Genomic DNA, 72,089 nt, shown 5'->3' with positions numbered 1-72,089 from the left:
AAGCAATGGTTAATCAGCCTTACACCCTTTAATCTAGGCAGTACATTTAGCCTAGTTCATCCACTTTCCAGGGTGGCTATGGCGAGATTTAGTTTGGAAATTTTCCAGGCACTATTCAAGCATCCTTGCAACAGCAAGGATAGCCTCTACAATTGCAAGGGCAACCTTTGTTGCAACAAAGGCTATCCGCGCAACAAGGGAAAATTATCCTGAAGCAAGGTCAACTGCAACAATTATAAGGCTAACCCTTGCAATAGTTGAAGCAAACCATGCAGTAGCAGATGCAATATGCTCCGCAAAGCTCCCAGCCCATGTCCTCGCAGGACCAACATCTACAGTTGCAGGGACAAATTCTGCAACCGCAAGGTCAACCCTTGCAAGGGAAAGGCCAGGGTCAAGTCCTACAGCAGCAAGCCCAAAATCCTAATTTCCTAGGTCAACAAGTTTAGAATCCTTCTAGCCAAGGGCAGCAGGTGCAAAACCCTAATGCCCTAGGTCAACAGGTTCAAAATCCTTCTGGTCAAGGGTAGCCATGTCTGAAATATGAAAGAGGATCAGCAAGTACAAATTATGAGGAGAAAAACTGGATGTAAACCCTACCATCAGTGAATCCATGACCTAATGGAATGACGCATCAGTATGGGACTCCTACTATGAAATGCAAAAGAGTGAATTTTGATCACTGATGGCAGTGTGAAGACATTGACACTAACATTGGCTCCAATGGGGATGGTAGTTCCTTGGAGGTGCCAAGAACACCATATACCTAGTAGCCTTATCCATTGGGAAACAGAGTCAACTTCTTCAAAAACTAAAAACTGACACTATGCAAATGGAAACTGACTCATGACTCAAACTATGACTAGAAACTAAATTAAACACACAAGCCTTACACAAATCATTCAACATTATAGCCTTCACCTCGGGCCCCGAGCTGAAATCACTGTGTATTTAGAAATCTTGCAAGGAAAGGGAAAATGGCATGTACAATGACCATATCATGATTTCAGAAATCACCTCAGAAGTAGTAGTGCTTCAGGAGCCTACCATTTACTAGCCCTCCTAGACAGCCTTGACCATCCATCTCCTTGAGCAAAAAGGCATTATTTCCTCTGTATGTTGCAATCTTATAGGTTCCTTTCCATAAGTTTTCAAACTTCTCGTGCTTTCCTTTGTACTCATTTCGAGCATCCCACCGCAACACTACATCCTCTAGCTGGAATTTGTCTGCTTTGTGTAATAGACATTCTTGGGCACTGCAACTCCAATCATATATGTCCATAAACCAAGGGCTTCTGAGTCCCTAAAAGTGTTGTTTCATGCCCTAAAGGAACAAGGTCAGCTGATTACATCATCTCCCAGAAGTTCTCCACAGAAAACTACTCAGAACTGGTCAAAACTGGACCATACAGGTTGCTCAGTACGAAGGGTGCAATGCATCTCACTTGCCCAGTGTAAAAGGTGCGATGCATACTCGAAATCCCTTCTGTAGGGTGCGATGGGCAAGAATGGACAAATGGTAGAGACAGTTTGCGAGGTGGATGATCATGGAATCTTCCATAAACTTCTCATGTGACACTTGCCTCTCTGAATGCGCCTAGGGACGAGTAAGATATCATCAATATCCAAGTGGAATCAAGAACTATCAGAGATAAGACACTAATAAAAATCCCAGAAGCTGACTCGCCTCCCTGCAATCATCTATATATGGATCCCTCATCCCAGATATCCAGAGGCTGGAATTTTGTATCTTGTAAGGAAGTGTTGTTGGTTTCCTGGTGGAATATCATAGTGTTGGGTGATCTAAGCCTTTCATGAGGTGAAGAAGGGCTTTCATGCTGGGAGGATGACACTGGGTCAAATCAATGGGTTGTAATCCTCTCTTCTAGTCTTTATATCAATAAAGCTATTCAAGTTTTCCTCCACATTCTTGTATGTCTGATAGTATATGCATTTATGTGGTCAATATATATCTGGTCCTATATTGCTTATGATTGTAGATCTCTGCACTTTGAAGGTGTTATGTTGCTTTGACTTTACAGGTACTCTTTGAAGTGGAGTGGTCAAGGGAGAAGTGGCAAAGACCTGTCGGTGAGGAGAAGGAACAAGTAAATAGCCGGGCGAAAGATCAAGGTTGGTATTCTTTGATCCTCTCCTATATACTTCGCATAAAGGAAAACGAAAGTAACTTTAATCTATTTGTTTCTAAGATAGCTACCCATCTTAGTGGGACTAGCAGCTCTGCATAGACACTAGATTTCCCGATAACAAAATGGCGACTCCGCTGGGAAGCGAATAGATTGTTTGCTTGTCTATATCTGTTTGTTTTATAAACTTACAGACGGAGCCTGAAGTCAAGCCAGCTAGCCTTCGAACTGCATTTGCTATGCAAGTGCAAAGTAGATCAATGTTGCTTCAGTCTATCTCCGAGTTTTGTTTATAAACTGAACAATCAATTTGCAAACATCCTAATTGCCCTAGCGGTGACTCTAGTAACCTCATTAGATCAACCCCTGTGATTTCTATTTAATGACTATCATTAGCTCGGCCTAAATCCCTGAACTAAGCTGCAAACTATGACCAAGAACCAAGTTGAAGTCTCGTCCCTGGACCATCGCACTTTCTCCTCTTGGGAATCTGGATGCATCGCACCTCCCGTGTGCAGTAGGTGCGCTGCATCGTACTTTCCCTGTGTTGCAGGTGCGCTAATCAGATAAGACCTCTTCTGCTTCCAGATTTTGGTTTCTTTGTTCACTCTCTTCAGCTTTATTCAGGAGTTTTACTATCTGTGATCAGTATACCACTATGGAAACTCCCCTCCTTTGCATGATTCCGCCTCCATAGTACAAAGAATTGTGAATGTTTTTATGTATTGTGCACCATTTACAGTTCTCTTTTACAAAAAGTAGCGTAATCAAACTGTCGTCTTTTGATTTGGAAGTGTCGCAAGTGTCATTTTCAATCAAAGAAAAGAATCCTATCATTCTTGATGGTCGATTATACAGTTACTCTTTTATTTGATTTGAATTAGTAGTTTTTCAAGTGTCGAAAGCAGTTTCAATTCAAAGTCACAAAGTGTCGTCATTATCCTCCTTTCGTTTTTGAAGAGAAATTTGTTAGTACTGTCGCTTTGAAAAGATAATTCAGATTTGTACTCATCATTCTTTATGTCATTCACACATTAAGAAAGCGGAAAACAAATACATGCATATGCATTTGCATTTAGACTGCTTGTTGGTTTGATTTAGGACAGTGCATCTAGTGTGTGCTCTCTGCTCTACGTTGAAAGAATATCATCTCTCTTTCTTTAGTAGCTAGGATTTTCATTGCAAAAAGAATATTAAACGATTGTTTATCATCTTAGATTGTGTTTTAGGAATTGTATATCTACATCATGCGGTGAACCTGAAAGGAAAATTTCTTAATAAAGATCAACTGTAAAATAAATTCAATGAACATAAAAACGCTTTGGAACCTAACGCACAACATCTAGAAGTCTAGGCTAGAGACGTATTCCGGCATCGTAAAGCCTGGTAACTATCGCTTTCATCGTAGGTTGGGTGATTCCTCCTCTTTGAGACGACATGTTCCAATACGGACTTGTGCTCCCACGTACCGTCGAGTATATATTGGGAGACCACAATAGGCTATATCCTTTATCCATAGGAAGCCATGTCTACCACCCTATCGATCGCAATGCACTGAACACAACATTCGAGAAGATTGACTGTTGTACCGTAAAAAGTATTCTGCAGTTTTGCGATTGGTTTGGTAATCCCTCTGTCTAGATTTCCAAAGTAGTCTCTTTCGTTCCTTTTCAGACTCTTTAAAGGAAAAGGTCCATCAGAGCACTTGTCACTTCAGGCTCATTAAAAATCGAAGGCGACTAGAGTCATCTTTTGTTTTTTCTTGACTCTTAAAAATTGAAAAAGAAAGTTGTGTCAAAGCATCTAAAATTTATTTTAATCAGAATGACGTCACTATTCCCTCGTTGGTCTTAGGTTGAGAAAATGGAGTCCACCAACCAAGGATTTCCCCCTGGAGGAAATCTTGGTCCTTTCCCCTCTTGGGGGGATGTTGATTCACCTCATATGGCCACATTGTCACTTTCAGGATTGACGATTGGCTTGCCAATATGGCTCTTCTCGACCTCCGTCATTCAAAATATCGTGATTCCTGAACAATCAAGTCAGCAACTAGACGATACTAGAGTTACCCCTCAACCTTCTACTTCGTTTGTTTCTCCTTCTCCTCCTTCCTCTTCGCTTGATGAAGCTGGTAAAGCAAAAAATCAAGTAAATAAGAAGTAGAATAAGGGGAAGGAGAAGAAGGAAAAGAAGAAGAAGGAGCCAAAGGAAAAAAGGGGTAACCATGCATCATCTAGCGAAAATCCACACATGGCACCGTCCAGACCTAAATCTCCATCTGTCATTTGCAAAGGGGACCACTATCATCGAGATTGTCCTTGTATTCCCCGGATCTTAAGGGACTGGTCTCCTCGTTTGCACAATCTGGTGGCATAAACCTCTGACAATCATGTTGAAATCACACCATCAACTAGTGAAAATGAAGTCTCTGGACAGAAAGGAAGATGTAAATTTCCTTGCAAACTATGTGAAGGCAATCATGTCCTTTCCTGGATGAAGCTAAAAGAGTCTTGGATAACCATCCCGCTTCACCGCTGCAGCTTCCTCCTGGATACAAGAAACTCTTGCTGAGTCCATTGCTAGTTGAAAATCCGACCGACACAACTTTGTGGTCGGTCGAAGCATCTATCATTGAAGATAAACCCGCTAAATCCATACCAGATGAAATTCAAAAGGTTGAGGCGGCAGTCGACCCGGTCTTGTCTTCGGAAGGTCCATCTTCAGATGATACAATCACCGAAGAGAATGAGAACGACACCATTCAAATTCTTTTCATAAAAACAGACTTCGATGAACATGGGGTCAATCTACCCGTTCCTTTACCGCAGGAAGGAAGTTCGTCAGATTCATACCCGGCCGTTTATTCGGTCCCACCTCCGAGCAACCTAGTCGTTTCCTTCGATTGGAATCTACTAGGCAGACCCCGTTTACCGGCTAGTGTACCATTCCGAATCATTGTTCAAACCTACAGAATGGTCATGGTTGGTACCATCATAGATGAGGGGGCTTCTGTGAGTATCCTTTCCTCAACTTCTTGGAAAGCGCTTGGTTCGCCATCGCTTCTGCCTGAGATGCGGAATCTAACAGGCTTTGATAAAGGAACCAGTCAACCATTAGGGATCCTTCCAAGTTTGCCTATAACTTTGAGAAGGAAAACCGTTTATATGAACGTAATGGTAGTCCAAGGACCTTTAGATTATAATCTGCTCCTTGGGCGCGACTATATTTATAGCATGGGAGCCATTGTCTCCTCACTCTTTCGAGTAATGTGTTTTCCACATGAAGGCCGAGTGGTCCAGCTCATAGACCAGCTTTCGCTCCTCGGCTCACACATAGCTAATAGTAAAATGCCATCCCTAAATGGTATTTTTACGCAAGGAATGTCTCATCAATCTCCAGCCTGTCCACCTGAAGAACGCAAGTAATTCGGGGGTCGGGACTGAAACCCAAGGGGCATGCATCCTGGTCTGCTTCGGCAGGAAAACTCTGAGTATAGAGTAGGTTTCCGCGGAGGAATGTGACTGGTCCGATGCCCATCCATATAGGAAGAGGGTATTATACTGGAATAAGATACCCCCGTCAGAAGGTAGGCCTTTCCTGATAGAACAAATGTTTTGTCTGCAAATTGAAGGGTAACCTGGAAGCTCTACTTCACTATACCTGGGGGCATGCAAACATTTTTGTGTGCAAGTGAAGAATTACCATTTATTTTCTTAGTTTGTAGATTCTCAAACCCTTTAAACTCGTAGGATTGGTCATTCCTAATTTGCATAATAAGGATTCTTCGCTGAAAGTTATCCTCTTCACTGCCAGCCTCCTGTAACAGTCTCATAACCAGTACTGCAAGAGATGTTTGAAAACTATGTCAATGCCATAAACTAATTCAAATGGAGACATACCTATGGATTTCTTTTGGCTCACCCTGTCGGCCCACAAGGCATTAACCAACTTCTTGTGCCAACCTTTCTTATTTGTTTCTAGCATCTTCTTGATGATGTTCACCAAAGACTTATTGGATGATTCAGCTAGGCCATTTCCCTGTGGGTAATATTTTATAGAATGACCCAAACTAATATTATACTTGCTGCAAAAGTCAATCATATTCTTTGATTTGAATGTGGCTACATTATCTATGATGGTTTTACTAGGACAACCGAAACGAGATAAAATATTTGATTCTAAAAATTGGATGATTACCGTATATGTAGCTTGTCTGGTCAGAATTGCTTAAATCCTCTTGGTAAAGTAGTCGGTTGTTGTTAGGATCCATTTGTGTTGCGCCGATAATGTTGGATGAATTTCCTCAATGAAATCGATCCCCCACTGCTGAAATGGTGAGTTGACTTCAACAGGTTTCAGAGGAAGAGGCAGCAGTTTTCTTTTCCCTTGAAAGACCTGACATTCATGATAGCTCATGAATGTTTTGTAAACATCTGAAAATAAAGTCAGCCAGTAGTAACCTGCTCTCAACACTTTGTTTGCCGTTGTCTTCCAGAACAAGTGACCACCACAGTCACCTTTATGAAATTCATACATCACCTGCTGAGCCTCATCTTCTACAAGACAATTAAGTAACACACCTCCTGGATCTTTCCGATAAAGAGCATTATTTAGAATGCAGAATTTAGTAGCTTTGAGTTTAAAATATCTGCCTTTGTTCTTTGTCATCCCCGGAGGTGGTGAAAGGTGCTGAAGTACATACACTATATCTGAATACCATGGTGACTGAAGAAACATTTCAGACACTTGAATCAGAGAGCCTTCTTCTTCATCTTCTAACATGGCTGTGATGAGATTTATATCTAAAGCATGCAGATTTGATTCCGCCATTAACCTCGCCAAGCCTTGTCCTTTGATTAGCTTTGTAGGCTTAATCTCCAGATCGTATTCCAACATTGTTGCAATCCATTTTCCCTGACTTCCTTCTGGATCAGTTTGGATCAGCACATCCTTTACTGCTGCATTAGGAATGTATGCTATGATGTGTGAGTGCAAAATATACACTCTAAAATCCTTCAAATCTTTGACAAGAGCAAGAACCTGTTTTTCAATTATGTTGTACCGCAAGGCAGCATCTCTAATGTTCCTGTTGAAAATGGCAATGGGCTTTTCCAGTTGATCTCTCTTTTGCATCAATACTACAGTCATGGTATGCTCCGATGCAAATGAAAATATGATGAAATCTTGAGCATAATCGGGACTAATCAATATTGGGGTTGTAGATAGAGCATACTTTACCAAATTAAAGGACTTCATGGCATCCTCCGTCCATTTTACCATGATGTCCTTTTTTAACATGAGTGTTATTTCCCTTAAATGCTCAGCTAGATTGGGCACGAATCTACGTAAGAAATTCATCTTACCATTAAAAGCATGTATCTCCTTTTTGTTCCGAGGGAAATCTATTTGTTGAATTTCCTCCACCCTTGAAGGATCAAGGTGAATGCCTTCTTTTGAGATAATGTGACCAAGTAGCTTTCCTTCATCCATGGCGAAGAGACTTTTCTTGGGATTAAGAGATATCCCGAACTTCCTACACCTCTGAAACACAATCTTTAAATGATGAATATGCTCATCATCAGAACCTGAAAACACGGTCAAGTCATCTAAATATACAACCAGAAATACATCCTTTTCATTGGCAAAAGCAATGTCCATTGCACGCTGAAATGTGGCTCCAGTATTCTTCAAACTGAATGGCATTTTAGCATAATGAAAAGCTCCCCAAGGTGTTGTAAATGCAATTTTGTCTCGATCACCTTCATGCACCAGAATCTGATTATAACCTAAATATACGTCGAGTAGTGACATGCACGATTCTCCAACCACTCTCTGTAAGATATGATCCATCTTCAGAAGTGGGTAATTGTCCTTCAAAGTTACCTTGTTTAGATTCCAGAAATCGATACACAATCTGATTTCTCCGGTCTTCTTTTGTACCGGAACCAAGTTCGAAATCCAATCAGAAAATCTGATTGGGACAATTATACCAGCTTTGAATAACCTATTTACCTCTTTTTCAATGGAAGGCAGAAACTTTGGGTTAATCCTTCTCAGCTTCTGTCTAAATGGCTTATGATTTGTCTTGATGGGAATAGTGTGTTGAATTATATCTTTGTCATACACCTTCAGATCTGAATAATCCCAGGCAAACACATCAGAAAATTCAGATAACAATCTAACATATTTAGACTTTACCTCAGGAGACAATGTTTTGGACAATTTCACAAACTTGGGCTTATCTGTTGTTCCAAGATTGACATCCTCAACACCTTTGTCTGTAGGCACCAAGCTTGGCTTTCTAGCCACATCATCTTGATCAAAAAGTTCTTCCAAAGGTATGAGACCTTTAGGAATAGTGTTGTCTTTCAGTTACCATATCTCCATCTGGTTCACTTCAATCTCTTGGTCATCGGTGTCATCGTCATCATCTATTGAAGCACCCTTGTAATTACCTTCATTCTGCAAAAAAGTATTGATTTCATTATCGTCCCAAAACACTTGCCAATACCTTAAATTGTCCGGAACAGCAAGCCGGTGTTTGACATGAATCAATCAAGGCTTCATATGCGGCTTCATTGTTAGAGCAGTCAAAAGCCAATTTGTAAGAACACACTCTAACATTACTAGGGACTTTATCAGGCTGGAAAACAGGGTTGTGAATCCAAATCCCTATGCCAGCACCATCCTTACCCATGGCTTCGTCAAAATCCATGGTCCAAAGTCCTGCCTCTTCTTCTAGATGTTGAAATTTTGTTTCCTTCTCTTCCTTACCTTGACTGATCTCTTCATTTTTCTGTTGTTCACTATCATTTTGTTGCTACTAGTATGTAGACTGCTCAGAAGAACTCGCTATTTTCTATCTTTCTTCATCAAGGGCTGCTCTAAAATTTTCTGAAATCTCCGGAACATCTTCTACTTCAACTAACTGACTATCAACATCATTCAAACCACTATCTGAATATAATACAAATGACTCTAAATCTATATGTACATCATTAATTTGATGATTAAGTGGTTTCTATTTGCTAGTAATCATGTATTTCATTTTCTTCTCCCTGTATAGTTTTCTCAATTGGCCAAACACGGGAATGGTAGCATAAGAGAAATCAAGTTGTAAAGTTCCTTTTAGCTTTGCACCCCACGATCTGGACAAAAGCATACCAAACCGTGGTGGGATGTCCGCAACAACCACATCCATCAGAACATTCTTGGCAGGGATTTGGTCTAAAGATACCACCAAGTCTTTGATAAGACCAATACAATGGACCCTACCGGAATTAAAAGAGTACAGATCACGATGTTTTTGAGTAATGTCAAGGCCCAGTTTCTCCATAATGGCTTTTGGCATCAGGTTATGGGAAGCTCCAGAGTCAAACATGGCATTGTGGAGGACATACTCATGTAGTCTGAGGCTTATATAAAATGGAGGAACTTCACTATCCTCAGGCTGACCTTCTGAGGCAGGGCCAAAAATGAGCTCGGTGTGATCATCTTCTACATTGACCATATCAGACAAAGGAACTATATGCAAAATTTTGGACACCTAGTGTTTATATCTGTTGTTCTTAATCAACTCAATCAAAGGAATTTAAACTTTTAATTTAGCAATTTCGTTTTCTAAACTAAAAGTTGAAACTTTAACTACCTCTTTGACTGGAAGCTCCTTCTTTTCGGCTTTTTCTTTTGCTACACCTTGCTGATTGTTCTTCTCATTTGCAACCCTATTTTTTGATGGTCCTTTGCTATAAGTCGGATCAGCAGGCTCTTTCCCTTTCTTCTGAATGTTTGAGGAGTCATTTTTGGGTTGCGCTTCCTTTCTCTTTTGAATTAGACTGACTGGTACATCCTGCTTCTCAATGAATATTTCTTCTGTTGTGCTGTCAATGCATTCATATATCCTCGCTGATAATCATCCGACTCATCCTCCAAAACTACCTCATTTGCTAGTATGTAATCTTCATCCCTTTGGGTATCTGGAACCTCTGAATATTCTTCATCTTCCATTAGAAAAATGGGCAAACCATCAGCAGTAAAGAAATGATTTGCCTCAACCATCGGATCATCATCATCTTCATCCTCTATTCCATGCACATAGTTTTGTTGCAAAGGAGTTCTGACCTGCTGTTGTTGTGCCGACTGATCTTGTGCCTTTTTCTCCCTTTGTTTAATCCTGAATTGGGGTTGTTGTTGTCCTCTAAAGTTTGGATTCCTGATTGTTGTTTCAAGTTTATCTACAACTATCAACCGGTTAAACATCTTCTCGATTTTCTGGATTAAATTATCTGCCTTAACATCTGAGGAGGATGCTTCTTCCTTTATAGTCACCTACTTTTCAGTTTTCATCCTTGCTCTTTTGGCCAGCAAATTTGCTTCTACACTCACAGTGTTCTTCTGCATATCTTCAAGTGTGGTAGGATCTCTTTCTCGTATTGATATGCCATATTAGCATCTAAACCATCTAGAAATTTCATCAATGTTAACCCCATCGGTGGTTTAATGTCGGTCAGAATAGCATTATAAACTGCATTGAACCTTACACAGTAATATTGCACACTTTCACCCACATTCCTTTTGATATTTTCATACTTAGATAGAATTTGGAGTGGGTTCTTCTTTACCTCCCACCGGTCCAGGAATTGTCTATGTAGAACTAGTAAAGTATTGATAGAGGCCGTTGGTAAGGCTCGGAACCATTTTCGAACCTCGCCTCCAAAACTTTGCACAAATAATCTCGTGGTCACTTTTTTTGCATCTACCTCATGAAGGTCAAAGAAGTCGTTCATCCTTTCAACATGTTGTTGCATTGTAATACTTTGAGTGGCATCGAAAATAGGTATCTTACTTTGGTAATCAACGGGCATATCATCCAGATTCTGAGGCAGAACGAGGGGTGCATATCGGGCAGCCATGACTCGAGGTGGATTTGAAACTGGTGTTGGGTAACTGGGGGATTTGGGACAACAAGGGGAGTTGATGTAACAGAGGTGATGGGTGTTTGATGGGTAGTGATAGGCTGATGAGGGAGTGAAGGTATGAATGGAGATGAGGGATGATTTTCAGAAGTGTAGGGAAATGATGGTGAGCTAAAAGATGTTGAGGTTGTTTCAAAAAGTTCAGGAAGTCTATCAGTGGTAAGGGATGACTGAGGGGAGTTCAGAAGGTTTTGGTCACTTGACAAGTTGGCTTGTTGGATTTCAAGTTCTCTGGTGAATTCTGGATCTGGGACTATGTCTAGCAGTTCACTATCAGATATGGTTCTAACCAGAAAGAGACAAAAATACTCGTCAAAAGGGATGTCTTCAAGGAACAACCACTCAGTAGGGCATGAATGAGATCTAAAAACAGTTCTAAGGCTTGGTGAACTTTCTTGTCTACGTATTCGCGGAATGAGATTAGGATTTTCAAATACAGGAGGAGGATTCAGATCGGGATTGGACCTCGTGTATCTTCTTGAAGCCAGTGTGTTCGAATTCTCAAGACTTTCTTATTGCTTTACAACTTTCCAATTTTCAGCCTAATGAATTCTAAACTTATCATCCAAAAGTTCAGAATTTCTTAGTAGTACTGGGGTGTAATGAGATTTTCATTCCCCAGTATGGTCGCCACTATGTTAGAGCCTAGATTGACCTCAGGCTGAAGGAAGGCAATTCTAGGGTAACCACAAACCAAGCTTAACCTGGTAGCTAGCCCTACCAGGTCGGGAGAGGGCTCTCTCCTTATGAATCTCAGTCAAAATGACTGGATCATGAACAAGATTTTATGCTAGGTATAGTAGCTCTAGGGTTTTGATTGATTTTGTTGGTTTTTTGCTGGATCAGATGGAACTGAGCAATTTGGGTCTGGGAAATTAGGTCAGAATGCAGGGTGTTCTATGGGGCAAGGTAGGTATAGGCTTTAGCACTGGAAATTAAGTGAGATGAGATGTCTAAGACTGGTGAGGAGCTGAGGAGGGCATGGAGCAATCATGTATCCTTCTCAAACAGCAGAAAACATAAAATACTGAAAGATTTCCCAAGGTAGAGCACTGTAAACAATGAATTCTACCTATCTATCTTGATATCATTCAATCAGAAGCAATGAAGTAGATGATGGCATACATAAAACATGTAAACAAACTGATAACAAAGAAGAAACTATGCAAAAACACCATACCATAGGTATCCCATAAAAATAGCTGCAACTCCTATTAATTTCCTTGCCAAACTGCTTACAATGATGTACAATATAGTTCAGAGCATCCAAGAGTATCCAACCCTTGCAAATGAGAAATAAAATACATAATATAGACATCAAAACCACTCATCCTGACCATCAAGGGTCGAATCCATGAGAAGAGGGGTTGTTTCAACCATTTCCCAACTAAGAACTGGAATATAGGCAGTCAAACAACTTGCCTCTAAAAGAGTGGAAACAGATTCATTTGCCTCAAAACCACCTCTAACTAATGAATCTACCCTCTAACACTATTTTACCATTAAAATTACATACCATGTCATCAATTACATCAGTAAAAACAACCATGAGGAGAGAGAAATCAGTTTCCAGTCAAAACAGGCGAAATTTTGATTTTCTGAGCAAAATGGTCAAAAGCGCAGCACCACTGGCCAGAAGCATAGTGCCACTTTCAACATACTTTTGGAGGCCTTCCCCTTAGCCAAATTGAGCCCATGATAGCTCATTAGAAATTTCTTCAAGTATAGTTTTTGGAACACCTGGAATTTTCAATTTTGAGGTCATTTGCCCCCTCAAAACTTGAATCTCCCAAGACTACTTCTGTGTGTCCAAAAAGAGGCAGAGAGGTCATTTTTTGGTAGTTTTTGGACCTTTTGGTGACCCAGATTTGCTCCAAAACTTCTGAAAATTTCCAGGGTGCATGTCCTCATCCTCTTGAATCCAAATATGCAAACCTTTTCTCCATCTGATGCTCCAGGCAAAAGCGCAGCGCCACCGAGGCAAAATTCCTGTGTTAAAAATTACAAAATTTCAAAAATGCAAAAACTTTCCAAAATTTGCCCAAATTTGGCATGGGACACCACCATCAGCTGCTTTGATGGGCTAGGGAGGCTTCAGCCAACATTCTCAATTTATCTTGCTTCTTTTTTCCTTCCAAAGCTCTCCTTAGCCTTGCCTTCAATTTTCTAATCCTCATGTTACAGATTTTGTTGCAGGTCATGTAATGGTAGGCCATGTGTTGGAGCATTTTATTTTCCCTATTGGCCTTCTCAATAAGCCCTTCAAGATGTATGTTGACCCTCTCAAGCCATGTTTCCCTATCATTCTCAATCTCTTGCTCAATAGGAGTCAATGGGACATTAGCCTCTTTGATAATTTGCCTATTTTCTTTGACTATTTCCAGCTCCATGAGGACTTGTTTGTCACTCAGCTACTTGTTTTCCTATTCCAAGTATCTGATGATGAACTTGGCTCTCTCTAAGTTGTCCGCCAAATATTGTATTTGAGCTTCTTTTTCCTTTATGATAATGTCTTTGATAGTTTCCTGATCCTGAGCCTCCAAGTCAATGATGCCAATTCCATGATGAGTAAAGTGTTGTTGTGGCTCCTCATGCTCAATCAGATCAAAATCCCTTTCCTCCTCATCACCAAGATCTTCCTCTTGCACTTTTTCCTTGCCTTTTCTCAACTTCTCAACCTGTACTCGTTTTGTCGATGACAAAGGCAAAGCCCCTTCCACACCTTGTGGAGCAAAATTTTGCCTGTGGACTAATGATGAAGGCAAGGCCCCTTCCACACCTTGTGGAGCAAACACTTGCTTATCAGCTACAAAAAAGTCTCCTTGTGCCTCTCTGATATGTTAAATATACCAGCACCTCAGTAGTTTTGGTTTCCTTGGTCTCTTCCCTTGTTTCTCCATGGCTAGAAGGCCCACCTTCTTCTTGATGAACTGGTGAAGGGATCTGTGGACCTTTGAACATCTCATGAGCAATAAAAGTCTCCCAAGGAATGTTAAGAAGACTGAGATGATAAAGAACAATGATTTTGATCAAAGAATAATGGTAGATGTTGTTCAACTGCTAAGGGTATGGTTTCCTCCGCACAATGTGAGCTATCTTATCAATATTTCTAAACAAGAAATATGGGAGATTTATCATTCTTACCCTGGTGAAGTGCATGAGGAGTCTGATATGGTAAGCATATAACTGGGAGAATCTGCCTTCACAAGTGAAATACTTGATGATAATCCTCATCAAAGGAACATACCTGTTCTCCAAAAATTTAAAGGGGAAAATCCTCTTCACCTGGTTTCTGTATTGAGGCTTGATGTAAGGTTCATAGTAATCCTCATCAAGATCATGACCCTTGTACCATTTTTCACCAACATTAGGGATTCTGGTGACCTATGAAATGACAGCTGGTGATATTGTAAAGGCTACTCCGGCAAGTGTCATCTCATTGTTATGTAGATGAGTAACAAAAATTCTGGCCAACTCATGGTGAAACTGAACTCTTTCCACCATTTCACAAAATTCACAACATGCTTGATGTCTGAAACAAGAAACTGCAAGTGGGCAAGCCTGTAACTCCCTCAAACTAGTGGGCTCCTCTCTGATGATTCTTCCTCCTTTATGAGGTTTCCTCTGTTGCCTGTGCCTCTCCATGGAGTTGTCACTAAGTGTCTCTTCTTCATAATCATAATCATTTTATCTGTCCATGTTTTCCTTTGGCTTGAACAATATGGTTATATATGGATAGTGTTATGGATAATGGTGTGGAGGAATGTAGTGGGCAAAATGTATGGATGAGGGAGTTTGGCGAAATGTATGTGTGAGGGGAATTTGGGGAGAAATACGAAGTTGATATGGTAGGATAGCACTAATAGAGATGAGGGTTTTAGTTCATGGGGTAAATTGTAGGAAAACTAGGGTTTTCCCTAGAAATTAGGGTTTTGATTTTGGATGTGAAAAAACACAAAAACATGATATAAAAAAACCCTAAACCACATGAGATATTAGTGTACTTACTTGCAAAAGAGGGAAACTTGAAGAAATGTGGTGAAATTTGGCGATTTGAGGTGATTTGGGACTTTGTTGGGCAAAGCGCAGTGCCTCCTACAAGAGCACAGCGTCGGCCTCAAAGCACAGCACCTGTGTATTTTTATACTGCAAAAATTCTCCAAAAGCGCAGCACTTTGCTATGTTTGCTCAAGAACACTTGAAAATCGACCTCTGCTCTCTTCTTGATTCTTTAATCTTCAATAATGACACAATGGAATGAAAAATAGGAGGATGAGTTTATATATTTTCACCTTTTTATTTTTTTGCTTGTGAAAACCCACTTTTGTAATCTTTTTCAATGCTCTGTTTTTTTCTCTTTTGCTTGCAAGTGGACTAATGCTCTAAATCACTTTGATGTTTTGGCAGTGGCGGATGCTTGACAACATCACAAGCTTAGGAGAAGTTTGGGAACAAATATTACATATAGAAAAAATAAAATTACATCATGAAGAAAGATAAAAAACAATAATACTATGTTTACACCTCAAAACAAGTTTTGAGGTAAGAACTACATTCGGCTCTCAAACTTATAAATTATGATTTTAACTATGATTATTAGTCTCCTCATATCCTTGCTAACCATTATTGGCATGAAATAACTGATTTTGACCATGATAAAACCCTAAAACCTAAGACACCAAAACTTAAGACCTAATAAGATAAACTACAGAATAAATCATGAACCATGACTGAAATATGAAAAAGGATCAGCAAGTACAAATTATGAGGAGAAAAACTGGATGTAAACCCTACCATCAGTTAATCCATGACATAATGGAATGACTCATCAGTATGGGACTCCTACTATGAAATACAAAAGAGCGAATTTTGATCACTGATGGCAGTGTGAAGACACTAACACTAACATCCACAATTCTATTGATAAGTACCTTTTCAAAACTTGTTTTGGGTATTTGTTTCCTTCACCCTTAAAGGTTGTATATGGACAACAGGGAGGAGTGAGGGAAGACATCATAGGAGAAGCATTGAGAGCAAAGAAGTTTGTTGAAAAGATTAGGTACATCCACTTATAAGTACAAGAAACGCTAAAAAATTCATAGGAAAGGTACGAGGCCGAACATGATCAACATAGAACTGAGAAGTCATTCAAAGTGGTAGACAAAGTTTAGTTACAACTAAACAAGGAAAAACTACAAGGTCCTAATAAAAAGATAAAGCTTCTACAATATGGTCCTTTTGAGGTATTGGATAATATGAGAGATAATGCCTAGAGACTTAGTCTACCCCTATACATGCACATTTTCTCAATATTGAATGTGGAGAATTTCAAACCCTATCTTCATCTTGGATCAATAGGAGGAGCAAGTCCTACCTACCACAGATGGATTAGCAATAAATGTTCAAGCAAAGTTTGCAAAAGATAGTTTTGCAGAAGAAGTTAGACCTACAAGAAAAGGGTAGCATGACCTTTGGTAGTTTGGGTTGAAAAGACAACTTCCAAGCAAAGCAAAATGGCACTCTAAGGATAGGGTAAAAGAAAAATTCCTCACCTGTTATGGAACCAGCTCAAGAAAAGATAGAAAAGATAGATCAACACCTTAGAATTCAGCCTCTTCGAGGGGGCAGCCTCCTTTACATTACATAAATGAACAATTCTTCAATGATTCAAATGACAAAACCTCCTTTCTATATATAGGAGTCTAAGGAGTCACAATATAACCCAGCCGACCTAACAATAATAATATAAAGCGAAAAAAATAACAATAGAGGGATTCTATGGGGCACATTAATAACAATATGGGGGAAATAGGGGCACAACAATATTAATAAGGGGTATAACTACAATAGTAATGGGGTAACCACTAGTATTATAGGGACCCAACATGCCCCTCTCCTTCAAAAAAATGTTGTCCTCAACGCTTGAGTAGTTCTAGATACTTCTGCATAAAATTCTCATCCTCCCATGTGGAATCTTCAACGGATAAATTCTTCCACTTGATAAGATACTCCAAAATTGATCGATTTCGTAGCTGTCGAGTTCTTGTTTCTGTGACTGCTTCCGGTTCCAATATAATTTTTCCTTCCTCGTCAAGTTCTGGAAATATTGTTTGAAATGGGAGCTTGTCGCCTATAACCTTCTTTAAACATGAAACATGGAAAACTGGGTGCAATCGAGAAGCTACAAGAAGCTCCAATTTGTATGCCATAGTACCAATCTTTTGCAACACCTTGTACGGACCATAATACTTTGGTGATAATTTTTATTGTCCTTCTTAGCTCACTTGAGGGACATTTGCTTATATGGTTGTAGTTGTAGGAATACCCAATCACCTACATCAAAAATTCTTTCACTGCGATGTTGATTTGCCTGTTGTTTCATTCTATTCTGTGCCAACACGAGGTTATCCTTTAAGAGTTGGAGGACTTGTTGTTGATGTTCGATGTGATGTTCCACTGCCTGAACCTTGGAATTTTCTCTTAAATATGATGTGATGGATGGTGGTTGATACCCATAAAGTGCCATAAATGGGGTCATTTTTGTTGTTGTATGGAAGGAAGTGTTATACCACCATTCAGCCAGAGGCAACCATTTGACCCATTGTGTCTGTTTATCATATACAAAGCAACGAAGATATCCTTCCAAACATTTTTTTACTATCTCAGTTTTCCCGTCAGATTGAGGATGATAAGATGAGCTATGAGCTAACTGAGTACCAAGACAAGAAAATAATTCTGTCCAAAAATTTCCAGTGAAAATGGATCTATCACTTACAATAATATTTGGGTTTCCATGTAGCTTTTGAATTGTTTCCATAAATGCAGTAGAAACTGTACTGGCTTTAAATGGATGTGATAAAGCACAAAAGTGTGCATACTTGGTAAGTCTGTCAACTACCACCATGATGACACTCTTTCCCTCAGACTTGGGTAAACCTGTGATAAAATCCATTGAAACCTCCTCCCAACGTTGGCTTGGAATGGATAAAGGTTGTAATAGACCCGGTGTCTTAATTGTTTCAACTTTATTTTGTTGGAAAACCAAACATTCTGCCACAAACTTTTGAATATCTGATTTAAGGCCATTCTAAAAAAATTCCTTCTTAACCCTGTGATAAGTTTTTAAAAATCTCGAGTGCCCTCCTAAGGGAGAAGTGTGAAATTCCATAAGAATATTTTGTTTTCACTGGGAATTCTTACAGAGGTATAAGCGATCTTTATACCATAACGAATCATTTTTCCAGCTAAATGTATCAGATGTACTGGAATCTTGTTGTAACTTTCGAATAAGTGCCCACACTTCTTCGTCATTCTTCCATTCCTCCCTTGCTTCATTTATCCAATCTGGTTGGATAATAGAAATGGCGCATAACAATGCTTCCACATCCTCATCCTTTCTTGAGAGTGCATCTGCCATCACATTTTCTTCTCTTTTTTGTAGATGATTTCAAAGTCATAACCCAACATCTTTGTGACCCACTTTTGTTGCTCTTCTGAGGATAATCTTTGTTCTAAAAAGTATTTAAGGCTATCATGATCCGTTTTTACCTTGAAGTGTCTTCCCATTAGGTAGGGTCGCCATTTCTTAAGTGCATGGAGTATTGCCAACATTTCCTTCTCATAAACAGCTTTTCTTAAAAACTTTCCCTTGATTGGACGACTTTCAAAAGCAATGGGTCTTTCATCTTGCATTAGAACAGCACCAATTCCATTTCCTGAAGCATCACATTCCACAATAAAGGTTTTTGTGAAGTCCGGTGTAGCTAAGACCGGTCCTTGGCACATTGCCTCTTTAAGATGTTCAAAGGCCTTGTTGCTTCCAGAGTCCATGAAAATGCATCTTTCTTCAATAATGTTCTTAGAGGTACTGCTATTCTCCCATAATTCTTAACAAACTTGCGATAATACCCTGTCAACCCGAGAAATCCTCGCAGATGCTTTATGGATGTGGGGATTTTCCATTCTTTAATGGCTTTAATTTTGCTAGGGTCTACCTTAACTCCTTCATGAGATACAATATGACCCAAATATTCCACCTCTTGGACTCCAAAGAAACATTTGGATCTTTTTACATATGATTGTTTCATCTCCAATAGTTGTAGCACCCTGTCAACATGTTCAACATGATCCTTCCAAGACTCGCTGTAGATTAGTATATCATCAAAAAATACTAACACAAATTTTCTAAGGAATGGTTTGAAAATTGAATTCATCAAACCTTGAAATGTTGAAGGTGCATTGGTAAGGCCAAAAGGCATGACCAAAAATTCATAATGACCCTCATGAGTTCTAAATGTTGTTTTCGGAATGTCTTCAGTCTTCATTCTGATTTAATGATATCCTCAACGAAGATCCAACTTGGTGAAGTAAATTGATCCATGCAATTCATCCAGTAATTCATCAATGACAAGAATGGGGAACTTATCTTTAATAGTGAGCTTGTTGAGCTCCCTATAATCCGGACACATGCGCCATGATCCATCCTTCTTGTGCACCAATACTACTGGAGCAGAGAAAGGACTTTGACTCGGCTGAATTATACCAGCCTCTAGCATTTCTGCAACCATACGTTCAATTTCACTCTTTTGGACATAGGGATATCTGTATGGCCTGATGTTTGGAGGAACACTTCATGGAACCAGAGGAATAGCATGATCATGATCACGCATAGGTGGGAGACCTTTGGGAGTCTCAAATACCTTGGAATGATTGTCCAAGACTTTTTGGAGATCTAGAGAAATAGATGATTCCGATGTGGAAACATCTAGTGAACATAATTGTGCAATTACACCTCTTTGCTCATTTTTTAGAAGCTTTGTCATACCATTAAAGCTGATTATCTTTCCTGGTTTCCCTACAATACCCCTTAATTCAACTTCCTTTCCTTCCGTAGAAAATTTGATGAAAAGTTATTGAAAATTAAAAGCTATTGTAGCCATTGGATTCCTAATACAACATCAACACCTCCCATTGGAATGGAAAGCATTGGGCTAGTCAATACATATTCTCCCATGGATAGCTTGATATTATGGCACTTTCCAGAGCAATTTATTGTTCCTCCATTTGCAATCATCACTTGAAACTCTGGTGCTGGATATAGGAAGCAGATCAATTCTTTTGCTACCTTACAATGAATAAAATTGTGGGTGCTTCCTGAATCAATCAACACTATTACCTTTTTCTTCTTGATTTGTCCTTCTATCTAGATGGTTTGAGGAGTGGTAATTCCCGCCAATGCATTACAAGATATGGTCGGATTTATTTGTTCTTCATCTAGGCTTTGTTCCTGGAGTATACCTCTTCTTTTGACCTTTCTTGCTCCATTTCTTCTTCCTCTTCACAATCTATGTAGAATAATTTCTTCTCAGCACACTTATGACCTTTAGTGTATTTGCTATCACAACTGTAACAAAGCCCTTTTTCTCTTTTTTCTTCCAATTGTTGTGGTGTCAACCTTATAGGTTGTGGAAGACTAGGGGCAACAACACTTCCGTCTTTATAGTTGTGAGTGGTATGCTTCCTAGTTGCCATAATTTTGCTTTCCATTTTTCTTGCTAACCTGAATGCCTTCTCTAATGAATCAGGTTCCCAAAGGCGAACATCATGTTGGATATTATCCTTTAAAGACCCTATGAACACATCAATCCTATGCTCCTCTGGAATATCTTTTACCCTTATGTTCAATTTTTGGAACTCCTCAATGTGCTCCATTATTGAACCCTTTTGTTTGAGACTTATCAATTGGCTAAAAAAAGTGTTGTTTTTTGTATCCTCATAATGTGCTATCAATTCTTCCGTAAAAATTGCCCAAGTGACAAATTTTTTACGAGAGCAAAGCCATTGATACCATACAAACTGATTTGGTTCCAAATATAAAGTTTCCATACGTACCTTTTGTTTGTTTTGTACATTATTGAGATCGAAGAATTACTCCATCTGTAATATCCATGTAGCGGGATCCTTGCCATCAAACTTCCTCATATCGATTTTTGGAATATGATGAGTCTTCGATCCAACATTAGAGTCTATGGAATCATGATTAACATTTCTTTTGTTCTCATCATGAGTTTCCTTTAGTACCCTTTCACCATTAGTGACCATTTCTTGTAGCAACTTATTCATATTTATCTTCAATTCTTCCATCTTATCATCCATGCCATCAATTTTAGCATCCATGCCATTCACCTTAGCTTCCATGCCATCCATCTTAGCTTCTACGCCTTTCTTTAAACAATCCATCTTAGCTTCTACACCTTTCTTTAAACCATCCATCTTAGCTTCTACATCTTTCCTTAAACCATCCATCTTAGATTATGTTGCTTTTTGTGCAAGTGATACTTGTTGCACTTGTTCTTGTAATTTTGATATATCATATAGCATTTCTTCTTCTTCTTCATGAGTCATGCTAGAGCTTTCAGGTTCCTTACTAGGTGTTTGCATTTTCTTTCCTCGGGGCATCAATTACCGATAATAATGCTCTACTAGCCCTTGGAATTCCTTCAAAATAAATTTTCAAACCAAGCTTAAGCAAAAATTTAAGAACATCTACACACCTTTTTTCACTTTGTAGGAGCCCGATATTGCCTCTGATGTATCTCTGTACTTTCCAAACATCTAGTTCTGAATTTGTGACCTGCAGTAGCCCTCTGTGTCCTCTTTCCAATGCCACAAGTCTGACCCAAATTGGATTCTCCAAGGAAGAGTTATGCGAAATCTCCCATAGTGACTTGATTATAGACTAGTTCAGTAGAGCGAACTTGTACGACGTGCCACAAGTCACTAGTTCGACCTTTGGATCTGAAAATTCATACAAGAAACTACAGTCCATCCTCTTTCTGTACCTTCTTACGAAATTTCAATCTGATCCCGAGAGAGAAAGTTATGACGATTTTCCCCAGGTCACCTGTTTGGAATGTAATTCAGGAGTCTGCAAAAATACCAACTTCCTCAGATCATATCTCCGCAAATATAGCGCGAAAGGCTCTGAAATTTGGAATCGAGGTTCAACGCGATTTCTTCTCAAATGGGTTTTTTTTGCAACTTATGAAACGTCGCAGAAAAAAGTTATAGTGAAAATGCCACGATGACCTGTTTGGAGCAGCGAAACCCTAGAATCCAAAGCTCTGATACCAAATGTTATGGAACCAGCTCAAGAAAAGATAGAAAAGATAGATCAACACCTTATAATTCAGCCTCTTCAAGGGGGCAACCTCCTTTACATTACATAAATGAACAATTCTTCGATGATTCAAATGACAAAACCTCCTTTCTATATATAGGAGTCTAAGGAGTCACAATATAACCCAGCCGACCTAACAATAATAATATAAAGCCACAAAAATAACAATAGAGGGATTCTATGGGGCACAGTAATAACAATATGGGGGCAATAGGGGCACAACAATATTAATAAGGGGTATAACTACAATAGTAATGGGGTAATCACTAGTATTATAGGGACCCAACATCACCTCATTTAGTCAAACTTTTGGGAACCAAAAATATCCATAAAAGTGGACATATGATCTAGATTGAATCAACGTATAATTTTTCATCTATCTCAATACTTACTGGGAGGAAAATTTGGAAGAATTGGAATGTAGGGCCCATTTTAGTGGCAGGTCCTAGTTTGGAAAATTGGCATCTAGAACTTTTCAAAGCCATTTTGAACCATCAAGTGATGTTTTTTGGGGTTATAGTTTCTAAAATTCTCTCACACACCCTCAGCATTGATCTACACATTGAAACCTTTCCAACATTACAAAAATCACCTCAATCGAAGTTGATACTAGAAAGTATGCCTCCCACAAGTTGACCTACTTTGTTTACCACCATGGTATGAGTGCATTCCAAATCAATGCCCCACTACTCACACGAGGCTATCCACATGTGGACTTTCAAAAGGATTGTAGAAGGTCCAAAACCTTACCACAATTGAGGGTTTAGGAAGTCAAAACCCTACCTCTAGATGGCTATTGGGCCATGTTAAATATTGGGTTGATAGGAATAGGGGTTCCATTCTTTAGGATTGTATAACTTTGCTTGAGAATTTGTTGCTAAGTGGCCTAAATAATTCTTTAACATTGTGGCCTAAATGATTACAACAAAATTATTTAGCATTGTGGCATGAATGATTACTACAAAATTCTCATTTTATTCTCAATTTTGTGAGTATAAGTGAGAATTTTGTAGTAATTATTTAGGCCACAATGTCAAAAGGTTACTCCATAGTGCATTTCCATTTCTTTGTATATACATTTTACCACTGAAGCAAAGAGAGCAAAGCATAGGCCTCAATTTCTAGTTGGGTTCTCTCCTATGTTGGTTTTCCGAGATGAATCTTGTATTCATTTATGTGGATAATGTATACTTGTTCCTATTCTTTCATTTTCGTGTTCCCATTATTTTATAAATTCAAGAAAAGCTACTGATTATTTAATCAAAAATCTAAAGAAAACTTATGTATTAGAATAATATTTATGACAAACTATCTTAGTAAAATATCCACAACAATTAATGTATTATGACAATTTTATCATCAAATGCAACATAAATATTGTCATAAACACTTGTGTTTCACTTCAATAAGCGTGACAATTTTATCAGTGTGCAATATAATTGTATTACTAAACACTTGAATATCCCTTCATTAAGCCATTATTTTCTTTTAATGATTAATTAAATACATGATGAGATAAACTAATGCCATAATTTTGGTCAAAGAAAGCGAGCATGATATCATTTGACTTGGTTGGCACTGACATAAAAGAAATTTAGCAAGCATGATGTTGACCTTGTCAATGTTTGGGACCAACAAGGTGAAGACCCACCAATGCATGGCACAATTTCCTGGGATCAACTGATGTTGACAAAAAGAATCAATATTAAGGTAGTGAGCCTATCAATGTCAAGGATTAGGCAAGGAAAGGTACCCATTTTTATTTGAGTCTTGAGGACATTACTACCACCGGTGTTATTGCACTGGGTTGGAAAATGCAATGCCCATTTTTTACATGTTTTGGAAATAATTTGAAAGTAAATAATGTTTAATTATAACATCTTTTGGTAAAAATCACATGGGAGATAATCTTGTCAACGTGTTTCGAACCAACCAGTGTGGTTCATCTTCAGGACAATATGCGGAATCAGATCTAGGCAATGAAATAAATAGATGAAAAGAGAATTTCGAACCAACTAGTGTGGTTCATCTTCAGGACAACATGCGGAATCAAATCTAAGCAATGAAATAAATAGATGAAGAGAGTAGCTAACTAGCCGTTGGAAACTAAAAGCTAGTTTGACTAAAAAACTGAAATTAATAATTAAGATTTGACCAAAAAAAGGAAAAGGAACCAAAAAGAATTTTAATTATTAATTAATATTTTTAAATTTAATTAAAATCTATTAATATAACCATTAAAATCAATTTAAGTTATATTATTATATGTAATACTATTAATAAGAATTAGTATTCTAACAAACTATTCAAATAATAAAGAAACAGTAATAAAAATAATAATAATATTATCAATATTATTGCTAAAAAAAAAGTGTGTTTACATTATTCCATGTTCCTATGGGGCTCCTTATATTGGTGAGACAGGTCGATTAATAAATCAAAAGATTTGTCAACATGCTATGGACCTCAATCTTGGAAGGTCTCGCTCCTTCGCTTTGGTACACTTTGGTAGAACATGCAGGAAAGACCAATCATCACATCTTCATAGAAGAGGCTAGGGCCATCGCTAGGATTGACCATTTTCTTCATCGTACGCTGGTTGGAGTACGTGTTGGATACGTTGGTTGGAGTACGTGTTGGATCCTTGCTCTTTCTTCCTAATGTTTTTTCGTGTTTTCACCTTGCTCTTTCTTCCTAATGTTTTTTCGTGTTTTCTTTTTTATCTTATTTATTTTTATTATTATTATTATTATTATTATTATTATTATTATTATATTATATTTATTTATTTATTTATTTATTTAAAATTTATTAATTCTATTTTTATTATTATTTCTTAGTAATAGTATTTCTAATTATTTGGAGGAATAAAAATTTATTAATACCATCTTAACAATATTACTTATAATTATTTATTAGAATACTAATTCTTATTAATGGTATTACATATAATAACCTATTTTTAGTTTAATAAATTTTAAAATTTGATTTTAATAAATTTTAAAATTGGATTTTTATTGTAGTATCAATAAAATTTAATTTAATAATATTATTAATAATTAATATTTAGTTAGATTTTTGTTCTTTATTTTCAAGGTTATTTTTTAACAATAATATTTATAATATTATTATTATTTTTATTATTGTTTCTTGGTTATGTGAAAGAATAGTTTGTTTGAATACTAATTCTTATCAATAATATAACTTATAATAATATAACTTAAATTGATTTTAATTGTTATATTAATAGATTTTTATTTAATTTAAAAATTTAGAGAGAGATTCTTCGGCGAAAATCACATGGAAAATATTAATTAATAATTATAAAAAAAAAAATTGGTTCCTTTCCTCTTTTTTGGTCAAATCTTAATTATTAGTTTCAGTTTTTTAGTTTAGCTTAAATTGATTTTAATTGTTATATTAATAGATTTTATTTAATTTTAAAATATTAATTAATAATTATAAAAAAAAATTGGTTCATTTCTTCTTTTTTGGTCAAATCTTAATTATTAGTTCCAGTTTTTAAGTTTAGCTGCTCTCTTCATCTATTTATTTCATTGCCTAAATCTGATCCCTCATCTTGTCCTGAAGAAGAACCACATTAACTACATTCGACACATTGACAAGATTATATGCTTTTATAATTAATATAAATGCTGTTATAATTAATATGTATCACATAACTCTAAATTTTAAAAAAAAAAAAGAGAGAGAAAAAGAGAAGAAAGAAAGAAAAAAAAGAGAGAGAGAAAAAGAGAAGAAAGAGAAAAAAAAGAGTAAATAATGCAAAAATAGTAAATAATGTGTTTGCATAAATATCAAGAGAAGAAAGAAAGAAAAAAAAGAGAGAGAGAAAAAGAGAAGAAAGAGAAAAAAAAGAGTAAATAATGCAAAAATAGTAAATAATGTGTTTGCATAAATATCCTGTTAGCGCATTAAAACGATAATCATACCAAGGTGATCACCTTTAAAATACTATGAACATACATATTATTCATGAACGTCCATAAATACGGTAGGCGTTGATTGATTTATTCCATTTGAACCATTTCACTTAATAGAACAGGCATTGATTGATTTATTCCATTTGAACCATTTCACTTAATAGAACAGATGAGTATGGCGACCTCGTGCCCTTCTATTTTGGTTTGATTTCAAACAAATTAAAATTTATTCGGCTAAATATTTTTATTCAAATAATAAAGGAAAAAGTAAAAAACCTCTGAAAAAATTACCAAGGACTTATAGAGTACAACAGAAATAATCACGAGCACAGGCCTGCCAGTATAGCGTAACAAATTTCCTCATTTTATTAAACAAAATCTACCTCGATGTCTCTTGCTGCCCATAAATATGGGCATGTCAAAGGAGTAGTCAAACACGTAACAGTTGAGTTTAAAATTAGGAAGAAGAGAGCAGCTGTATCGCTTTCACGCAGATAATCAGATTCTTATCATTTACATTGCACATACGTGCGCATCTTCTTCGGTATTTTTACTCATCGATGTGTTCCACAAGTAATTCAATCTAAAATTCCATAAAGAAATATCAAGTTCCTTTTTGCCCTGTGCACCCCATCTTTCAACCAATTTTCATTGAGGCGATGATTGCTGTCATTTTCATGATCATTTAAGAGGAGATTTCATCAGTTGATCACTCATAGTTGTGGCACCTGGAGATGGATATTCAGTAAGAATTAAGACTCGTTACCCGTTGAGCTTTGCCACCTTGATTATAAAAGGTTGATGTACCAGATATTTTAAGCCAAAATATGAGATGTATCAAGCTTGATACATGTGGAAGAATTGCCCCAACAGCAAAACAGTAGCGGTTAGAATGTCCTTTGCAGATGTTAGGTAGATGAAGCATTCATGATTCATCACATGCTTCATCACATAATGTGACATTGATAAGCAAAGACTTAATTATTTTGGGCCAACTTATAGATCATTATTATGGAAATGAAGTAAATATGCATATAAGCTTTATTTCATTATACTGACTTTTAACCAAAAGACAAAATCATAAAAAATACAGTAGACAGAAGACAGAATGTTTGCATATCCAACAATAACTTCAATAATATGATCAAATTAATATCAATCATCAAAACAAAACTCAATGGAGCCATGTGGCTCAGTAATATATATCGACTCAAAGTTGGGAATCCGTCCGACTACGGTGCTTATATATACACACATGATTTAACACCTGCATTTATACTGCCTCCGAAATTCTAGTTGCTACAAGATCCCAACATTCGGGATAATACAGTACATATTGTCGATCTCTGGAAGACATGCCTCGACACAAGTATTAATACACATGGAAGTTTGTCCAATGTCAAACTTCTTAAAGTGAGGCCTATAAACAGGACCAAGCTTTATGGAATCAAGTCATCAATGCTAAAATCCGAGTAAAGACGATCAAATGAATTAAATTAATCAATGGCAGCCATATTACTCGCTCTGTGATTGACTTCCATTATCTGGAGGTAAAGAGGCGTGTGAAGCACTGTCATCGTCTACAGCTGAGATGCTAGCTGAAGCTATTCCGTTTTCAAGTTCGGAAGACATGGTAGAAGTGTCTTCCCCTGTTTGATTTGAAAGACTCCATAGCATAATACTTGCAGTCAGCGTGAGAATCATTTTAGGGTTGACCTGGAACATTAATAATCTTGAAGCTTAGGGTAAAAGCACTGAACAAAATAACAGCAAACCATGCAGTGATAGGTAGGATGCTGACAAGCATGAACTCTAGAGTGTATGTAACAAAAATACCTCGACAATGTCTTCTGGCAGAAGAAATATTGAGCATCCCATCTTTCGTGCCACACTGATTATATAGGTAGCATTCAACTTCTTCTCTTCCTCTGCAAAGAAATAAAGATATCCAATTCACTCCCAAATTTAAACCAAAACTAGAAATGGCTCAGTTACCCTGCTAAGTAAGATAACTCGGCATGTTTTTTCTGATTTTACTGTTAAAAAATGATCAGTTATTTGAAATTTCTGACGTTACATGATCAAGTTTTAAATTTTCATTTCCATAGGAAGCGATCATAAGCCTTGAATATGGCTGCATGGAGCTTCCCAGTTTTGGAAACTCACCAGTCTCCCCTTTGGTGACAACATTCCAACTCACCACCCTAGGTTCCACAGCAGTCAGAAGCTCGAGGAAAAATATTCCACTTGAAAGACTTTTATCCTGGTAGATCAGCATTCCCAAAAATAAGGAGAATCAACAAGCTTTAACTATTAGATATAATATAAACAGTGCAAAGTCAAAACAGTATGACCAGTAAATGAATGAGATATTCTATCTACTGTGTTGGAATGTATTATGTTTCCTGAGAATTTTGTACCTTAAAGCTTCCCATCTGAGAAGTTCTGCCTGAGCTCTTCACTTTTTCATTGGCCCACTGCAAAATATCAGTATCTGTTATCTCTTTACCATGAGAATGATGCCTCAGGTTCTTGAGGAGCTGAAGAATATTTTGGCGCATCAACTGCCACAGGAATGCTGAAAATAGAAAACAGACCAAATATTAAAAAGACATGAAGATGTTTGCCTCAGCAGTAAAAGACACCGTAGAAAAAATCTTCCGCATTATAATGTTAACCAACTACAAAAAGACTGGTGAGGTTCAAACAAGTGAACATACTAACATACTACAATTCAAGTTCATTATACTTCTATGAGCTCTAAGATGGCCTTGAAAAAGCTAGAAAATCGGAAACCCGTTCTGTGGCCAGATGACCATAGGCAGGTACTGCATCTGCCTGTTTACATCCAATAAGAAGTTGACATACCAACAAGGCTACTCAGAGCCTATATTCCTTTCACCACCCCAGCTCTTAGGGTTTTTTGATGTTGAGGGTTTTGCCTCTTGGGGTTTTGACACTATGGTAAAATGTAGTTCCAGACTCTTGTTATGGACTTTGTGAATTAGTGTAGCCCTCACATCTCTTTTCAAGGATAACCTACCACCATTCTAGCCACTTTGCATTACTACGTACATTGAAGTGTTTCGTCACTTTTACACCATTTGATTCATTAATAAAATTGTTTCACTATAATACTCTACTTTCAATATTGCATCTTGTGTTATCTCTACAATATTGTGTTCATTAATTTCATTCCCAATGCAGTCTGGATCAAAAAGGACGTATCCTTTGCATTTTTCCATTTCGGGAACAAAAGGAACAGAGCGGTGTCATCCCCCATGTCCCTTTTGCAGGAGATGGCCTAGGGATGCCCTCTGAAAAAAGGAATACTTCCCTTCCCCCCACCTCCCACACAAAAGGGAAAAAATGTGTTTCTTAAACCCTATTGTTAATAGGACCCACTGTTTTGTTTTAAGGTTACAAAACCCTACCAATACCCTGAAACCATTAACGCATCCAACATTGGTAAGTGCAAACTTTCAAGAGCAAACAAGTGAGAAATTTGAGCAGCAACAACATATTTGTGTTGGTATTTTTGAGCCCGTAAACTTAATAAACAAGAAAGAAAATGCACATAAGACAGAAAACAAAATTCATACAGATCGACACAGATTTACGTGGTAAAACCCTGACAGTGTATCAAGGAAACCTCCATGGGCAAGGAATTGGAATGCTTTATTGATCAAGGTCAACAATGACTCTCCAATACAAGAGGCCTTTCGGGCTACAACATTTTAATATGAAGACATTGTTACAAAAGTTCCTATCGTTATACAACCTGCCTAATTAAATTAAAAAATACATTTACAAAATCTTTTAATTGGTTGTCATTCTTAACAATCTCCACCTTGACAACAATTTTCCTAATCCCTTGCCCATGCTCATTCATCATCTTTTCTGCAAGCCAAGAGAAGCCAAACACCACTGCAACTTCTCTACCAAAACTGGTTTCATGAACATGTCTGCACAATTCTCCTGTGTGTGGACCTTTTTGAGAGCTACTTTGCCGCATGTGAAGCAGCTATATATTTTGCGTCAATAATGGACAAAGCAATTGTCTCCTAAAGCTTTGACATCCAACTAATCGCTCCACCTGCAAGAGCAAAGACATATCTTGTAGTAGATCTCCTCTTGTCCAAGTCACCAGCATAATTTGAATCAACATATCTGCAAACTGAATCACTACAACCATTAAAGATGATACAATACAATCGTCACTTGTGCCTTTCAAATACAAAAGCACCCATTTCACTGCTCGCAAATGTTATTTTCTTGGATTTCCCATGAACCTACTGACAACTCCAGGTGCATATGAAATATCAAGGCTTGTAGATACCATCGCATACATTAAGTTTCCTACTATATTTGCATATGGTACACAAGACATATACTCTTTTTCTTCATCAGTACTAGGAATTAAACCCAAAGAAAGCTTAAAATGGGAAGCTAAAGGAACATTAACAGGTTTCACATTGTTCATACCAAACTTTACAAGTATTTTCTCCACATACTTCTGTTGTGATAACCAGAGCTTTCCATTTTTCTTGTCTTTGTGTATCTCCATGCCCAAGATTTGTTTTGCAGCTCCAAGATCCTTCATATCAAATGTCCTAGCAAGTTGAGCCTTTAACCCATTGATCTCTTCCATGCTTTTGCTTGCAATAAGCATATTGTCAACATACAAAACCAAGATAATGAATATACCATTGAAATTTTTAAAACACACAATGATCATATTCACTTCTAGTGAAGTTCTGGCTCACCATGAAGGAATCAAACTTCTTGTACCATTGCCTAGGTGATTGTCATAGGCCATACAATGATTTCCTGAGCTTGCAAACTAATCCTTTGTTGACATTTTGTACAAAACCTTTTGATTGTTCCATATAGATCTCCTCATCCAAATCTCCAAGAAGAAAAGTCGTTTTAATATTTAATTGTTCTAACTCAAGGTCAAGTAATGCAATTAGTGCTAACACTGTACGAATAGAAACAAGTTTTACAACTGGCGAAAAAATCTCATGAAAGTCAATACCTTCTATCTGAGAGTACCCTTTTGCTACCAGCCTCGCCTTATATCTTTCAATATTTCCATCAACATTTCTCTTCAATTTGAAGACCCATTTACATCCAACAACACTTCTCCCTTTAGGAAGTTCTACAAGACCCGGGTTTTGTTCTTGGCCAAGGAATCCATTTCCTTGTCCATTACCTTCTTCTATTTCTCACTATCCACATCAATCATTGCTTCTTGATAACAAGAAGGTTCCCAATCCTCAGTAATGAAAGCAACAAATGAAACAGAATCTTCATACCTCTTGGGTGCCCTTCTTTCCCTTATAGAACTCCTAAGAGTGACTGGTTGTTGAACTTCTACAGTGTCCTATATATCTTCTTCACCTTTTTCTTCAGAAGCTTCTTCTTCCTTCCGACTTTTTGAAGAAAGTTGAGCGTCCAACTGAATTTGCTAATTTCGGGATACCTGTTCCTATTCAACTTTTTCAACATCTGCTTCTAGAATAGAAGATTCATCAAATGTTACATCTCTACTAATGACGATCTTATGAGTAGAAACCTATATTATTTCACAACATTATCATACCCAACAAAGACACAACTTTTTTCTTTTGGGTCTAACTTAGAACGCTGATTCTTTAGAATAAGGGCATAGGCATTACAACTAAAAATTCATAAGTATGAATAATCACAAAACTAACCCAGCCAAACTTCTTCAGGAATTTTACAATGAATAGCAACTGAAGGTGATCTATTTACCAAATAACAAGTAGTGGATACTGCTTCTTCCCAAAGCTCCTTCTGCAAATTAGCATTGTTGATCATGCTTCTAGTTGTTTCCGTAAGAGTCATGTCCATACGTTCAACAACACCATTTTGCTAAGGAGTATAGACAGCAGTTTTGTGTCTAACAATCCCTTAATTCTTGCAATATTGTTTAAATTCTAAGGAAGTGAATTCGTTGCCATTGTCAGTTGTTAAATATTTAATTGTATTGCTTGTGCTCTTTTCCACCATGACTTTAAACTATTTAAAAGCATGAAATACATCGGGCTTTCGTTTTAACATATAAACCCAAACTTTCCTAGATTAATCATCAATAAATGTTACAAAATAGGATGCACCTCCATAAGACACTGTAGGAGATGGTCCCCAGAGATCAAAATGAATATAATCCAAAACTCCTTTACTATTATGACTACCAGCTTTAAATTTTTGTCTACATTGTTTTCCATATACACAATGTTTGCAAAAATCCAAACTCAATGATTTCAAATTAGGAAGTAGTTTGCAATTCATTAGTACCTGAACACCCTACTCGCTCATGTGACCTAGCCATTGATGCCATAGGGGAGTAACTTCTCCTGCCTCCTCAAATAGAGTCGCAACCTCATTGACCTAAGTACTTCCTATAAGTTTGTAAAGATTTTCGATCTTCTCTACCTTCATAACAACTAGAGTACCCTTTGAAACTCTCAGCACTCCACCTTGACCTGTGAATTTGTAACCCTCTGAATCCAATACTCCCAAAGAAATCAATTTCTTTTTCAACTCAGGTAAATGTATGACATCAATCAATGTTCTTATCGTACCATCATACATTTTTATTCTGACATTTCCCACCCCAATAGTTTGACAAGATACATTATTACCCATAAGCACAGAACTGCCATTCACAACTTGATATGAAGTGAACTAGTTTCTGTGCGGACTCATGTGATGAGAAGCGCCAGAATCTAACAACAAATCTTCAAAATGTTGGGAAGCATTGCAAATAGACAAAACTTCATCTATCATACCTGATTCGCGGAAGTTTCAATGCTAGACTTCCTCTGCACTTCTTCAGATAACAAAGCTCCCACAACTGAATCAAATTCTAGAGATTCAGTTATGCTCAAACTGATAGAAGTCACAAAATGGTCCCAAGACTCAAGCAAGGAGCATAGCAATGTAATGGATTTATCTTCTTCTTCAAATTTGACCTCCATATTGGTCAACTGGCAAATAAGGGTATTAAATACATTTAGGTGGTCTGCAATTTTAGTGCCCTCCTTCATCTGAAGGTTATACAACTGCCTCTTCAAGTAAATCTTGTTGGTTAGAGACTTGGTCATGTATAAAGTTTCCAATTTACCCCACAGACCTGTTGTTGAGGTTTCTTCAACAATGTTGAAGAGAACATCATCTGCTAGGCACAACCTGATGGTACTGAGAGCTCAAGCATTCAAGTCCTCCCATTCCAAATTTGTCATCCTAACAGGTCTCTTTCTTACCCCATCTAATGCTTTGTGCAACCCTTGTTGCACCAGCAAATCCCATACATTTAGTTTCCAACTTTCCACTATGCAAAATTATTTCTACCAGTGAATTTCTCCACTTCAAACTTAACATTAGTCATTTACAACATTTTCTTTTTACACTGGCTCCTTTAATAATTATAAAAAAATATAATTTACTGGGTTCTTTCAAAGTTCTGATATGAAACATTCAACTGGGACTTTTTTTATTTATTTAAAAATTCTTGCTTCCTTGTTTTGAGTTTTCCACTAGGTTTTTAATTTTTTAATAAATAAAAAGGATATTTCCCTTTTCCAGAATAACCAAACAATTTTTTCTCTTCTTCAAGCAAAAACCCTACTTCCTTTTAAGGAACCCAAAATTCATTCACAAAAAATTATTCAAAAACAATTTTTCTTCCAAAACAAATTCTTCAAAGATTATTCATTGTTTAAACGAAACTATGCTAGGGTTTTAAATAAAAAATTGCCCGGCTAGAATTTATGGGCAGACTTTGTATGTCCCTCACAATGCACACAAATTAGGCTTACTTCTTCAACTAAAGCTGCCTTACAGACTTCACCACGCCCTTTCCTTCACGCACAACAACCTTTCTATCACATGGACAATTCATGGCTTCCCTGATTTCATGGCTCCGTTCCTGGTGGCTATTGGCCCACTTCCTTATTGGCTGCGAATTTCCTTCACGGGCTCAATAAAATACATGGCTCTAATTTCTTATGCAGCAGGTCCAAACCAAGAAATCCAAATTGCGTTAACGTATTTCCTTGGCGTCTAGACAAAATGACGGCGAACTAGACAATCTAACAACGGCTAGGGCTTCGCGGCCTGATAAAAAAAACAAAATTATTACATGGACTTCTCTTCATGCAGATGACAGTGGCTTCGATCTTGCTCTTTATCTCATGGCCCTCACGACTACATTGCTTTGATACCACTTGTTGGTATTTTTGGTCCCGTAAACTTAATAAACAAGAAAGAAAATGCACATAAGACAAAAAACAAAATTCATACAGATAGACACAAATTTATGTGGTAAAACCCTAATAGTGTGTCAAGGAAACCTCCACGGGGCAAGTGATTGGAATGCTTTATTAATCAAGGTCAACAATGACTCTCCAATACAAGACCTCTCAGGCTACAACATTTTAATAGGAACACCATTACAAAACCTCCTATCGTTATACAACCGCCTGATTAAGGTAAAAGATACATTTACAAAATCTTTTAATTAATTGTCATTCTTAACAATTTGGAGCTTCAATGAGCTTTTCATAGCTTTGAGCCAAAGGTTTGAGCTTATCAGAAGACTAGAGGAGACAAACTAGAAGTGTGTACAAGTTTGATTAATGCACCTCCTTTCACATTTTCAGGTTTTTGTTTTATGTTTCAGATGTATGATTTATTATTTCCTCTTTTAAAACCTTGCATACAAAGATGTTCTAAAACAAGTCACTCTTCATCCAATACTAAAGGGGAGCAAAACCATAGTGAAGAAACAGGAAGTGTAAATTCATATGCTTCCCTATCATCAAGGGAAAAAGCATAATATTAAGCTAGAATATATCTTCTGCAATATGTGACCCAAATAACACCAAACAAACCTCATATACATGTGCTAGAAACTTGAGAACAATGTATGAACATGACAGCAAGCGACCCAAGAGGGCCAACTAAGCTCCAACTATAAATACAGTGGAGTACTTTGGAGTCTGGTGATTTGTTGTGCTTTGGTTTATAACTGAGTCCAATCCATAGCTGGAAGGGAATTCAGCTAAATTTGTGTGTGGAATGACCCAATTCAGCTGAATTCTTCTACTATGAAAATGAAAAGGCATCAATGTCAGGTGTTGGAGAGGCTAAGAGCATCACCATCGGAAAACAAATTATAAAATCATAATTTCTAATGTGACTAACAGGTCTTCTTAAAAAGACTTACAAAAACCTTTACCCTTCCCACCCCCTTCCCAATAGTGACTCTACAGACGAACATTATTAATGCTTAGCTCAATTCTTCACTGTTTATGCAAACAAAGGCTCAGATGGCAAAGGTCTAGAAAAGAAAATAAGAGGTCATTAAAGATGAGACATTGTTTCACAATTGGACAGACAACCAGAAAAGGAGTGATCTTAACATTTCTTGTATTGAAACGGAAACATGTTTATACTCAGCAAATATACAAGATAAAGATTCAAGATAGAAGAAAAAATATTATGTTAATGACTGTAAGGAGCAAGCGATATGATCCAACAGTAAGAAAGGATACTAACCAAGAATAAGCTTTTTATTTCCTTGCACAAAATCATTTCCCGCAACATTCACAAGTGAAAACTTCAACTGCTTCCCAATTCTGATAACCTGGTTGCAATTTTCCACTTTTTTGAAGGGCATCTTTATTGGAGGCTTGTTGGCAAGTTTCCAATTAACTATCCCTGGTACCACCTTATCAAGTACCTCCAGTAAGACCCACCTGTAACAAGAAGAAGAGAATTCAAAGTTCAAACGCACAATGTGAGTGTGATACTTGTAGACCATAAGAAATATCCAATAAACAAAAGGAAATGCTAATAATAATAATAATAGAAAAAACAGTTTGGCTGGTTTGTACCACAACTGCCTTCTACCAAATACCAAATGAGTGTGCAGTACATTAAGTAGAAGAGAATTTCAGTAATTCAGGAGGATTAAACTCAGGCCCAAGTCCATATCCTCAGCCCAGGCTACTAGTAAAAGAGAGATGATGCTATGTTTTCTTATTTCCACACGTGCACTTTTTCATTAGTGTAATATATAGTATATACAACAAATTTTTCTCAAAGAAACACAAATACAATATCTAAAGAGAACCTGCTGAGAATGAAAGACCATTGTGACAGTATAAGCAATAAAATGCCATGATGCATGTGCTCAAAATGAATTTCATAAGAATAATTAAAGAGTTTCTTCATTCCTTGATTTCACATACCCATTTCTCACATCTTCAAAAGAATTGTTGACATAAGTATCAGTACCAAGACTGTTCATCCAAAAGCGGAAAGCTCTTTCCTCCCTGGAGACTTCATCATTTTTCATGGTCTCTGCAATTGATGCCTTGCTAGAATCCAATGATAATCCTTTCCTGAAGGAATGCATACAATTTGCTTCAATTTCAATCAGCCCTTTGTATTTCAAATTATAAAAGGATATAAAAACGTACAATTTCAATCACTAAGAAAAATAAATAGAAAGGCTGCATGGTGGATCGACTTCCTACAATTTTAGCCAATTCTAACTGTCCTTTGAGCATAAGCAGGAGGCATTATGAAATAAAAAAGAAATCAATTTGTGCTAATGAAGACTAATATCCAGAATATATCAATGCAATGATGAATTAGTGCAAGTAATAACATCAAGAAAATGAGCGTTGTCTTTTGACTAAGAAAATGAAAGTTTATTCAAAAAATGTCCAAGGCATCTCTTCCTATAAGGAAAAAATAATGAAATGGCTTAAATAAATAAAAGTGAAAGTGGGATTAAACCCAAAAAGGGTAAACCCTCAACAATGCAAACTGTCTACCAAGTAATCGTGACTCTTATAGGGTCTACATATTTGAATGCAAGAGATACGTTAATGACATTATGTACTTTTATGGTACATTTTATTCATTTGCCAAGTTTCAACTGAATAACCAACTTACTCCTAGTAATCTAATAGATATTTGATTTGCAAACACACTGCAATGTGCACTCTTTTAGGATCTTTTAGTTACAAGTTACAACTGAGATGAGCATTGGCATTCGAATTCCAAACTGTCAACTGGGGATTCAATGACTGTAATACATTCTTGGGATCTGTCCACTAAAGAATCATGCACTATTTGACGTGAAATTTGGAGGGTACATTATCTGGCATATATTGCAAACTAAGTAACAAGACACATCCTTACCCCCACTGTGTCACATATTGCATGTGTCAGTCACAACATGTGTGACACATGTTTGACACAAGTTTTACTGGTGTCAAACACAAGCCTTACTAGTGTCCCGAAATTTGGACATATTAAAATCTAAGAAACCAGATACACTGAAAATCCCCTGCATGTCCCGAATCTGACGAATCGGACAAGAATCGGTGGGACACGTGTCCGAGCGTGTCCCACGCATGTCCTCCAAATGTGCCCAGTGTGTCCCAATTTCGGGACACCTGTCCCCTTGAATTGTGTGTCGCGCAGCCCATAAAGGGCAGTTTTGGGTCATTTTTCCCTCACTATTCTCTGTCTCTCTTGATCGCGCAGCCCATAAAGGGCAGATTTGGGTCATTTTTCGCTCACTTTTCTCTCTCTCTTGATGTGGGTGTGTGGGAGCGACTAGCAAAGGGTTTGGGAGCATTTTGGAGCGATTCAAGCAACAGGTTGAGTTGGCATTGGCCAACTTGGATCTTAATGAGCCAATGCTAGAGCCTGTCACTTTTGATGATGGTGATACTGTTGAGGGGTCATCCTCCACACCAGCAGATGCAGAGATGACACTGGATACAAAGGAGGAGGATGCAGCAAAGGAAAGCAGTGGTGACCATGATGATGACAGTGATGCTGATTTTGATGATGATGATTGATGACTCATGAGCTACCACTTCCTTGAGGCTTGTAGTTGTTTTGTATTTGCTATTTATATTTCCATTGGCATTGTTACAACCCACTTTACACATTTTTATTTTGATGACTTAATGAGAAAACTGCAGTTTCTTGTCTTTCTCCTATTGGATCATTGATGAATCTGTCACAATTGTATTTGTATGCATAATGTTACTTTGTAAAACTTACAAATTTTCAAGTTACAATGTAGAATCTAGAACTATGTTTGAATTTGCATCATGAAAGAGAATTTGTGTAAGAAATATTTAATTTTTAATATATATATATATATATAACGTGTCCTATTCTGCGGGGTCAACATGCCCATGTTGGACACTCATATCCTTGTTTCCTCCATGTCTTGTGTCCCCGTGTCAGGTGACTTAGATTAAAATTGATTTATTACCTCATTCTCACGCAATTTAGTCACAGGTTTGGAGCTCTCAAAGGTTTTGGAGTGCAGCTAAGGGCGATTAAGCAATGTTAGAAGGGAATTCAAGTGATAGGAAATGGATTTGTCTAATGCTGAGCAATTAACGGTAAGTTAAGAATTTAAGTGATTCTCCTTTATCTTTCATTTTCGAAAGAACAAAAATGAAAGACAAAGAAAAATTAACTAAATTATTAACATTACCATTAATTGAGTCAGGATGTTTGAGAGTGGCTCCGACCTCATCGGATTCCATATGGAGAAAATAGAATTTTATGTCCCACTCAAAATCCAACAATTTTCAGGATTTCAGGATTGGGGGGATTGCAACATTTCCATTGGGGCCACAGATAAAGATCTGCTGAGCTGGGCCAAAATCCATTAAATTTGCAAATAATCTTCTGATATTCTTTATCAGAAGATTATTAATATGGGGCCCTGGTTCTGAGGAAGAACAGGCCTGTTTATGACACCATGGTTTCCTGGCTTTGACCCAGAAACAATGGTGATCTCCAAAACGCTAGGATGTGTCCACCTCCCTAATCTGTCCCCCTTCATTACTGGCATTCCTCAGTATTACAAGATATTGGGTATTTGTGGGGCAGATTTTTAAAAACAGATCCTGAGCAGACAGAGATGGGGTTGCTCACTTATGCCCGTATCTGTGTGGAGACCTCTTATTAAATGTCTTCCAGCTAGACTGATATGAAAACTGGGCAACTCAAAGTAAACTCAGCTATTAGACTATGAAAATACTGATTTCTAATGACAGATTTGCAAACAAATTGGTCATCTACATGACTCTTGTCCTCAATCTAGAGTACATATAAAAAGGAAGAAAGACCATTACCCCCAAAAATCCAAAAGCCAGCTGCCATATATGCCCCTGGATTCAGATGATGAAGAAGACTCTGAAGCAGAGGATTTGGCTACAGAAGCAAGAGGAAAGGAGGCAAATGATGGATCCAAAATACAGAATGTAGATTCACACAACTCTGTGGAGACTAAAGAAGAAGAAATACTTCAGGGAACTCCTCCAAAGGAGGAGGTTGTTGTGAATGAAGTTTCATTTGGAAGAATGCAAAGATATCATGAACCTGAATCTTCTGATCCGGAGCAGGAGAAATATCTGATCCAAAATACTAATGTACCCTTAGCTCTTGAAGGTCCACCTATACAGGGTTTGACAAAGTTTAACAAAAAGAAAAGGAAAAAGAGTCAGACTGAGGAAAATGTTCATCACCAGACTGTGTTCCCACTTATTGGTCCTTTTGTGAAGACAGTTATTTGTGCCTTTTGTGAAGACAGTTATTTGTGAGAATCCTCAGGGATATTACTGAAATGCTTTCAAAGCATCTGCAGAATGTAATTTTTATTAGTAATAAAAGTTACAATTTTTTTTAAGTGAGAAAAAAAGAAAATATATATATATATATATATATATATATATTGCCAAGAATTAGCTCAATCAGTTAAACCATCCACCCAAGGCATGTTGCTGACTGGGAGGCTATAGGTAACACGTTCAAATCTGGTGAGTCCCTCAGGATTACCAACTGCTATTGGGTTTGGCAGTTGGGCTACCCTCCATCCAGACAATCCAAAGAAAGGAGTGAGATCCCATGGGATTTCCTGGGAAAAACCAAGAAAAAAATATTAATATATAGAGCCAAGGGTTAGCTCGATTGGTTGACCATTGAACCATTTTCCCAATGCATGTAGCCAATGGAGAGGCCATAGATCAGGTTCAAATCCAATCTAGCCTTGGGGTGACCGACCACTATTGTTGCTGATGGTTGAGCCACCCTCCATCGAGATATTCTGGTGAAGGGGGGGATCCTATGAGGTTTTGCTTGGGAATACACGCACATAAAACTAGACATGAATGATGAACTTACAATTTAGAAATCCAATCTATCTAGTGCAACAAGTTTGCACTTAACCTGAATCATAACACTGTATGAAAGCAATCACCAATATCAGTAATCAAGGGTCAAATTTCATACCACCAACCTATATCCATCTTAACTTCGGATCTACCAAGCACCAAGAGGGATCAAATCTCTTTTTACTTTAAAAGAGATTTGCATCTCAAGAAATTTGATCTCTTTCAGCACTTGGTAGATCCAGAGTTAAAATGGATCTAGGCTGGTTTAATTATTAATTATAATTAAATTATAAATATAAATATAAATATTATTATTAATTCTATGTTTTTATTTTATTTTTACCAATTCAAAATGTTAAAGACTACAACATCAAATGTTTACATAGGAGTTAAATTTACTTATGAATCTCAAATATAAAGAATTTTTTTAATAAAAAATGAATTGAGTGAGGGGAAATCTTGGATAAAATGTAATATAACAATATTTATTACCACCCCTATCCAATATTTATATTTACTCTATATTTCCCTTCACTCCCGCTAATTTTATAGCGGTGTTTGTTTACTTTCAAACTTGAAATATAAATATAAATTACAATAAGAAATAGACCAGTTGAGAGGAAATATTGGGTAAAATATAATATTAAATATTATATTTTACCCAATATAACCTAGGAAAAAGTGGACGGAAGTAGGAAAAAATATTAGATAAAATGTAATAATTACATTTTTCCTAATATTTCCCCACCTCTAACCATAAAAATAAAAAAGTTTTACCTTTATAGGCTACATGGGTACATGGGTTCAACACGTTAATTATGTATTTAAATATAACATCAAAGTAAGATGGATCTAGGCTAGTTTAATTTTCCCCTAATAGGTTATATTACACATGAATAACATGGGTCGATACCATGGATTCTTAAAACCATGAGCCAATACCATGGGTAATTTTTATTATTTTTATTATTTAATTTTTATAGGGTTATTTTTATTTTGTTATTTTATTATTTTTATTTTATTTTCACCCAGTTAAAATGTTTACAATGTACATTACATTACTTTACACATTTCTAGCATACTATAGGCATCAAATCTTGGCTCAATGAAGGAATTACATATATCCCTCATACTAAAAAAAAATATATATTTTTTTAGTTACTTTATCTCACTATATAAAGTCTGAGGCAAAATAAAAGTGAAAATTGAAATATTTTATTTATGGCCGACATTGATTTTTAAAGTAAGTTTTTTTTAAAGTAACCTTAGACAACATTTATTACTTATACATATATTAGCCGACACATATATTTTTTAATTTTTTTAATGTGTACATTACATTACTGTACACATTTCTAGCATACTATAGGCATTAGATCTTGGCTCAATTAAGGAATTACATATATCCCTCGTACTAAAAAGCATATTTTTTTTAGTTACTTTATCTCACTATATAAAGTCTAAGGTAAAATAAAAGTGAAAATTGAAATATTTTATTTATGGCCGACATTGATTTTTAAAGTAAGTTTTTTTTAAAAGTAACCTTACACAACATTTACGTATACATATATTAGCCGACACATATATTTTTTAATTTTTTTAATGTAACGTTACATGACAACATCTCCCTCATGTACTGGGTTGTTGAGCGCCTCTCGATGCAATTAAACTTGAAGTATGACATTGAACAAATTTCAAAATTTTTCATAGATGATGATGAAAATCCTACAAAAAAATAAACTCTGACAAAAACATTAGAAGCTAGCACAGCTTCTAAAAAGGGAAATTCTAATTTCCTCGACCAAGATCCCTACACAGGGCTTGAACTTTCACCAATATAGTTGTTATGCCCCTGGTCAAGATCAGCATCCAATCAAGAGGCCATGTATATCATCCTCAAGTGACTATTCATAATTTTCGTCACCCATGGAGCCCCCATAATCCCACATCCTACAGGCAGATGATTTGTATTCATGTTGTGATGAGGATAAGAGGCAAAGATTTGAATGAACATACTAGATCCTTCACCTCTTTTTTGCCCAGCTTGTTATGCTTTCACTAAATATATGAAGTGCATTCACACCAGTTGCAATCACATATTGACCAACTGCACACTTGTGAAGCAAAGAAAAATATTATAATGACCGAACTAGGCAACATGGGTCATCAATTTGAAATTTTGATTAATAACAATAGTAAAAACTGAAATCGCCAAGTGAACTTGAAAACTTGAACTTTCTTGAAAGAGAAAGAAAATGATTAATTGCTTCAACATAGGTGTTCTTGCCCCACAATGCTCCCAAAAGTCCATTGCTTTAAGATTAACATGATCACAGACAACATCACCATGGAAAGAATGCCCCTCCAATCTGGTGTACATATTGCACTCCATGATTTGATGTGGCCCTCTAAAAGGATAATGTTTGTCAATATAGGCAGTCCAGCCCCTCGAAACCACTACTTTTGTCCGTGTTTTTTATGAAAACATTTTGGATTAAGAGAAGATGCCGCAACATTGATACGGGTGTGGAGCATCTTCCATCTCAACTTACTAGTTTCCCATGCAATGTCGAAAGCTCCAAAGCATAGATCATGCCCCGCTCCTCAAAATCTATCAAAGCATCTCCTCCATCCAAAAGGTGCATCTCCCAAAAATAGTTGGTCACTACCAAAAACAAAATGAATGATCTCCACTATGGGAGCACAAAAAGGGTCACCAAGTCCTCCATTCACTCCCAAAATATAGTTGAAGCATGCCCAATAAAAAGTACTAATTTTCATTTGCTATCGATGAAGTATAGGTCCAGCTCCTCCATCTTTCCCAACCTGTAGACACCACCATCTCTATTAGAGACGGCTTCACTTTTAATAAGCAATATAGCACGAGAAATGAGGAAGCATATATGGTGACATCAAGACGGTGAAGCTAAAAGAAACTATATTCCCTGTAAATGGCTTGGGACATGGAATGGTTCACAATGAATTGTCGAAACTTTTAGACATTCCCAATGATTTCATCAATGATTAATTTAACCCATTAGCAGTTCAAAATATGAAGATATAATCATCCTCTATCATCTTCCCAACCAAAACATTCACACTATCAATAATGATTTGCACTACATTCTAACGGCCAACACACTCTATTTCCTCTTCAAAAGACTAGTGAAATATGCAGCATCTCTAATCCTCCTTAAAGTGTCATGTGATTTAAGTAATATGACACCCCCTATAGAGGACATGAGAATGTTAGTAATAGGTCTAGGAGTGATGTCAATCCTACCATCAAAAACAATAGAAACCTTTGTTTTTTTCCACTCATCTCAGATATATTGTAATCTCATTTTAATGCTAGCTTCCGCCTTTACATCCTTTTCCGTTTGGTCTCTTTCCTCCATAGAGTCAGGGCTTACAAAGATTCAACAATCGGGAGAGAGTGATACCCCTGTCTTGCACTTTGTTCTTCGGAGGCCATCACCTTGGATACCCCCTCGAGTCATACTCGTGATGATTCGCAAAGGCATCTCGACTCCTTCAATCGATGACCATCTCCTTAGAGCACCTTCCTCCATTCAGTGTCTCCCTTGACAGATCAACACATCTCTTACCCAGCCGACAAACACTGAATCAGGCCATCAAAGAGGATATCTACAAATTATACATTCAAGTCACTTGGACATCCCCTTCAGTGAACCTTGGCTCAAAGATGTCCTTCTCTACCTAGAGCATTTTTTAAAGCTGCAAGATGGCCTCATCATCTACCCCCCTTATACTTGCAGGCACTGGATACACTCACTTAGGATCCCACTGGGGCAACTTCAAGTTAGGTCCCATCGACTTTGAGTGGAGATGGATCACCATATACCATGATCCAATAGGGTTTGCTAGTTGTGCCACCTATAAGAGTCGAAGACCAAGATATGCACCTCACTTTTTGGTGCCCCATATACATGAGATCAAATGACGATATCATTACCTATATAGAGAGTCTAAAGGATCCCTCTCTACCTTAATCCAGTATCTTGACAAGAGATGCCTAACCCTCTTCATCAGGGAGATATTTAGACACAAATCTCAGATCCTATATACCTTGCCTCACTCTGAGACAATTCGGACAACCACATCATACTTTTAGGTTGATCCGATTGATTGAAGCAATAAGCAATGAGCTAAGTTCCAGAGTATTTCAGATAGTAGGGCAATGAGAACTCGAGCCCATATACATGAGATCAAATGACGATATCATTACCTATATAGAGAGTCTAAAGGATCCCTCTCTACCTTAATCCAGTATCTTGACAAGAGATGCCTAACCCTCTTCATCAGGGAGATATTTAGACACAAATCTCAGATCCTATATACCTTGCCTCACTCTGGGACAATTCGGACAACCACATCATACTTTTAGGTTGATCCGATTGATTGAAGCAATAAGCAATGAGCTAAGTTCCAGAGTATTTCAGATAGTAGGGCAATGAGACCTCGAGTCTCCCCTCAACCCACCCCTTTTTGGAAGGCCAATTAGTACCCTTGAGACCTTTGTGAAGGTTCCGAACAAACATCAATGCACTAACACCTAAAGCGTCAGAGGGTTTAGTACAAGAAGATTCCCGAACAACTGACCCCCCTCCCCCCCGAACAGGTTCCTCCCCAGCCCCAGTGAAGCAGCCAGAGACATCTAGAGCTTCTTTCCTTTGGCCTCGAATGTTAGGAGTATCCCTCAACGTAGCACAAAACGGGGAGGTTTTTTGGAAGCGGGGATGCAGAAGCATCATTTTCTAAAAATCTAGGAAGTGAAGTGTCTTGGACGCGTCTACTATATATATATATATATATATATATATATATATATATATATATATATATAATTTTTTTGCATTTATATTTAAAACAAAACATCCCAAATACCAAATTAGTTGTAGAAAACATGAAAACATGCATATTTTTACATAAATCAAGATAGATATGGCATCCATGATTCCATTGTACATCAATGATTAATTATTTGAGCATCAACCATCTATATTCTAGCAATTACAAATATACATCAAATTTGTAAGCATATTATAAAACATACAACATTTAAGAATATTATAAAACATAAAACATAAAGCATATTATCTAGCAAGTGAGCAACTGTCAACATTAGTCGTGTCCAAAATTCAAATAATACTGTTTACAAAATAGACCACTTGGCCACCACCAAGACAAAAAGGTTCAAATTCAAAGCAAGCCTACAAGTCTAATGATTAATCTATGACAAAAGTAGTAAATTGTGAATGTATCTACTAATCTCTCCTCCTTCCACCACGAAGAGAACGTGACAGTGAGCCTCCACGTGGTGGCAATGAAGAAGATGGTGCCTCTAGAAGTTGTGGCACTAAAACTAATGAATATGAACCCCTTGTTGTTGATGTTGAACCACGGAACCTGGGAACCAAGGGACCAGATGGGGTGGCATCTCAACTCGATCATCATCATCCTAGAATTGCTCAAAAAATTCATACCAAAAAACACCACTAGTTAACAAAAAAAAATAACAACGAGAATTAGAGAGAGGATTTATAAGCAAAATTGACACATTTGAATTCAATGGACATAACACTTATTGACTGAATTTTGAAATTCATACCACAATGGACATACCTGGAAAAGAGCATCCTCTAATTGCTCTAATCGCAACACTCCATCCTCCAAATTGGGCTCCTCTGGATTCCTGTCCCAAACCTTAAGGTCTTTATTAGTCTTTGCATCATCACAATAATGGGACAACAATCACAAGTTGTAATGAACATAAACCAAGCTCTCTGCCCAGTCTAAACTCAACTTGTTCCTTTTAACATTGTGGATGAAAGAATAAGAGCTCCAACACCTCTCTGCAGAAGAAGTGTTTACCACCTGTGATAGCACCCACAATGCCAAAGTCTGTAGAAGTGGAGTAGCACCTCCATGCATGTTCCACCACTCAAGAGAAGAAAAAGTCTCTCGATCTTTAATTGCATGCATGCTCCCAAATGGACCAGTGCTAAACGTATAGTTGCTCAATTGTTTCTGTACCATGGCAACCACCTCATCATCAGGGACTATTTTACTCGTATATTTTTCGTGAACCTCTGGATCTAGGTGTGGTTTTCTCCTTCTCCCCTCCCCCCCCAGGTGCTGGTGTTGAAAGCCATGATGTATTATAGTATTTAGGTGTTAGAACATATGCTAATGCATCCAAACTTGAATCTACAAACTTGATCATGTAATAAATTGGTTTGGTGATTTGCAAAACATATTTAACCTGTGACCAAAAGTACATGTCAAGAATAGTGTCATTGGCTACATCAACACCATCTCTATCAGTGTTAAATTCCTCCCATGATTCAAAGGTCGCCATATTAGTTAAAGCTTGTCTCACCTTCACTAGCCACCTAAAGGTGTGGTAATAACTTGCAAATCTTGTTTTCGCAAGTTTAAGCAATTGTAACTTGGAGTAAGTGCCATAGAAGTAGTTTACCCTTGTATGCCCTGTGATAAATTTAATGAGTTGTTTCCCTCTCCTGTAAAGCTCATTAATCCACCCACATTCTTTATGCTTCACAATATCATGCATCAAAAGGTTCAATGTGTGCACCAAGCACCCAGACCAAAAGATGTGTGGATGAGTACGCTCAATAACTTTTCTTGATGCCTTACAATTTGTTGCATTATCTATGATCACTTGAACCACACTATTCGGACCAACATCTCTGATTGATGGCAATAGGAGATTTGCAATGTTTTGGGAAGATGCAATGATGGAGGAGTCATGACATGTAATAAATACTGCACCACTAACAGAAAAACCAAGAACATTTATCAAATATTGGTTTCTAATATTTGTCCACCCATCTTATACAATGGATACCCCACAATCCACCCACTCATTTGTAAAACATGTCAAATCTCTTTGAACCTTTGCTTTTTCTCTTTCTAATAACATTGTTCTAGCTTTCTCAAAGTTGGGGAACTTATATCCTTTTGGGGCTTCATTGATGGCCTTTACCATTTCATGCCAATAGGGAGAGTGAAGCACATTGAATGGTAGACCGCAAGCACAAAGAAATCGGACTATCTTTCCATCCACACCATCCCTCCCAGCAACATTCAGGAAATCCCCTATTGTTCTTTTACCTCCAGAGCTTGCAGAAGTACCATGAGGAAATGAGCTACCGAATCTAGAGGTTGCACTTGATTCAGACTGAGTTTTTTGTTTCTTGCTTTTTTGTTGTGCAACCTCCTCTATTTGGATGTATTTTCTTCTTTGTTCAGCTGAGCTAAAATGTTTGGGCAAATTTGTATCCCCACGGCACCTTTTTATCATCATTGTCCATCACCCCACAAAGATGCCTCCTCACACGGATATGTGAACCACTAAATGGTTTTCCTCCATGACAACCATGAGGGCACAAAAATTTGTAGCTTCCACCACCTTTTCCCCCTTCAAGTTTGGTCACATAGTTCCACAAGGGTGTCAACGTAACTTTCCCCTCTAATATTTCAATGTTCCCTTCAGGTTCATCCCCTTCCTCTTCAAACCCTTCCTCCTCATCATACATTGGGTCACCCATATGGGGACCACTATCCTCTTGTTCTTCTTCCCTTTTATTCCTACTCCGCCTTGCCATCATTAAAACCAAAAGTGGAATGATACATAGAAGCCAAAAGAACACCATCTTGGAACATGAATATAGGTGGTGGACAACCTGCAATTAAATGGGCAAGAAGAAAGAATGGGAAAGAGTAGGAGAGGGAGTAGAAAAATATAAAAAACAATGACAAAAAAATGAAGGAGTTTGGGGTTTGCACTTACCTCTTTAGCTCTTGTAGATGGAAGCCCTTCTTTACTCCTCCAAGCTCCTCCTCCTTCTCCTAGCTCCTCCTTTTTCACTCCTCCAAGCTGTCCTCGAATCTCTCCTCTCTTTCTCTTCTCTTCTCCAACCTCTCATAAAATAGAAGTGAGCAAATGAGAGATGAACGGGCCTTTTAATCCCTTCACTCCTCACCCTAACCCAACTTGGGCCCACCCCCAACCAATAGAAATGAAAAAAAAATAATAATAAAAAAGCAGAATTAGTGTGTCATGCATGTTTCGCTGCCTAGTGAAACGGTCACGATCCGTACGGATCCGACCCGAAACCTCAGCGTTTCGTACAGCTGATCAGCCGACCGAAACGCGTTTCAGAAATTTCAAAACGTGGATCGGGCTAGACGGTTCTGACAAGTTTTTTTTTCGGCCCGATTTGCATTTCAGAATTTCTGAAACACGTTTCAGCCAGCGATCACCCACGGATTCGTATGGATCGCGTTTTGGGCTTTTGATCCCAAGGGGCATTTCATGCAACACTAGTATCCCTCACTCTTACATCCACCTCAAGATTATGCAACCAAACTCCTCGTTGAATCCAAAGGACTCTGATAGTGAGCCAACGCCACCGTCACCCACCTCATCGTCAACTATCAGACTTGGACATTCTTGAAATCATCAACCTCCAGTACTGGACTTATTCGCTTAGCCTTCTACATGATCCAATTATATACATGTTTATGAGGTTGTCCTATTATTGTATCCTGCTTTACTTCATTTTATCCTAGATATAGCCTTGGTATTTTCTAGGAGTTGTGTTTGCACTCCCATATTATACTCGTATTTGCTATATCCTTTAGAGCCATTGACTTATTTATGGTCATTTGTTGGACATTAATAAAATTATCTTATCTTATCTTATCTTATCTCCCTTTTAAAAAGAGAAGCACATAGTTTCTCTTAAATAGGGGGCACATATCCTTTGGGTCATGGATGTGTTATTCTGAATTTACAATTCTTATTATCTCCTTTCAATAGGATAATTTGGCAATATTGAAGGGCTGCCACAAGTTACAACCTCCTAATCACAACATCAACCTACTTCATTTACATCAAACATGTTTGTCAAAGGTGAACATGTAGGACAGAAACAGTTGTTGACACAGTGAGTTGGAGGATATGGTGGCTTCCCTTCTGGAATAGGGCCAGTTCAAACTTGTGGTTGTTCTAGACTATAAAAAGACTCCAAATTTCTGGATTCTCTTATTAAATCTTCCCTCCCCGCTTCAGGTATTTTGTTGCACACCACAATCCGTTCCTTTTCTGATGCCAAGCACATGATATGCGATCCTTTCTATGGAACTACTTTGATTAAGGTTGCAATCGGGACAAACACATGACCTGTAGCCTGAACTACCATATGGCCCCCCTGAAATAAACAGGGGACAGTAACAATTATCCACAAACTTTGTTCAAACTTCTGTATTGGACCAAAATATTTCCTCATCTCTGCAAAGGTATGCCTTCTTATTGATACAACAAGGGATGAAGTCAAATCCTTCATTTTCACTACCCCAACCAATAGGAAAAGGGCACAGTCCAGAAATAACTCAAACAAAGAAGAGAGTTTAATCTGAAAATCACTTGTCCACCACACCTTCCCCGCCCCATCATGTTTCTTTCAACATATACTCGCACAACAAAAACCAGTCTACAAACCCAAACGAATTATTCAAGGTCTATTGGGTGAAACTGTTGGAAAGATTCCCAATATGGAAAACCTTTAAGAACAGGATAAGCAATATAGGAAATGTTCTTAAAGATCTAAATATGAAGATTTTCACAGTTGAAGATCATGTTGATGATAAATTTCTTCTGGAAACAACTGTGTAGATTATAAGAAACGTCCAAATTTTCGAGTGTACGCTCCATCCATCATCAAAGACACATAAATATTTCCGATTGCGGGACCATGATAAATAGAGTGAAGGGTTAAGAGAAAAAAGAAGAGGTGTGTTAAGAATAGGGTAAAATTGACCTAAATTACTAATAAACTATTAATTAAAGGTATCCAAGCTTGGTTGAATTTGACCAAGAATAAAACAGATTTTAAGGTAGAGAGAATAGGTTAAAATAATAAAATTGTTAATAATTAATATAATATTGTTAGTTATTTTTTGTATTATTAATTAATTAATTAATGGTCATTAAGATAAAGAAAAATGGGTAGGTTCAAGAGAATCTAGAAAAGAGGAGAGAAACTGAAGGAGACTCGTATTAACTTATGTAATTATATTATTATAATAACATAATGAAAATATCAATGTTATAAATATTAAATTAATAATGTAATGATAATAACAATATCATAAATATTGCCCATGGGGCTTTGGATTGATGGTGAATTGGTGTTCTGTTAAGGCACTCCGTGCGAAAAGGTCACTAGTTCAAATGCCCTGTGGGTGTTTACCCCGCGAAAAAAACAATATCATAAATATTTTTATAAATTTTAAATTAATAATTAAATAGGACGAGAAAGGAAGAATTAAAAGAAGGATGGGTTGAAGGATTTAAAGGAATAAAGTGAAAAACACAATATTAAGATCTAATTAATATGATAATAATGTAATAATAGTATTTCCATTATAAATTATTAAAAGTAAACAAAACAAAATTGAAGAGAAGACGGAAAAGGATAAGAGCCCAAGAGGGAAATGATAACGAGAGGCTATATTCAAGAAATAAATTGAAGGATACAAAAAAATTGGATATTATTATTACAATAGGGTAAAAAACATTATTAATCTAAATAATAAGAATTAAGTTAGAATTGTTCTAAAGTCAGGAGGAATGATAGGGAAGACATACTAGAAAGGGGGATATAAAACAAATTAACGTTATTAATATCAAAGGCTAGCAAGTATTAGAAAAGACAACAAAGGTTAAATTAAGAAAAAAGGCTACGGCAAGAAATGAAAGGGCTAGAAAAGATTAGAGGAAGAAAAGGGGAAAACATAGAAAAGGGGGGATAAATTGCCAAAGGTTTAGGGGTTAATTAAACTTGGAAGATGGTGAAAGGATTTAGGGGTTAAAAAGAAATTAATATGAAGGGAAATATCAAGAAAAAATAATAAGATAAGGAAAGGTGCCACAGGAGGGAAAATGTTAGGTCCCTGTAATACTAGTGATTCCCCCATTACTATTGTCGTTGTATCCCTTATTGTTATTGTTTTGCTCATATTGTCCCCATGTTGTTATTATTGTGTCCCATAGAATCCCACTATTGTTATTTTTGTGCCTTTATATTATTATTGTTAGATTGACTTTGGTTATATTGTGACCCCTTAGACACCTAAATACAGAAAGGAGGTTTCATCATTTGAATCATCTAAGAAAAGGAGGTTGCCCCCTCGAAGAGGCTTATTTTTAAGGCATTGATCTATCTTTTCTATCCTTTTGTGAGCTGGTTTCATAACATTTGGTATTAGAGCTTTGGATTCTAGGGTTTCACTGCTCCAAACAGAGCATCGTGACATTTTCGCTATAACTTTTTCACTACAAAGTTTCAAAAGCTAAAAAAAAAATCATTTGAGACGGAATCATCCTAAACCTCGGGCCCGAATTTCAGTTCTTGTCTCGCTATCTTTTCAGAGATATAATCTGAGGAAGTTAGGGTTTTTGTAGACCCCCGAATTACATTCCAAACAGGGGACCCTGGGAAAATCGTCATAACTTTCGCTCTGAGCATCAGATTGAATTTTCGTAAGAAGTTACAGAAAGAGGAAGGATTGTAGTTTTTTGGGTATCATTTTCAAAACCTAAGGTTGAAACAGTGACCTGCAGCACGTCTTACAAGTTCGCTCTACTGAACCAATCTATACTCATGTCATCATGGGAGATTTGGCATAACTCTTCATTGGAGAATCCAATCTTGATCAGACTTGCGGGGTTAAAAAAATTACTTGGAGGGTTACCGTAGGAAGAAATTTCAGACCTTGAAGATCCAAAATTACAAAGATACATCAGATTCAATATCGAGCTCCTACGAAGTGAAAAAAGATGTGTATTTTTTTTTAATTTTTGTATAAGCTTGGTTTAAAAAATTAGTTTGAAGGTATTCAAAGGGCATAGTGAAGCATTATTATCGATAATTGATGCCCCGAAGAAAGAAAATGGAAACACCTACTAAGCATCCTGAAAGCTCTAGCATGACTCATGAAGAAGAGGAAGAAATGCAACATGATATATCAAAATTACGAGACCAAGTGCAACAAATTCCACTCGCACAAAAAGTAACAGAAGCTAAGATGGATGGTTTAAAGAAAGACGTAGAAGCTAAGATGTATGGCGTGGAAGCTAAGATGGATGGTTTAAAGAAAGACATAGAAGCTAAGATGAATGATGTGAAAGCTAAGATGGATAATTTAAAGAAAGGCATGGAAGTTTTGAAGACAAATTTAACAAAGTTTCTACAAGAAATGCTTACTAATGGCGAAAGGGTAGTAAAGGAAACTCATGATGAGAACAAAATAAATGTTAATCATGATTTCATAGACTCTAACGTTGAATCGAAAAACCACCATGTTCCAAAGATCGATATGAGTAAGTTTGATGGCAAGGATTCCGGAACATAGATACTACAAATGGAGCAATTTTTCGATCTCCATAATGTGCAAAACACACAAAAGGTACGCATTGCAACTTTATATTTGGAACCAAATCAGTTTGTATGGTATCGATGGCTTTACTCTCGTAAACAAATTGTCACTTAGGCTATGGAATGATAGCACATTATGAGGATACAAAAAGCAACACTTTTTTAGCCAATTGATAAATCTCAAACAAAAAGGTTCAATGATGGAGCATATTGAGGACTTCCAAAAATTGAATATAAGGGTAAAAGATATTCCAAAGGAGCATAGGATTGATGTGTTCATAGGGACTTTAAAAGATAACATCCAACATTAGGTTCGCCTTTAGGAACCAAATTCATTGGAGAAGGCATTCAGGTTGGCAAGAAAAATGGAAAACAAAATTATGGCAACAAGGAAGCCTACCACTGACAACCATAAAGATGGAAGTGTTGCTGCCCCTAGCCATCCACAACCTACAAGGTTGACACCACAACAATTAGAAGAAAAAAGAGCAAAAGGGCTTTGTTACAGTTGTGATAGCAAATACACTATAAGTAATAAGTGTGCCGAGAAGAAATTATTTTACATAGATTGTGAAGAGGAGGAAGAAAAGGAACAAGAAACGTCAAAAGAAGAGGATATACAATAGGAACAAACCCTAGAAAAAGAAGAAAGGAAACCCACCATATCTTGTAATACATTGGCTGGAATTACCGCTCCTCAAACTATCAAGATAGAAGGGCATATCAAGAAGAAAAAGGTAATAGTGTTGATTGATTCGGGAAGTACCCATAATTTTATTCATTATAAGATAGCCAAGGAATTGAATTCCTTCTTATATCCAGCACCAGAGCGTCAAGTGATGGTTGCAAGTGGAGGAACCATAAATTGCTCAAGAAAGTGCCATAATATCAAGCTATCCATGAGAGAATATGTATTGAATAGCCCAATGCTTTCCATTCCAATGGGTGGTGCTAATGTTGTACTAGGAGTCCAATGGCTACAATCCTTGGGTACAATAGCTTTTAATTTTGAAAAACTTTTCATGAAATTCTCTTGAGAATGAAAGGAAGTTGAATTAAGGGGTATCATAGGGAAACCGAGAAAGATAATCAGCTCTAACAGAATGACAAAGCTTTTAAAGAAAAAACAACAAGGCATAATTACACAATTATGTTCACTAGAGGTTCCCACATCGAAATCATCCATTTCTCTAGATCTCCAAAAAGTCTTGGACAATCATTCCAAGGTATTTGAGACTCCCAAATGCCTCCCACCTATTCGTGATCATGATCATGCTATTAATTTGATTCTAGGAAATGTTCCTCCAAACATCAAGCCTTACAGATATCCCTATGTCCAAAAAATTGAAATTGAACGTATGGTTGCAGAAACGCTAGAGGCTGGTATAATTCAACCTAGTCAAAGTTCTTTCTCTACTCCAATAGTATTGGTTCACAAGAAGGATGGATCATGGCTCATGTGTCCAGATTATAGGGAGCTCAACAAGCTCACTATTAAAGATAAATTTCCCATTCCTGCCATTGATGAATTATTGGATCAATTGCATTGATCAATTTACTTCACCAAGTTGGATCTTCGTTCAGGATATCATCAAATCAGAATGAAGACTAAAGACATTCCAAAAACAGCATTTCAAGGTTTGATGAATTCCATTTTCAAACCCTTCCTTAGAAAATTTGTGTTAGTATTTTTTGATGATATACTAATCTACAACAAGTCTTTGAAGGATCATGTCCAACATGTTGACATGGTGCTCAAACTATTGGAGGAGAAACAATTATATGCAAGAATCTCCAAATGTTTCTTTGGAGTACAAGAGGTGCAATATCTGGGTCATATTGTATCTCATGAAGGTGTTAAGGTAGACCCTAGCAAAATTAAACCATTAAGGAATGGAAAATCCCCACATCCATAAAGCATCTACAAGGATTTCTCAGGTTGACAGGGTATTATCGCAAGTTTGTTAAGAATTATGGGAGAATAACAGCACCTCTAACAACATTATTGAAGAAAGATGCATTTTTATGGACTCCAAAAGCAATGAAGGCCTTTGAACATCTTAAAGAGGCAATGTGCCAAGCACTAGTCTTAGCTACACTAGACTTCACAAAAACCTTTATTGTAGAATGTGATGCCTCCGGAAATGGAATTGGTTTTATTTTAATGCAAGAAGACAGACCCATTGCCTTCGAAAGTCGTCCAATCAAAGGAAAGTATTTACACAAAGCTATTTATGAGAAGGAAATGTTGGAAATACTACATGCACTTAAGGAATGGCGACCCTACCTAACGGGAAGACACTTCAAGGTAAAAACAGATCATGATAGTCTCAAATACTTTTTAGAACAAAGATTATCTTCAAAAGAGCAACAAAAATGGGTCACAAAGATGTTGGGTTATGACTTTGAAATCATCTACAAAAAAGGGAAGCAAAATGTTGTGGCAAATGCACTCTCAAGAAAGGATGAGGATGTGGAAGCATTTCTTTGCGCCATTTCTATTATCCAACCAGATTGGATAAACGAAGCAAGGGATAAATGGAAGAATGACGAGGAAGTGTGGGCACTCATTCAAAAGATACAACAAGATCCCAGTACATTTGATACATTTAGCTGGAAAAATGATTCATTATGGTACAAGGATTGGTTATACCTATGTAAGAATTCCCAACTCAAACAAAAGATTCTTAGGGAATTGCACAACTCTCCCTTAGGAGGGCACTCAGGATTTTTAAAAACCTACCATAGTGTTAAGAAGGATTTTTTGGGATGGCCTTAAATCGGACATTCAAAAGTTTGTGGCAGAATGTTTGGTTTGCCAACAAAATAAAGTTGAAACAATTAAGACCCCAGAACTATTACAACCTTTATCCATTCCAAGCCAACATTGGGTGGAGGTTTCAATGGATTTTATCACAGGTTTACCCAAGTCCGAAGGAATGAGTGTTATCATGGTGGTAGTTGACAGACTTACTAAGTATGCACACTTTTGTGCATTATTTCATCCATTTAAAGCGAGTACAGTTTCTACTGCATTTATGGAAACAATTCAAAAGCTACATGGAAACCCAAAAGATTATTGTAAGCGACAGAGATCCCATTTTCACTGGAAATTTTTGGACAGAATTATTTTCTTGTCTTGGTACTCAGTTAGCTCATAGTTCATCTTATCATCCTCAATCTGATGGGAAAACTGAAATAGTAAACATATGTTTGGAAGGATATCTTCGTTGCTTTGTATCTGATAAACAGACACAATGGTCAAATGGTTGCCTCTGGCTGAATGGTGGTATAACACTTCCATACTGCAACAAAAATGACCCCATTTATGGCACTTTATGGATATCATCCACCATCCATCACATCATATTTAAGAGAAAATTCCAAGGTTCAAGCAGTGGAAGATCACATCGAGCATCAACAACAAGTTCTCCAACTCTTAACGGATAACCTCACCTTCGCGCAAAATGGAATGAAACAGCAGGCAGATCAACATCGCAACGAAAGAAGTTTTTATGTAGGTGATTTGGTATTCCTACAGCTACAACCATATAAACAAATGCCCCTCAAGCAAGCTAAGAAGGATAATAAATTATCACCAAAGTATTATCGTCCGTACAAAGTGTTCCAAAAGATAGGTACTATGGCATACAAATTGGAGCTTCCTGCAGCTTCCTGAGTGCACCCAGTTTTCCATGTTTCATGCTTAAAGAAGGTTATAGGTGACAAACTTCCAGTTCAAACAATATTGCTAGAACTTGATGAAGAAGGAAAAATCATATTGGAACCTGAAGCAGTCAAAGAAACAAGAACTCGACAGTTACGAAATCGATCAATTTCAGAGTATCTCATCAAGTGGAAGAACTTACCCGTTGAAGATTCCACATGGGAGGATGATAATTTTATACAGAAGCATCCAGAACTACTCAAGCATTGAGGACAACACTTTTTTGAAGGAGAGGGGCATGTTAGGTCCCTATAATACTAGTGATTAACTCGTTACTATTGTCGTTGTATCCCTTATTGTTATTGTTGTGCCTCTATTTTCCCCATATTGTTATTATTGTGCCCCATAGAATCTCACTATTGTTATTTTTGTGCCTTTATATTATTATTGTTAGGTCGGCTTTGGTTATATTGTGACCCCTTAGACTCCTATATATAGAAAGGAGGTTTTGTCATTTGAATCATCTAAGAATTGTTCATTTGTGTAATGTAAAAGAGGTTGCCCCCTCAAAGAGGATTATTTCTAAGGCGTTGATCTATCTTTTCTATCTTTTTGTGAGCTAGTTTCATAACAGAAAAAGATGATACCAAGGATATACAAGGACTAGAGAGGAAGGTTAATTACCAATGCTTGAAATCTACACAGTTGTTTCCAGAAGAAATTTATCATCGACATATTCTTAAAAAATCTGAAATTTCTCGCTCAAAAGTACCGGATGTCCAAATCCACAAGATCCATCCCCAATAAACAGGCGACGAGATTGATAACAAGAAGGGGCATCAACCAGGGTCTGGCCACCCATCAAGCAGACCACCAATCAATAATAACACCAATAATTCATCAAGCTAACTAATGAGACTGTAGAACAGTCAACCTATGTCAATTAGGGAGGAGTTAGTTAGAAGCTTGAAGTTGGATAGGAGGCAAAAGGAACTTTGAGTTCTGCAACTATTCACAATGTAAGAGAGTTTACAAGCTAAAATGTATCACCATCCTACGCAATTCAACTTGGTTATTTGATATAAAGGGGCGTAATACAAGGTATCATCAAGCTAACTAATGAGACTGTAGGACAGTCAACCTGCATCAATTAGAGAGGAGTTAGTTAGAAGCTCGAAGTTGGATAGGAGGCAAACGAAACTTTGAGTTTTGCAACTATTCACAATGTAAGAGAGTTTACAAGCTAAAATGCACAATTCAACTTGGTTATTTGTTATAAAGGGGCATAATACAAGGTAGCCAACTTCCTGTCAGGTTTTCCCATAGCAATATTAAGTACCTTGCATGGGGAAAAACCCTTTGGATATGCAAACTTTAACAAGCTTTATTTGACTAACAAGGACTTTACCAGCATGGAAGTTGTTTTGAAGAGATCTACTATTTAAACAAACAAACAAAATTATGAACATAGAGACTACTACTTAAGGTATGGACCTCTGAACAAATTGAACGTATTGTGTGTATGCCATTTATGTCAACTTCAATCAATAGAGAAGCATGCTTCTCAAAGAAGACCTTGGCAAACTAACATAGCTAGTTCTATAAGCCCAAAAGTGACCAAAATAAGGAAATTTCTAAGGTGTATAGCGTACACATTGTATCATTTTTAAATTGGTTAATAGTAAGTCAGGCGTCTACACTCCATTGCCAATACCACAACACCAACCAAACTATGGGAATATATCTAAATGGATTTCCTTCAAGGCCTGCCAAACACCTCTAAGGAAAATGCATCTTAGTTGTATCCAACATATTCAATACAGTAATAGAGCAACAAATGAAACTTGTCTTCAAAACCTGTTTTGGATTTATGTGTATTATGTCAAACAAGCAACAATAGGCTCCAAAGTCATTCCTCAAACATATGATAATTACTCATGGACGCAAAGCTTAAGAAGAGCACAGCCATTACTTGCAAGCCAGCATATGATTAGAAATGATGAATAGGACAATTGGGAAACAGCCATGAACGTAGAACCACTGAAACCTAAAGATACAGGATGTTCCACATATAACATTGTTACGACAAAGTAATCCTCAATCCCACTAACAAATTACATGCACTTTGGACACGATAATGTTGACCACTCTTCCTAAGAGTCAATAAGAATAAGCTGTACAATAATAGACAAGGAGGTTTGCTAAGCATATGGTAGACTGTAAAGTTTTAACCACCAAGTGCAGGAAACTCTACTGGGGACACAACAAAAGTAAAAGGACTGGTGTGACAAGCCTCAGATCAACCATCCTTCCAAGTTGGATATAAAGTGTGGCTACAACTAGCTAAACAAAGATCTAAAAGGCAAAATTTGAAGGCAAGCCCACTAAGGTATGATTCATTCCTTAAAGTGAAACTGTAATATCCCCAATTTGTGAGCATGGAAATCACTAAGGAGTTTTGCCCAATTTTGGTGATATTAATAAAAGGGGGCACATATTATTTTATTGGAGGAAGGCACCCAATATTATTTTATTAGAGAATGGCAGCAAATATTATTTTATTGGAAATGGGTGGCAAAATATTATTTTATTAAAAATGGCGGCAAAAATTCAATTAGTGGAAAGTGGCCCCCACCAATAAAATAATCTAGAAGCGTGGAGAGACTCAATGGAAAATTATAAAAGGGAGGGTGGACTCATTTGCAAAACATTATATTCTATCCCGTCATTTTCTCATTGTTATTGTAGCCTTGAGGGTTTCAAGTGATATCCTCACACCAGTTTCAGTGGATCTCTCGTTACCCTAGCTAGTCTTGACTCTCTCTTTCTTCAGTGGACATTATTGTCACCCTACTTGGATTATTTTCCAGAGTTATTCTTGAAGATCTAAGTTTTTTTGCAGAGGAACGTCAGTATTGTGGAGCAAAGTTATTGCAGGAAGGCAAGGTTCATCTTTGCAAGAGGCCAAAGATTTTTAGTGCTCATTATCTTTCAGGGGCTGATACATATATCTGGGTGCTGTGCGTATAAATCAGTCAAATAAGGGTCTCCTGTAGCATACCCTTGACTGTAGCAGAGGTTAGAAGGTAGAAAATTGATGGAGTTAAATTTCTGTAGCCATCCTTGCCGATTATTCCTCAAACAGCTGAATATTGAATTGGGAGTTCACTGCTGTGGATGTCCAAGCCAAATCTGAACCCAAGGAGTGCAAATTTGTGCATAAAGAAGGCAGAGATACAGTGCTTGAAGGGACCACGAGTTGGCTGAAAGAAAGGATTGAATCTCATCTTCATAAAGATGCTAACTCATCCATTCAAGGGCACAAGATTTTATGTGTAGATTGCTGGTTGTATGGCCACTGTTTTGGGATCAAACTGCCAAGAAGAGGTTGTAATCTATTGCTTAAGGAGACTGTGCAGACCCTGGTGCATTGACTAGCTCTCTTGGTGAAGAATGAAAGCATGTAGCTGAAGCTTGAGGGACAAACTGCCCTCTGGTTTACTGTACATATCACCGCAGTCCATATTCTACCAAGCCAGATTCTATTCAGCCAAAAGTGGACGGGTTTGCATCTATTTTGTTGATCGACAGTGCGTATAGGAGAGAAGGACGAGCTCTGTCCTGTGATTGGGTTTTATTCCAGTGTACCTGGTCATAAAAAAGGCTGAGCTGGGTCGTTAACAGTGGCATCATTTCATTCATTTGGGCATCTGAAACAAGAAGATTTGCTGCTGATTATAACCAGGTTCTACTGTCCATGTTTATGTTCTGAACTTGTATTTGTAACGGTGTAATATTTGCAAAATCTGGAATATACATTTTGATTCTCCTATGTTGAAGAAACAAGGATTTAGATGGCTAAAGCATTCAACATTTATTGTTAGCTGATGTGATGTTATCTATGTGATTATTATTCATGAACTGGTTGTTGATGCAAACCATTATTTGGTTCTACTCTTTATTATTCATGTAACTTGGCAAAAGTACACCTACAGCAGTCTGCCCTCAAACTGTTTGACAAAATTTCTCACTGGGTAAAATCCCCTTTAGCTCGGAAACACAGTGGTAATTTTTGGTTCATTTCCAAGAAGGAATCTTACAGACAAAGGGGTAGCTAGAATATTAAGAATTAACACCATGATTAGGTATACATCCAATATCCACTATGGATTAGCTCATGAAAGACCATTAGATCAAATCACAGAAAACTTAATACCAAAGATGGATAAAGCAATGAAGGATAACGCCATGCAGCTAGAGAACCAGACCAGGAATAGTACATAAATATAACAAGTTGGAAAATCAAAAAAGTTACCTCAAGCTAGAAAGCAACATACAAGAGACCACCATCAACAGGAATTTTTAAGTCTAAAGAATAAGATGATGGGGGCTATCATTTTCAAAGGGGGAGGAGGCTTGATCCATCATAAACAGATGAATCAAAAGAGACTGCGAACCAAAATGACTAACAATATGCATTTCAACACACATGTCCCCTTCATCCCTTTGCCTTCTTTGATACAAGGAAACAGAAAAGGGAGATGAAGACACAAACCAATAGCAAAAAAAGAAAGAAAGATGGTGAAAACACAGGAATGAAAAATAAAGTAAGAATAAGGGAATACCGTTTGTTCAAAAATTCATATCCAAGAGCAGTGAATCCATGAAAAATGGCATCCCTAAGAAGCTTAATGGCCCTAAAGGAATGTTTTTGATAATAGAAAGAAAACGGTCTTGGTCCAATGTGTGTACATAGTACGTACATACTACAAAGGTTCGATTATCCTGAGATGAAATTTTGAAATTGTATGTACCTGGGTCAAATGTTCATGTAAGCCCCGATGAGCAAGTATAGCCCCATAACTTAATTGTCAAATGGTTTGTGGTAAAGAAAACACCACTTGTCCCAAAAAAAGGATGAAGAGTGCAGAAGACAGAAGATTAAGACAAAGAGCATCAAAGGCAAAGATCAATGAAGATGAAAATGGGACCAATTGAAAAAGTAGAGAGAAGTGTTTGGATCACAGATACTTATTAACAGGGGAGTATCAAGAATTAACTCGTACTTATGAATCATGAATAATGTCTAAATTATATGATGGATTTGTAATAATGTAGACCAAGCATAGAAGTCTACGGCAGAATCAAAGATGAGAAGAAGAGAGAGAAGTTAGGTATGAAGATCACTAGAGAGATTCATGGAGAGATTATTATGGAGATAGTTATGCATTTGATTGAACTAAACGTCTAATTTTGATATAGCTATTATGGTCACCTAAAGTTATATAAAGGGACCAATTGTACTATAGAAACATGCACGGGAATGGTATAATTGACAGAATTTCCCCTCCAAGGGTTTCTTGAGTTTAAACTCCCAGTGTTCCTTGCTTCAATATACAGTTGTGTATATTTGCTGCTGAATAGTGAGAACAACATTGCCTGTCCCAAATCCACCTGTTGGACACATGGATCCACTGGACTCATCTCTCCTGCATCTCTGATGCATGTGGCACACAACCTAAGTCAGACGTGTCCCACACATGTCAGAGACGCAGGCCCTGTATGTCCAGATTGCCTGACAGGCAAAGCAGGAAAAAGCCCATTTCAGGGTTGGAAAATGAATTATAATGAGGTTTATTGACCCTCATTTCATTCACCATCATGCCAGAAATGTGGGAGCTTGTGTGAGCCAACAAGGAGAAGCTTGTGATTTTGAGTGTTCATTCACCAAATTCTGCAATCATGTTTGTGAGATTGTCCCTTTTCAAACAGCAGCATTCTTCCACCAAAATTTTGGTTCAACATCAAGGGTTGTTGCTGAGCATAAGGGGAAAATTATCATTGTTGGTCTTCCTCCACATTCAAGTGTTGGTGTTACGGCTGCATACATTGGAAGAGGAGCTGCCATTATTGGAAATAGAGCTCCAAAAGCAAGAAAGCAATGTCAAGAAAGCAAATGCCCGTCGTGGAAATATGTAAACAAGAGAGAAGTGCCAGGGGGTGATATTGTTGGTTGTGGAAACTGCTTTTGGGCATGTAACTTCTCAAGGCTGAATATAAAAGCACCTAATTCCAAGTTAATGGCCACTCGTTGGCCCTCCGAGATAGAGGAATTGGAGCATGTAAAAAGGTTTTTCCCAGCCAAATAAAAAGTATGTCAAAACAGAATTTGGTTGGCATGGTGAATGGCCACAGCAAGGGGAATAGAGATGATGATCCTCCTTCATTTTTAAAGGCATCCAACAGAAGTGGGAGTGAAGCTGCATTTCACTATGGATCAGCAATAGCAGTGAGGAAGGCATGCTCCCAGAGGTCCAATGGACAAGATATTTCAAGCACGGATGCAAGAGGAGATATATCTTATCGTCAAGGTCTCTTTGTATCTCAATTTTCCTCCCTTTAATGTTGCATTTTTAAAGAAGGCATCCAACGGAAGTGAGAGTGAAGCTGAATTTGACAATGGGCCAGCAATAGCAGCAAGGAAGGCATGCTCTCAGAGGTCCAATGGACAAGATATTTCAAGCACAGCTGCAAGAGGAGATATATCTTATCATCAAGTTCTCTTTCTATCCCAATTTCCTTTCCTTTAATGTTACACAAGCACAAGTTGAGCAGCCTCTGCTTGGGTATATGCATCCCAGTTCAGAGAAGCTTAGAACCACGTTGTTTGTTTAGGCAAAACAGAAGGTGGATGAGCTCTTAGAACCTATTAAATCAGCACGGCCCTCGTTAAGGGTTAGCATTGTTTCTAATGAATGGAGAGATCCATCATGCCAACCCCTCATCAGTTTCCCATAGTCATCAAAGAATGGACTGTTCTGCTTGAAATGGATGATGCTCTTGGAAAATACAAGGATGCACAATACATGGACATGTTCATGGAAGTCACTGAAAAAATAGGAATTGATTGTGTTGTGCAATTATCACAGATAATGCATCTGTTTGCAAGATTGTCAGCATGATCGTGGAAATTAAATATCGACAAGTTACAAGTGTTTTTCACACCTTGCATTGAGCATTCTTTGAGTTTGGCACTTACATCTAGAGCTTCCAACGTGATGTGGAGGGGAGGCTTAATCGATGAAGCATGCCATATCCGTAATTTTGTACAAAAGCACACCCGTGCCCTCAAAATCTATAAAAAACATCACACGTCATTGTTGAGGACTGCAGATATTCAGATTACCCCCTCATTCATAATGCTTAAGAGGTTATAAAACTTCACATTATTGTTGAGGATTGCAGATACTTGCTTTGCCTTCTTATACATCATGCTTAGGAGTTTAAGGGAGGTCAAAACGGCTCTTGCATTCATGGTTATTTCAAAGTATTGGGCTTTTTGGAGAAAGCAAGATGTAAATGCTCCAAAGAGAGAAAATGATACAGTGTTAAATGATTGTTGGTAGGACAGAATAGATCTTACAATTAAGATCATGGAACCTATCATTTATTTGTTATGTTTTGCAGATACAAAAGGCCTTGAAGGGTGAGACTCCATAGTTGAGTTTGTAAGGGCAATTATTTGTGAGAATGAGTGTCCTAACATGGGACATCAGTAGAGATCTTGTTCACTAACATACAATACTTTATTGTGAGCGTGTGGGGAAACAATTGTACGCGAGCATGTGGGGAAACAATTGTACGCGAGCATGTGGGGGAACAATTGTACATCTTTCAATTGCTTGGCTCTCTCGTTGAACCCCAAATACTATAACCAAGAGTGGCTGAATGTTGGGCCTACACGGATATTTCAAAGGGGAGGAAAGTTGCATTGACCCGGGCATATCAGGACAGAACCAACCTTGATGAGGTGGACGAGGGCTTCATAGATTTTTCCACTTCCACTAAAAGTTTCAGAGGCTGTGATGGGATCAGAGACAGAGAACTTATGCAACCCTATACTTGGTGGGAAAACAAATGTCAAAGAAAGCTTCAACATCCTTGACTGCTTGAAAAGGTCTTTTACAGCCAAATGAATAAAGATATGCTACTCTATCCAGAAAGGCATTGACTAAAGAATTCACGAACAAACCAAACAAGAAATGCATCTAGAAATTGCACTGAACAATAGAAGGAAAATACATAATAAGTCCCTCACCTTTGGTGGAAAATATGAGCAACAAAAGCAATGTTCAAATTGGTAGAGCCCTCAACAATGTCCTTTGGCGTCAAATATCTTTTACAATTGATTTTTTCTGCTTGCAACAAAATCAACTTGGCCCTTTCCATGAGGTCCTTGGACTCCAAAGGGGAAAGATTACAGCACTCTGGTGCAAGGGTATTAAGCAGAACAGCATATGCCTCTCCATCCTGTACTCAAGAAAACAAGGTGTGAAGTCAAGCTAGCTACTAAAACCTTACCATCGGAACTGATGTTTAATATCCAATAGTCACTACAAGAGTAGACAGAATGACACTTCCTTTATGCACATACATGTTAAGTACTACTCATGTAGTCAAGTTGAGCAAAAAAATACAACTTATTAGGCATTCCATTGGATGTTCAGATTGACAAACATAATTTTTTTGCTGCGCAAAACTAGATCAAAACTATCAGCTGAAACCAACACCGACAATTTGGAGTCCATGCAAAAGCTAAAAGACTAAGTTGATAGATTACTTGGGTTCGGGACAGGGACAAGACTTTTTGGAACAGGAACAGTGGACTTCGTTTTTCAGGGCATATGAAAATGTTATACAAAAAATAAAATTTTAAAAACAGGCACATTGCATGATATTGTTTTCAGCAAATAACAGCAAAAACATGCACATTGCTTCATTGAATTTTTTAACAAACATACAATGATTAGAAAAACACTGAACAATCAACTTGATCATTACCATTTGAAAATTGAAATTTGACATTAATAAATCTAGACTCTTGATTCTTAAAAATTTAAGACAAAGTGGCAAGTACATATGTCACACTATATTCAGTCCACTTCACCACTTCACTGTCTATTGTTGTCCACAAAGTTATAGCAAGAATAAAGCACCAAAATCCCTTCACTGCTGATTAGTTATCTCTTTTCAACGTTCTACTATTTCTCCCTTCACTGCTGGAAATGAAATGGTAAACATGAGAGGGTTCTTAGTGTTTTGACTCTTGAGTGCACAAGGGTGTGAGGTAGGTGAAGAAATAGAGTTCCGGCGGAGGACCCACCCTATCCTTGCATCTTTGGGCCTTTCTTAAAATTGAAATTAATTTTTTTGTAGAGGGCATGCTCCTGGAGTACCCAAACTCAAGGTTCAAGTAACCATGTCAGGCTGCCATCCCCACTCACTAGCTTGGAAGAACCTGGTCAATTTGGGTTCATGAGATGAAGTCCCTGTTCCAGAATCTGTATGGCAAATGGGAACCCAAAATGGGTTTGGGTACCCTTGCCCGAGTGTGGGTAACCATGCAACATAGCTATAAACTATATTTTCTGCTCCACACAGGTGAACCCATTGCTTCATAATCTTATAACACAACTGTAATGGAGGATCAAGTTTGATGATATGTGCACAACAGAATTTTCAAGTAAGATAACAGCTATCAGGGATGAGAATTTACACGAGGATATTATTTACCAACAGAGCTATAACTACATAATAGATTATGGTCGTTACAGTGAGCTTGAATGAGGAACCAATGAACAGGCACATAGTAGGGCTCCTATTTTTTTAACATCGTTTATATCCAAGCACTCTCTTTGGAACATTTACCTTCAGATCTGAAGAAAAATTTGAAACAACTCTCTTGAAACCTGCTTTACGAAGATGAAAATTCATCCATCGCAGCAAAACCTTCTCAGGAGCTAGACTCATGAGTTCCTCCATTTCCTGGTAGTTTATCATGCAAATAACCATTAGAACATGTAAAACAACCTACTGCATGAACAGTTCCATGTGGAATTATAGACATTTATAAGAACACTTCAAACATTATGTGTGGAAGCAGTTTATAACACTCAATTCTATTAGTTTCTTATGACAGTGTTACCTTACTATCATCAACCAACTCCACAAGCTCGGGTGTTTTCTTCAAGTCAAGGTCTGCAAGAAGTTGTATCTTACAAAAATCCCAAGGTGTTAGTGAAGGTTCTTGCCTATATAGATTCAGATACTCATAGTAACAAATATCTTGCCACATTGATCCTTCTACTAGCTAAAATAGAAATTGGGCCTGATGAGATCATACCTTAATAATTTGAGATATTAAACCAAGTAAAAGATGAGGCTGTAAAAGCAACACACAGATGGAAATTAGAATAAGTAGAAAATAATGACGCAACTAAACACCAAAACTGTATGTGCCAATCTGAATAAGATACAGCAACCCATGAATAATATGGTAGCTGCACAGACAACTTGCCCCATTGAAGGCTAATAGACCAAGAATAACAAAAAAAGCAAGGCTACAAGCAACGGACTCCTACTGTGTGGTGAAAAATAATCTGCAGATATCAACTAATTTGAGTGATAATAAGTACTGATGCATTTCAATATAGGTTTGTTCCATAACTAAAATGAATAACATTGTTTGACATAAACTTTGGATCCATTTTTAAATATAGAAGATGGTGGCAACCTGGGGAGGCAAATGGGAGATGGGATTCTATCAACTTGTTCTGACCTGGGATGATAAGTTCATGGTCTCACTTCACTGTCGAGACCCGAAAGAATACTTCCATCTACGAGCTTGGCTCAGATGTGCTTCTTCCGGATACATTGTCAAAGGAAGATGCCCAAAAAGCATTAGCTCTCGGGAACAAGATCATACAGTTAATTCCTACTAAATGATATTTCTGGAATGAATCAGACGGAGATTCCTTTGGTAGTTCCCAAACACACCATATCATTCTCTATCCTAGAGAAAGTGAGTTTATAGAGCCAGTAGATGAATATGATGTATTAGAAAAAATAATTACTAGATATAGTGGTCCAGTTTCCCTAAAACTAGATCGTTTTTTCCTCTCATCACAATCCAATTTATTCTTATATGATTTCGTTGTTGAAATGAAAGACATATTGAAGTCAATAAATATAATTAAAAAGAAATATATAGCAGAAGAAATATATATATATATATATGAAAAAATTCACCCAAAAGCTACATTCCTTTTGTGATGGATAGGATAGTAGTAACTAAGTATAACCATAGAGTTGATCTTCACCTACCCTTCCTTCAACTAGATCTTGGGTTCCAATATTGACAACTGTGCATCCAATTGCCTTCGCAGAATTGAGACAAAGAGTATGATTTTCATTCCTTTCCCATGGGTTGAGATTTTTCTTCGTATTTATAGTGCGCTCATCAATCGTCCCCGGGACTGCCAAATTGATCAGTTTACTGCACACATTCCAGAATAATAAAATGAATTGTCTTCATTCAAATTTGAGAGTTCGTACACTTATAGTTCTAATTATCTGCCAACAAAGTAAATTCCTTGGCAATTTAAAATTACAATGATTTATATCAAACACGATGTCCATTATCATTAGAAGCCAAAATTGTAGTTGCCAAGAATGTATACCATAGCAGAACCCCATCCTTTGCTATCTCAAAGAGATCATTTGTGGAGGGGTCGATTGGAAGGTATCTCTTCATCATGGGGTCATTTTCAAAGCAACTGTTGATATGTGCAACATAAGCCTTCTTCTCAGACTCACTAATGGTATGAAGCAAGGTAGTTGTCGCTGCATTCAAAAATGAGGACGAGTTTCTTGAACCCCCCTTTTTGGTGCTTGCGCGATTTTGCAAATTAAGATACATCTGCACACAATAAACTTCTGGGTTAGATAAACGTTGCTCATTGAAACAATTAAAAAAAAAAACTCCATTGCAGATAAACTTTGCCATAAGTAAAATAAATTATGCCAGGCCTTCAGAGGTCTAGGATGCACAAATGGAGTCCTGTTAGACTGGACTCCCATCTTGATACGGCGAGAATTGAACTAGTCGTTGCACAGACAGAACGAAACTCATTGGAACAGCGGCCAATTCTATACGTGTCTTTAGTAATAGGATTTTAAAACCAAGGAAAGGAGGAAAGTCAATGGAAGGAGTAAAGGCAATCTCTTAATGTCTCGGATAATGCAAAAAATCAGAATGGGATAGGAATATGCGGGACGACCACATCCACTCCACTGATATGTCACCACACACTTCTGTTATTTGAAGAATATTTATCAACCCGGACAAAGCACTGCACTTCGCCAGCAGAAAAACTTTTACAAGATAAAGTTGCGAATAACTCACCCGGAGAAAAGCTTCAAAATCTATCTCTTCTTCCGTATCCGCGTAATATTCTTCAAGAATCGCCTTTACTTCTTTCTCTGTTAATAATTCCTGAAAAGCTTTAAGTTTTGTCATCCCCGACGCCAAATCCGCAACTCTGACAGTCCCCGTGTCGGTTTTCATATGGATAAACTGCACATTGATAAAGTTAAGATGATCAGGGCAAAAAAGCCTCAACATGATCGATTACGCAATTGATCTGATTATATATCAGATCCATTTGGTTTCCTCGGAACAGAACCTCTCGGAAAAAAATTGCTGTCTAAAATATTGCATTTCCGGATTGCAGAACAAGAAAGACGGTTCTAGTTTCTCCTTATTTTCGAGTCAACGGATTTTAACCATTCATTTGGGATAAGACCATACAGAGCCAGAGCTCATCAACCTTTGGCACTACGGCCTGCTTGCGTGTGTGCCTGTGAATATGAATGAACCCACGAGATTTGAAACCGTTACCATCGACTGCCGATTGAAAAAAGCTCTTAAATTCGTTTGAAAAACTTACACGAGATTTCAAATCCCTGAGCTGGACTTGTGTGAACTGACTTTGGAGCCATGGATCCGAGACCAAGACGCCTACAAACCCCGCCATCTTCGATAAATTGGTCAGCAATCCACTGCCCCCGAACCTTCAAAGCTCTATCTGCTCTGCCTCCGAGCCTTCAAAGCTTTATCTGCTCTGCTTTGCTCTACTCGGCTCTGCACTGGTAGGGAATGAATGGCTGAAACAAAAGCAGATAGAGCCCGCTGCTCCGTACGAGAAATAGCTTGGCAAAGCAGAGTACAGCGGAGCCAGACAGAAGCTGAGGCTGCTGAGGTTGATTTTACCTTGGAGAGTGAAAACGGATGGAGTCGTGCAGCAATCTGGTGGATTTTCTTTTTCTGGCTCCCCCTGTAACCGTTCCTCTTCTTCTTCGTGTATGTATTCCGCGTGATCTCACATTTAATGTTGTGCCACTGGACCGCTAGCGGTTTTGTCAACTGTTGGCATGCAGTTTGGAAAATTAGTTGAACTTAGTTGTCGCCGACTTTGGGTTGATAGACAGCGATTGAGCCGACCAAAAAGAATTTGTCATCCACAGCTTGCGCGGCACCGACCTTTGTGTTTTTTAAAATAAAATGAATCATAGATCACATTGGATACTCCCCCAGCACCCCAATTATATGAATCTACGGAATATATGATCCGCTTTAATTTTCAATAACATACGTATTTCTTAAATTGGAATCCACAAGCATACGACAGAATCAAGTGAATCTATGTGGAATGTATGTCAGGTTTTTGTTTGCAATATTGTTGTATTGGATCCTTTTTAAATAGTTTTTACAATTTTAAATTTTTTAATTAAAATAAAAATTTAAATGAATAATTGGTTCTTTTAAGAAATTTAAAATTGTTTTTATTTTGGAAAATTTATGGGGTAAATATAGATATTTATGTCATGTTTTTATTCGGAATTGCGTTGTATTTGATTTTTTTAAATCATTTTTTTATTTTAATTTTTTAATTATAATAATAATAATAAAGAAAAAAAAATTGATAAATTTAAAATTATTTCTATTTTAGAAAATACAAGGAAAAATATTTTAGAGGGTTAAATATATATATTTCTCCCATTTTTCAGATTAACTATTCAAAGTGTAAATTATGTGAGGGGTTGATTAACTATTCAAAGTGTAAATTATGTGAGGGGTTGAGATAAATTTGAATGTATTTTTAAAGTGAATCATGAGATGGGTGTAAAATTTGACACTGATCAAACACAAGAGAAATTGTTTGTTTGTAATGGATTGTAAGAGAAATTGTTTGTTTGTAATGGATTGTAAGAGAAATTGTTTGATTGTAATGGATTGTATTTTGGAGTATAATGGATTATTGCCTTCAATCATTTTTAATAAAGGATAGCTTCAGAAAAAGTTCATAGTTGAGGATATGTATTAAAAGTGTATAAAGAAATATTAATGTTTCATAGTTGAGGATATGTATTAGAAGTGTATAAAGAACTACTAATGTTTTAGTAGAGAAAGGGATGTATACTCTCTATTGAGTTAGGGTTAGGAATTGGGCTTAACTAAATCTAAAACAAGTTAACTGGATTATGTAATAAAAACACATTATAATATTATCTTCTTCCGCTCTAAAAATAATTGAAAAAATAAAAAGTGTACTCTTGGAGATGATAAATATCATATCCTTAGTTTTTCTAAGGTTCACTACTATTGGTTGACAAAAACTAACAAGAGAATTATGCTTTCTTTATATACGCCAAAGGGAGTGTTAAGAGAATCACATCCTTTGTGAAGAGGATAAGTATTAAAGTGTATAAGGAAATACTAATGTTCTAGTAAAGAAAGGGATGTATACCCTTTATTGAGTTAGGGTCAGGAATTGGGCTTAGCTAAATCAAGGACAAGTTAATAGGATCCTGTACTAAAAACACATTGTAATACTATCCTCCTCCTCTCGAAAATTAACTAAAATGTGTACTTTTAGAGATGATAAATATCATATCCTTATTTTTTCTAAGGTTCATTACTAATGGTTTGCAATGACCAGAACTAATAAGAGAATTATGCTTTCTTTTGTATATTGTCAAAAGGAGTGTTGAGAGGATTGCATCCTCTCTAAATATGAGCAATGCAATCAAAATGTAGTGTAGAGGGCAATCATTATCTATATATACGTTTTCCTAGATGTAAATGTTAAGTTCATCAAAGTGTAAACTCTTGAGGAAAAAGTGCATTCATGCTTAACCCTAATGATACTCTTGAATAAAGAAAAAAAAACATGAGGTGTATGAAATAATCATCTATTAATGTCATATGAAATGTCAATATTATGCAATCTCTAAAACTAAGAGTGACATAGCATGGACTCAAAGGCTTTTCAAAAATACAAAAAACAATAAAAAGACTTTCAATGATTGATGTCTAATCTCTTTAACAATAAGCTTTAAAGATTTGATTAATCATATGGTAATCTTTTATAGCATCACTTGTAATGTCCCCTAATAATAATAATAATAAATATAATATTAAAATACAAGTATATAAAAAAATGATAAATAAATAGTAAACAATAAAGAAAATATAATAATAGTAAATAAATAATAAAGAAAATATAATAATAGTAAAGAAATAATAACTAAGGAAGATA

At 37.1% G+C, this 72,089-nt stretch overlaps 1 protein-coding gene across 1 annotated transcript; it reads right to left on the bottom strand.

The window, feature by feature from the left end:
- Positions 1–27,356: 27,356 nt before the first annotated feature.
- LOC149168747 (fimbrin-5-like) lies at positions 27,357–69,856 on the bottom strand. Its single transcript, XM_089428412.1, has 14 exons — positions 69,438–69,856; positions 68,894–69,064; positions 68,169–68,407; positions 67,813–67,984; positions 66,833–66,871; positions 66,635–66,703; positions 66,358–66,474; positions 64,748–64,959; positions 36,529–36,681; positions 35,834–36,033; positions 28,666–28,823; positions 28,412–28,508; positions 28,082–28,173; positions 27,357–27,961 (listed from the first exon to the last, which is right to left on the bottom strand). Exons 1-14 carry the CDS (start codon positions 69,522–69,524, stop codon positions 27,761–27,763), a joined length of 2,007 nt encoding a protein of 668 aa, XP_089284538.1. The 5' UTR covers positions 69,525–69,856; the 3' UTR covers positions 27,357–27,760.
- Positions 69,857–72,089: the final 2,233 nt, after the last annotated feature.

This window comes from Pinus tabuliformis, chromosome 4_2, assembly GCF_031772625.1.
Source record: "Pinus tabuliformis cultivar Carrire ecotype Pingquan chromosome 4_2, CPIR1, whole genome shotgun sequence".
NCBI classification, from domain to species: domain Eukaryota; kingdom Viridiplantae; phylum Streptophyta; class Pinopsida; order Pinales; family Pinaceae; genus Pinus; species Pinus tabuliformis.
Note: the sequence above shows the minus strand (reverse complement) of the source record. Positions and strands in the feature narration are given on the sequence as shown.

Bases quoted from the DNA above. Each gene is read 5' to 3' on its own strand.
- LOC149168747 (XM_089428412.1), bottom strand. From the start codon at position 69,524: ATGGCGGGGTTTGTAGGCGTCTTGGTCTCGGATCCATGGCTCCAAAGT. The intron at 66,475-66,634 runs GTAACACTGTCA...ATAAACTACCAG, and splicing joins AGTTGGTTGATGATAGTAAG to GAAATGGAGGAACTCATGAG. The intron at 28,824-35,833 runs GTTAGTATCCTT...TTCTATTTTCAG, and splicing joins AAATAAAAAGCTTATTCTTG to CATTCCTGTGGCAGTTGATG.